Source organism: Salvelinus namaycush, chromosome 5, assembly GCF_016432855.1.
Source record: "Salvelinus namaycush isolate Seneca chromosome 5, SaNama_1.0, whole genome shotgun sequence".
Classification (NCBI taxonomy): domain Eukaryota; kingdom Metazoa; phylum Chordata; class Actinopteri; order Salmoniformes; family Salmonidae; genus Salvelinus; species Salvelinus namaycush.
The window spans coordinates 10733385-10805473 of record NC_052311.1 but is presented as its reverse complement, the minus strand read 5'-3'; positions in this window follow the sequence as shown (position 1 = coordinate 10805473).

The window sequence follows — 72089 nt, the reverse complement described above, 5'->3', positions numbered from 1 at the left end:
TTCAGAAAACCACAGCCTCGTTCCGTTCCTGAAAGGCAGACAAATTCCAAAAAGTATCCGTAATGTTCGTAGAAACATGTCAAACGTTTTTTATAATCAATCCTCAGGTTGTTTTTAACATACATAATCGATAATATTTCAACCGGACCATAACCTATTCAATAAGAGAGAAAAGCAAAATGGAGAGCTACCCCTCTCGCGCGCAGGCACTAATCAAAGGACACCTGACTCGTTTTGAAAAATCTCGCTAATTATTCAAAATAAAAGCCTGAAACTATGTCTAAAGCCTGGTCACAGCCTGAGGAAGCCATTGGAAAGGAATCTGGTTGATACCCCTTTAAATGGAAGAGGGGCAGGCAATGAAACAGGGATTTAAAAAAAAATGCACGTCCGGGTTGGATTTCCTCAGGTTTTCGCCTGCAAAATCAGTTTTGTTATACTCACAGACAATATTTTGACAGTTTTGGAAACTTTGGAGTGTTTTCTATCCTAATCTGTAAATTATATGCATATTCTACGATCTGGGCCTGAGAAATAGTCCGTTTACCTTGGGAACGTTATTTAAAAACAAAAAAAGAATCTGGCCCCTAGCGTCAAGAAGTTAAGGTTCCTATGGGATCCATCAGCATAATATAAGGTAAAACATTTAAGAACCTATACTCTGCTATCAGTTTGTTTTTGAACCTTTGTAGACTTAAGGGGTGCTTTGAAAACGTTGGTCAAAAGACAACTGGAAGACAGCACGGATGGTTGGAGAGACATGACAGATAAGAGATGACTTGCAACAGATAGATGTGAAAGGTGAGTGAACCTTAGCTATTCGCTAGCTAAGATAATAATTCATCAAACTAAATAACAAAACATAATGTAATGTACTCTTGGTTTTTCATCAGCTAGCTAAGCTACATAGCCTGTAATGTTCGCTGGTTTACTTGTTGTTAGGTTTTAGCTAACGTTAGCGTAAAGTTAGCTAACGTTAGCTAACTAGATTCAACATTGATACATTTTTGTTCTCTTTAAACCCATGATACACTCTATCACCTTTTCCTTCCATCCTCCTTCCTTTTGTCCCTCCCTTTAGTACCTGGCTTATCCTGTCCCTGTCCAGTTAACCTTTTCTCAATAGGGGGTGCTGTTGGCACTTTGTAATAATTACATTCCCAAATTAAACTGCCTCGTACTCAATTCTTGCTCGTACAATATGCATATTATTATTACTATTGGATAGAAAACACTCTCTAGTTTCTAAAACCGTTTGAATTATATCTGTGAGTGAAACAGAACTGGACTTAGAGCAATTTTCCTATGTGGATGTGAGAATGCAAAATTTTGCAAGCTGCTCTGAGATCTGTTTATAAATCTGCCTGTCTTCTATTGGTTGAGATGCACTGCATACGCCTTCCCCTGGATGTTAGCGAATAGGGAGACTTGAAATGGAGTCTCTACGTAGATCTGAAAGGTTATAAATGGCTTGGGAAGAAAAGTACTGGTCTTTTCCCTCTTCGCTCTGACGCAGGAAGGACCTTGGCATATCGTACTAGAACCTTCGGTTATAGCTCTTAGAAATTTCCGGCTGTGTTTTTATTCGATATAGGCTTTAAAGACATCATAATGTTGTTATTTTAAACCGAAATATATCAGTTTATGTCAGTATATTGCGATTTTCGGGTATTTATTTTCGTGGCGTTCTGGGGAGTTGGGTATCTCTGTCTCAAATGCTAATGTTTACTGCTAATTGCAACGTTGAAGAGGACGTTCTACAACCGAGCAACAATTCTTTTGGACAAAGGACACCTTTCCCAAGATTCTGATGGGAGTTCATCAAAAAGTAAGAACTATTTATGCTGATAATTCGTTGTTCTGTTGAAAAATGTCAAATGCATAAGCCGCCATTAATTTCAGTGCAGCCTCGCTTTAACGCACGCTGTATGTTGAAGTAACGTTAATTTTAAAAATGTAACACAGCGATTGCATTAAGAACTAATTTGTCTTTCATTTGCTGTCCAACCTGTATTTTTTAGTCAAGTTTAGGATTAGTTACTGATTAGAATAGGTGCCTCTCCAAAGATTTCTCCCGACATTTTCTGGGCAGCTTTGCTACTTTTCTCATTGTATAACCACGATTTGTGCCGCTAAATATGCACATTTTCGAACAAACTCTATATGCATTGTGTAGTATGATGTTATAGGACTGTCATCTGAAGAATTCTGAGAAGGTTAGTGAAAAAATTAATATATTTTGGTGGTTTATACGTTATCGCTATTTTTGGCTTGAATCAATGCTGTTGTGATGTTTGCTATTGTGGTAAGCTAATATAACGCTATATTGTGTTTTCGCTGTAAAACACTTAGAAAATCTGAAATATTGGCTGGATTCACAAGATCTGTGTCTTTCATTTGCTGTACGCTGTGTATTTTTAAGAAATGTTTTATGATGAGTAATTAGGTAATACACGATGGTCTCTGTAGTTATTCTAGTTGCTTTGGGGAGAGTTGTGATGGTGGCTGCTATGGTAAACTATGATTTATACCTGAAATATGCACATTTTTCTAACAAAACATATGCTATACAATAAATATGTTATCAGACTGTCATCTGATGAAGTTGTTTCTTGGTTAGTGGCAATTTATATCTTTATTTGGTCGAATTTGTGATAGCTACTGATGCAGTAAGAAAATGGTGGAGTAAAAAAAGTGGTGTCTTTTGCTAACGTGGTTAGCTAATAGATTTACATATTGTGTCTTCCCTGTAAAACATTTTAAAAATCAGAAATGATGGCTGGATTCACAAGATGTGTATCTTTCATCTGGTGTCTTGGACTTGTGATTTAATGATATTTAGATGCTACTATTTACTTGTGACGCTATGCTAGGCTATGCTAGTCAGCTTTTTTACTGATGGGGGTGCTCCCGGACCCGGGATTGGGAGGAAGTAGAAGTTAAGTGGTGGAGAGTTTTGGAGCTGTGACCTCTGATAGAGAACTTGATCAACCTCCACAAACAAGTAAGAGACACACACACACACACACACAACTCAATGTAGATTATGTTAAATTTGACAAAAAGAAGAATACATAAAACTGATCAGATTAGTTAGATGCATTTGAAATTGAATACTCATGTTGTTTTTGTTGTATTTGTATCTAATTGATGTCTTTCAGGTTGGTCTATTGGGGCGGCCTGTTCTGTCCACTGTATTTCAGACCAAAGCAAGACGTATTAAACATTTTAGGGATAGGGGGCAGCATTTTCACTTTTGGATGAATTGCGTGCCCAAACTGAACTGCCTCCTACTCTGTCCCAGATGCTAATATATGCATATTATTATTAGTATCGGATAGAAAACACGCTGAAGTTTCTAAAACTGTTTGAATGATGTCTGTGAGTATAACAGAACTCATATGGCAGACAAAAACCGGAGAAGAAATCCAAACAGGAAGTGAGAAATCGATTTTCAAAACAGTGCCAATTGAAATCCCTGTTAGTTATGGATGTGCATGCACTTCCTAGGGCTTCCACTAGATGTCACCGTCTTTAGATACTGGTTTTAGGATTCTACTATAGAGGGGCTCATAGGAGCTCTTTTACTGAGTGGTCTGGCAGAGAGCCTCGGGCTCATTATGCGCGGTCACGAGAGAGTATGCTCTCGTTCCAATGCTTTTCTTCAGACAATGAAATTCTCCGGTTGGAACCTTATTGATGATTAATGTTAAAAACATCCTAAATATTAATTGCATACATCATTTGACTTGTTTCTACGACCTGTAACGGAACTTTTGAAGTTTTTGTCTGGAGGAAGTTCTCGTGCTTCATGAAGATGGATTACTGGGCTGAACATGCTAACAACAAGTGGCTAAATGATGGGCTTTATGGAACAAATCAGTCATTTATTGTCGAACTGGGATTCCTGGGACTGCCTTCTGATGAAGATCATCAAAGGTAAGTGAATATTTATAGTGTTTTTTGTAGCTTCTGTTGACGCCAAAATGGCGGCAATTTCTTTGGCTATTTTGGGTTCTGAGCGCCGTTCTCAGATTATTCTTTTTCCGTAAAGTTTTTTTGAAATCTGACACAGCGGTTGCATAGAGGATAAGTTTATCTTTAAATCTGTGAATAACACTTGCATCTTTTATCAATGTTAATTAATCACCGGATGTTTTGGAATCAAAACATTACTGCACGTAACGCGCCAATGTAAACTGAGATTTTTTTATATAAATATGCACATTATCGAACAAAACATACATGTTAACCTCTTGACGCTAGGGGTCATATATATATATATATATTTAAAAGAACGTTCCCAAGGTAAACGGACTATTTCTCAGGTCCAGATCGTAGAATATGCATATAATTTACAGATTAGGATAGAAAACACTCCAAAGTTTCCAAAACTGTCAAAATATTGTCTGTGAGTATAACAAAACTGATTATGCAGGCGAAAACCTGAGAAAATATAACCCGGAAGTGTTTTTTTATTTTTTATTCTGTGTTTCCTGGCCAGTCTTTCTTCCATTTAAAGGGGTATCAACCAGATTCCTTTTCCAATGGCTTCCTCAGGCTGTGACCAGGCTTTAGACATAGTTTCAGGCTTTTATTTTGAAAAATGAACGAGATTTTTCAAAAGTAGTCAGGTGTCCTCTGAATAGTGCCTGCGCGCCAGAGGGGAGCTCTCCATTTTGCTTTTCTCTCTTATTGAATAGGTTATGGTCCAGTTGAAATATTATCGATTATGTTTGTTAAAAACAACCTGATGATTGATTTTAAAAAACATTTGACATGTTTCTACGACCATTACGGATACTTTTTAGAATTTGTCGAACGGAACTAGGCTTTGGTTTTCTGAACATAACGCGCAACCCAAATGGCGTTTTTTTGTGATAAAAGTAATATTTATCGAACAAAAAGAACATTTGTTGTGTAACTGGGAGTCTCGTGAGTGCAAACATCCGAAGATTATCTAAGGTAAGCGATTAATTTTATTGCTTTTCTGACCAAGCTAACCAAGCTAATATAAGGCTAATTGTTCTAGCATTGATTGCTACACTCACAAAAGCTTGGATTACATACCTACACGTACGCTGCGGTCACAAGACGCAGGCCTCCTAATTGTCCCTAGAATTTCTAAGCAAACAGCTGGAGGCAGGGCTTTCTCCTATAGATCTCCATTTTTATGGAATGGTCTGCCTACCCATGTGAGAGACGCAGACTCGGTCTCAACTTTTAAGTCTTTACTGAAGACTCATCTCTTCAGTGGGTCATATGATTGAGTGTAGTCTGGCCCAGGAATGTGAAGGTGAACGGAAAGTTCCCCTCTCTCCACTGGGATTCTCTGCCTCTAACCCTATTACAGGGGCTGAGTCACTGGCTTACTGGTGCTGTTTCATGCCGTCCCTAGGAGGGGTGCGTCACTTGAGTGGGTTGAGTCACTGACGTGATCTTCCTGTCTGGGTTGACGCCCCCCCTTGGGTTGTGCCGTGGCGGAGATCTTTGTGGGCTATACTCGGCCTTGTCTCAGGATGGTAAGTTGGTGGTTGAAGATATCTCTCTATTGGTGTGGGGGCTGTGCTTTGGCAAAGTGGGTGGGGTTATATCCTTCCTGTTTGGCCCTGTCCGGGGGTATAATCGTTAGTTTGTTAGTTTGTCAGTTTGTTATATCTGGAGTACTTCTCCTGTCTTATCCGGTGTCCTGTGTGAATTTAAGTATGCTCTCTCTAATTCTCTCTTTCTTTCTCTCTCTCGGAGGACCTGAGCCCTAGGACCATGCCTCAGGACTACCTGGCATGATGACTCCTTGCTGTCCCCAGTCCACCTGGCCGTGCTGCTGCTCCAGTTTCAACTGTTCTGCCTGCGGCTATGGAACCCTGACCTGTTCACCAGAAGTGCTACCTGTCCCAGACCTGCTGTTTTCAACTCTCTAAAGACTGCAGGAGCGGTAAAGATACTCTTAATGATCGGCTATGAAAAGCCAACCGACATTTACTCCTGAGGTGCTGACTTGCTGCACCCTCGACAACTACTGTGATTATTATTATTTGACCATGCTGGTCATTTATGAACATTTGAACATCTTGGCCATGTTCTGTTATAATCTCCACCCGGCACAGCCAGAAGAGGACTGGCCACCCCTCATAGCCTGGTTCCTCTCTAGGTTTCTTCCTAGGTTTTGGCTTTTCTAGGGAGTTTTTCCTAGCCACCGTACTTCTACACCTGCATTGCTTGCTGTTTGGGGTTTTAGGCTGGGTTTCTGTACAGCACTTTGAGATATCAGCTGATGTAAGAAGGGCTATATTTGATTTGAAATTTGATTTGATGGACGCAGGCAATGAGAAGTTATCGCTGAGATCCTGGTTGAAGACAGCAGAGGTGTATTTAGACGGCAAGTTGGTCAGGATGATATCTATGAGGGTGCCCATGTTTACGGATTTAGGGTTGTACCTTGTAGGTTCCTTGATAATTTGTGTGAGATTGAGGGCATCTAGTTTAGATTGTAGGACTGCCGGGGTGCTAAGCATATCCCCGTTTAGGTCACCTAACAGTACGAACTCTGAAGATAAATGGGGGGCAATCAATTCACATATGGTGTCCAGGGCACAGCTGGGGGCTGAGAGGGGTCTATAACAAGCGGCAACAGTGAGAGACTTATTTATGGAAAGGTGGATTTTTAAAAGTAGAAGTGTTTTGGCACAGACCTGGATAGTATGACAGAACTCTGCAGGCTATATCTGCAGTAGATTGCAACTCCGCCCCTTTTGGCAGTTCTATCTTGACGGAAAATGTAGTTGTGGATTGAAATTTCAGAATTTTTGGTGGCCTTCCTAAGCCAGGATTCAGTGTGCTACTTAGTGCTCTCTATCCACCTGCTAACAGGAGCTATTGTCCCAAAGTCCAATGAGAGCCAACCATTTGCACTCTCCTTAGATTACAGCCCTGCTAACCATTTAACATCCATGATATTGATCGAAAGCATTGCCATGAAGCAGCTTTAGGTATAATTGTGGAAAGTGCCATCCCACTGGACAAAAGCTGGTTAAATCAACATTGTTTACACGTCATTTCAACAACGACAAAAAAGGTGATCACTTTGAATCAATGTGGATTTGCAAAAAGTCCTTTACATTAAGGAATTCCATCTTTTTTTTATCAAACTTTTAACCTAAATCTATTTTTTGTTGATTTCACATTGAATTCACATTAGTTGACAACTCAAGCAAGTGTAGCCTAATTGAAAAATAAACTTTGAACTGACATTTGTGCCCAGTGAGATGTTACATAAATGTACAATATTTATCTTTAAAATGTAAACGCATGTGTTTTGCCTGCTCATTTAGCTCATTTAATCAAATAGATGCATCCTCTGCTTATTGCTAATTAGGAGAGGGATAGAACCTAAAACTCCTGGAATTACTGTATCAGACTCTTTAGGAAATATGTAGCCTAGTAACATATAGAAATATAATTAACACAATCCGCATAATCAGCAGACACACATTGTGAATTTAGAAATACAAACTTTAACATGTAACAGTCCCCTGCAGTACAAAGTGCATGCAATCGCTGAAAACACATCTACACAGCAATCCAACATGTTTGACAATGCCACCAAATCATTGAAATTCCTTTCCCTTTATTGTTAGCCGGGTCGGCTTCTTGATTAATGAGAGACTTCTTTTCATGGTCGTCACTTTCTGTTACTCCCAACAGAACTTAATTGTATACAGGAGAGCTACAAACAACCCTGGGAGACAGCCCCGCTTTCCAAAGGCATTTGATCTAGGAAACAATCCCACATAATGACTAGCTGGTTCTGACTAGGTGGAATACAGCTTCGTCCGGATGTGACTTTTTTTGTAGCTAGAGGTCGTGCGAGGTAAGGACTGGGTCTAAAAAATAGGCTCTCCTCCTAGAATTATGGAGAGAAGAAAAAAACTAAAAGAGGACCAGGGGATATGAAATATTATCTGTTCTGTTGATGGAGCTTATTTTGGTCTCCCACCGTTTCAGCTATGTCAGCTGTTCTCTTCAAGTGGGATTTGATGACTGGGAATAAACTCCACCTGCTAAATAAAGCAACCAAATTGTGTGTCTTCTAATGGTGCAGCTCGTACTATGCTTACCTCAAGGCTTTGTGTCCTTGACAGCTTTGCTAATTTAGCATACTTTAAAGGTCATGAGCTCATTCCAGGGGAGTAAGAAAACCTTGCAGTGACGTATGGTTGACCTCGATATTGTAATTTGTTGCAAAAGGGGTCTATCTGTTTTATTTAGTCAGCTACAGTGTAAAAGTTAGCAGTCAGTAGTTTACCAGATGCTTTCTGTGATAGTAGTAGTAGTCATCCCTCATTGGAAAGGCAGTCAGCAAAATGAACCATTTCCAACCATACTTTGTAATGTTAAGGAAATGGTTTATCAGATCTCGATCAGAGGACTATTAAATATGAAGGTAATTACATCTCACAACCATGGAAAATGATTAATTATCATTGTCACAGAATAAATTCAAACTAATCACAAATGAACTGCCACTGCATTTAAGGGAAAATCCACTCAAAATCCATATTTTGGTCTTTTTGTTAACTAGTCCACTGTTGATAGAGTGCCAAAATATGTTGCATGTCAGCAGTCAAGTTTTCAAGATATCGCCTCATCATGATGATGTAGCCTGTGACAATTTTGGGAATGTATCAACATTGGACTAAAGAAAAAAATACCAAAAGATAGATTTTGAGTGGATTCTCCCTTTAAGGTAGCCCTTTTCAAAGGGAGCAAATATTCATTAAGTTTTTCAAAACATAACCAAGTCTAATTCTCAGTTCTATGAAAAATTCTAATTTTAATGACGATACACTGATTCCTTCACTATATAAACCATCAGAGAATAAATGTATTCTATGCCATTTTGACAACAAATCAAGTGTTCATCAAACCATCTTGAAGCAAGCAGAACGAGAGGACAAGATGACATCTATAGCTGTGAGTTTCAACACCCCCTTCTCTATTGCTCATCCTTAAGCCTCCTTGTACAGTATGTTCCTCTCGTTCCTCTCATTCTTCCTCTTGTTCTTCCTCTTGTTCTTCCTCTCATTCTCTCTCTCTTACTCTCTCTCTCTCTCTCTCTCTCTCTCTCTCCACAAGGCCTTGCAGTGAGTGGTTGGTGTTATTGAGATGCCTCAGCTGCTCAAAAGCTGCAAAATGTGTGAAATCGTAAGTCACCCTGATTAAGAAAATCTACCAAAGCAATAAATAATGCAGGGTAACAGAATATGGTCACAGTATCACATTCATCACAGTAGATGAAGTCACCCAAGAAAGTAAGGCTGGAGGTACACATGAAAGTTAAAGTACTGTGGAGCTGCAGAGCTTTTTACCACGTATGCAGCCCCACACAAAAGTAAAAGAGCAGGGGTAAAAGAGGTGAGAGGAAACATCAGTCTTTCAGCCGAGGAATCAAAGCTAGAATCTGCAGTTGAAACAATAACAAAGCAGACACCCTGCTTCTGTTTTGGTAAAAATACGAGAAATGTACCACTCTTAAAACTTCTTGTCAATAGGGGGGCGCCATTTCGACTTTGTAAAAATTCGTTCCCAAATTAAACTGCCTCGTACTCAATTCTTGCTCGTACAATATGCATATTATTATTACTATTGGATCGAAAACACTCTCTAGTTTCTAAAACCGTTTGAATTATTTCTCTGAGTGAAACAGAACTCATTCTGCAGCACACTTCCTGTCAAGGAGTGAGATTTCTGAAATCGAGGTCTCTGTTCTAGGGTCAGTTTATAAATTCCCATGTAAGCTATGGGGCTACATGCACTGCATACGCCTTCCTCTAGATGTCAGTAAGCGGTGAGAATTTGAATGGAGTGGATTGCACCATCTGGGGCACTATAAAAGCCCGTGGAACGGAAGGTCCGTTCTTTTCAACGGGGCGCCTGGCGCAGGAGGGACATCACAATGGCGTCCTGAAAAGCTTTCGTTTTAGCAGTTCTATATCTCCGGCTCTGATTTAATTTGATTTTTGTCTTAACTTCATAAGGTAGTTAATTTAAACCGACTTATAGCAGTTTATCAGTTTATTGCGATTTTCTGGAATTTCTTTGTCACGCGCTATCACGAGTTGGACACCTCTCCGGCACATAGCTAGCGCTAGCTGCTAATACTACAGGAGAAGAGGACATCTTTCAACCAAAAGACGATTGTTCTGGAGAAAGGACACCTTGCCCAAGATTCTGATGGAAGCTCGTCAAATAGTAAGAAGTCTTTATGCTGTTAATTCGTATTTATGTTGACAAATGTTAAACAATAATTCCGCCATGAATTTCGGTGCGGTCTCGCTTTAGCGCACGCTGTATGCGCAGTAACGTTAATTTTAAAAATCTAACTCAGCGGTTGCATTAAGAACTAATGTATCTTTCATTTGCTGTCCAACCTGTATTTTTTAGTCAAGTTTATGAATAGTTATCGATTAGATTAGGTGCCTCTCCAAGATGGCGCCGGACAGATTGCTTGAAGTTTGGCCACTACTCACATTGTATAACCACGATTTGTGCCGCTACATATGCACATTTTCGAACAAACCTTATATGCATTGTGTAATATGATGTTACAGGACTGTCATCTGAAGAAGTTTATGAAGGTTAGTCAAAAATTATATATCTTTTGCTTGCTTGTTACGATCGCTAACCTTTGCTGCTGGTAAATGGTGTTGTGTTTCTGGCTATTGTGGTAAGCTAATATAATGCTATATTGTGTTTTCGCTGTAAAACACTTAAAAAATCTGAAATATTGGCTGGATTCACAAGATGTTTGTCTTTCATTTGCTGTACGCTGTGTATTTTTCAGAAATGTTTTATGATGAGTATTTAGGTAATTCACGTTGCTCTCTGTAGTTATTCTAGTCGCTTTGGTGAGAGTTGTGATGGTGGCTGCAATGGTAAACTATGATTTATACCTGAAATATGCACATTTTTCTAACAAAACATATGCTATACAATAAATATGTTATCAGACTGTCATCTGATGAAGTTGTTTCTTGGTTAGTGGCTATTTATATCTTTATTTGGTCGAATTTGTGATAGCTACTGATGCAGTAAAAAAATGGTGGAGTAAAAAAAGTGGTGTCTTTTGCTAACGTGGTTAGCTAATAGATTTACATATTGTGTCTTCCCTGTAAAACATTTTAAAAATCAGAAATGATGGCTGGATTCACAAGATGTGTATCTTTCATCTGGTGTCTTGGACTTGTGATTTAATGATATTTAGATGCTAGTATTTACTTGTGACGCTATGCTAGGCTATGCTAGTCAGCTTTTTTACTGATGGGGGTGCTCCCGGATCCGGGATTGGGAGGAATTAGAGGTTAAATTCATTGACAGAGCTATGGATGCATGAACTGACCATCCATTATATCAAAATTATAGTGTTAACCATGTTTTGAGGCTATAAAGTGTTTGTTTACATGTATGTTGTTTACAAACATTGGAGTAAAACAAGCTTGTATTTTGGGTTCTGAAGGGGTACGACAGTTGAACTAAGCTCATGAGGCACTTATAAGTTATATTCTTCAAGAATCAATGGGTACATATCATTCATTTATACAGTAAGTCAAAATAAATGTGCAATCTAGCTTTAAGGAAAGATGGAGAGGAAGGGGAGTAGGAGGAGGGTGTCAGCCAGAGTGTAGTGGGGTGCTGGAGTGAAATGTAATGATTAGCTCATTGATCCAGTGTAAGCTGCTGATCCTGACCTCGGCAAAGGCCTTCTGCTTGAGATGCATTTATGCCCCCATGGATTTCTTCTGGGAGTCTAGTAACTACATGGATTTCTTCTGGGAGTCTAGTAACTACATGGATTCCTTCTAGGAGTCTAGTAACTACATGGATTTCTTCTGGGAGTCTAGTAACTACATGGATTTCTTCTAGGAGTCTAGTAACTACATGGATTCCTTCTAGGAGTCTAGCAACTACACGGATTCCTTCTGGGAGTCTAGTAACTACATGGATTCCTTCTAGGAGTCTAGTAACTACATGGATTTATTCTGGGAGTCTAGTAACTACATGGATTCCTTCTAGGAGTCTAGTAACTACATGGATTCCTTCTGGGAGTCTAGTAACTACATGGATTCCTTCTAGGAGTCTAGTAACTACATGGATTCCTTCTGGGAGTCTAGTAACTACATGGATTTCTTCTGGGAGTCTAGTAACTACATGGATTCCTTCTGGGAGTCTAGTAACTACATGGATTCCTTCTAGGAGTCTAGTAACTACATGGATTCCTTCTAGGAGTCTAGTAACTACATGGATTCCTTCTAGGAGTCTAGTAACTACATGGATTCCTTCTAGGAGTCTAGTAACTACATGGATTCCTTCTGGGAGTCTAGTAACTACATGGATTTCTTCTGGGAGTCTAGTAACTACATGGATTCCTTCTGGGAGTCTAGTAAATACATGGATTCCTTCTAGGAGTCTAGTAACTACATGGATTCCTTCTGGGAGTCTAGTAACTACATGGATTCCTTCTGGGAGTCTAGTAACTACATGGATTCCTTCTGGGAGTCTAGTAACTACATGGATTCCTTCTGGGAGTCTAGTAACTAAATGGATTCCTTCTGGGAGTCTAGTAACTACATGGATTTCTTCTGGGAGTCTAGTAACTACATGGATTTCTTCTGGGAGTCTAGTAACTACATGGATTTCTTCTGGGAGTCTAGTAAATACATGAATTCCTTCTAGGAGTCTAGTAACTACATGGATTCCTTCTGGGAGTCTAGTAAATACATGGATTTCTTCTGGGAGTCTAGTAAATACATGGATTTATTCTGGGAGTCTAGTAACTACATGGATTTCTTCTGGGAGTCTAGTAAATACATGGATTCCTTCTAGGAGTCTAGTAACTACATGGATTCCTTCTGGGAGTGGTAAATACATGGATTCCTTCTAGGAGTCTAGTAACTACATGGATTCCTTCTGGGAGTCTAGTAACTACATGGATTCCTTCTGGGAGTCTAGTAACTACATGGATTCCTTCTAGGAGTCTAGTAACTACATGGATTCCTTCTGGGAGTCTAGTAAATACATGGATTTATTCTGGGAGTCTAGTAACTACATGGATTTCTTCTGGGAGTCTAGTAACTACATGGATTCCTTCTAGGAGTCTAGTAACTACATGGATTCCTTCTGGGAGTCTAGTAACTACATGGATTCCTTCTGGGAGTCTAGTAACTACATGGATTTCTTCTAGGAGTCTAGTAACTACATGGATTCCTTCTGGGAGTCTAGTAACTACATGGATTCCTTCTAGGAGTCTAGTAACTACATGGATTCCTTCTGGGAGTCTAGTAACTACATGGATTCCTTCTGGGAGTCTAGTAACTACATTGATTCCTTCTGGGAGTCTGGTAGCTACAGTACATGTGGAACAAAGGGAGCAATGTAACAAACAAACAAATGCAGAAATAATCTCACACCCATCTCCCCTCAAAATAGTGAGTGCTGGGAAATGCCAACCAATGTGATGACTCACAACTGTCGATCACACAGGCCTGTGTGTCATCCTTAACACAGTGAGGAAGGGTGTTGACAAAGAATAAAATGGCTAAAACGATTGCAACTAAAGTCAACATAGTTTACTTCAGATGAGACTGAAATTACCTGTGTGCATATAAATGTTGTCTATAGGTTTTCCAGCAATGGTTAATAAGAGATGGATGAATCATGAGAAGATAATTGTTGTTGGCATATCACATAAAGATTATCATGTATTATACAGTAGAGCCAGTCACTGAACAGGCCCTGAGGCAGGAATGAGCAGTGTGCATGATGGGGTGTTCAGAATGCAGTGTACTACCACAAATATAAAAGTCATCAGATCCCACTGTCTACCGACAAACTGCTCAGGTATTTGTCAGACATAATAATTTATCCCTCCTTGGTTTTGCATATCACGCCAAACCTCCAATGACCCATTAAAAGTTGAGACCACACTGTTCACTTTCTTATGGACCTCCCACAGTTGTGTAGTTCTGTCTTTTATGCCCGCCTGCATTGTTAGTCTTTTGAATAACATTATCTATTCATCTTCATCTGTATGAAATCCCTCAATAGTGTCAACCCTCCCAAAACAACCTGAATAATGGAAGACATGACGTTTAAGACTAGCTAAGCAATACACAAGAGGTAACCTTTGGTGTTCAGTAATACATTCTTTCCCCAAAAGACCACATGCCTTTATTCGTTCAGGCTGTTCAGATGATTCCTTTTTGGGAATTTCTTCTGATCGAAGCCTGCAAAGCTTGATAGTATTAGGAGGGTACCAGAGACAAAGGATTAGTAAGAGTTTTCAGATTGAAACATGAGACCAACAGAACTGACAATGTTTGTTGTCTAATGGGAGTGCTAACATCAAGCAGACAAAGCACTCTTTTATCCTGGGTGTTTACAACACCGTCAGGACCAGCGGGAATTTCCGTAGCGTCGGGGAAAAGGGACATTCTGATCCCTGCTAGGAGGCGCTTCACTTTCATCTCTCCATGCACTTATTGAGGAGCCCACTGTTTTGGGGAAATGGAACCAAAGACAAAAACACTGGAATGTTTGTAGCGGTGCAAAAAAGAACTGAACAGGGGAAGTTACATTTGCCTTTTTGAAAACTTGTCAGGAAGGATGTGTGCATCAGGAAATGGGTTCCTCCATATTTCTTGGCACTGGTTTATTCTCAGCTCTGTGCAAAATAATACAAAGGCATTATGAGGGCTCAATATGGTAGATGGGCTTCCTGTAGGTATGTTTTCTATATTCCTTTGATTTCTCCATGTCTCCTCTTTGAATTTTCTGAAGAATTACATCCATACCTCAAGCTGTTGTTTTGCAACAAAAACAAGAATCAGTCATTTGTTATTTTGGCACATTAATTAATTGAATGGTTTCCAGTCCAATAAAGTATGGATGCAACTTGGAAAGATGTTGGAGCTTCTCATGTGTGTTGTTTTTTTAAACCAAATAATTTACATAGACCTACTATAGATTGTTAACCTTGAAACCTAGTGAAAACCAACGTTCTCATCACACAGCAATACAGAGAGAAATTGGCAATTTGGGACACTGTATCACCCATATGATCCAGAAAATGCCAAGAGAGTTCATTGCAAAGGGCTAAAACTAAGGCAAGCTAGTGTGATAAAGAGGTATATTCAGCAGCTTTAACCCAGTGGATCTCTACAGGGACTACAGGAGTTCAACGATGTCTACAGAGGATTTACAGAGGGGAGATCTGGCGAGGTCAAAGATTCCAGCTCGCTCAACCGAGAGTGTCAAACTGTGTGGTTAACTCGCATTTAGGAAACACTTCGGAGTCATGCAGCAAAGAAAAGAGGGGAGCAGGAATACGCATCATCACCCCACCCCCTTCTCTACCGCCGACAAGTGATACTTTTCCCCTTGATGTTAATCCCCTGAAAGCTGTTTCCTGCCAGGGATTAGCACCAGGGAGAACAAGGCTTAGTGCACTCTGCTAAGTGAAGATGAGAAATCTAACACAGGTACTTGTAAGGACTGAGCCAATTACTTTTTCTGGGTGATATAATATATCATATTTCGAAACCTTACCATACCCCTCGACACAGGAATTGCAACTGCTATGCTCAAAACACTACACCACTGCTTCAATCAGATGTTGTTTAATTGATTTATTGTAGAATTTCTGTGTAACAATGAATGACTTCCTACCACTGTGAACCACCATGGGCAGGTATTTCTAATGACGCTTCACTAAAAATCTAAATAACTTGCTTGCTTTTCTGTTGTCCTTGTTCAGGAGTTTTCCGTTGAGTCCCTGTGTCTATTTCTTGCTGTGCAGCTGGTTGTGTGTTGCTGGCTGAGCTCCCATGGGGGCCCAACGGGGCCTTGTCCTGTAATGCTGGGCTGTGCTCACCTGTTAGACATGGGAGACACATTGCCCCATCGCCAGCACAAGACGGATGAGGGGTTCAAATAAGCAACATCGGCTCTCCTGGATGTGACCCAGCTCTTCTCTGCTCTGCTCTGCCTACGGGATCCTTGTTAACAAGGAACAACCCGGGAAACTGATGTTGCACTAATCATAAGAATGGGTATCTATGTGTGGGCGGGTGTTTCAGCATCTTATCTGTCTGTCACTCTGACAGTTGCTGCTTAAGTCTAACCAGGAAATAGTGGAAGGTGGATTTGTGTGTGTGTGAGTCTTTATAATGTTTCTGTGAGTGTGAGTGTCTTTATAATGTTTCTGTGAGTGTGAGTGTCTTGATAATGTTTCTGTGAGTGTCTTTATAATGTTTCTGTGAGTGTCTTGATAATGTTTCTGTGAGTGTGAGTATCTTTATAATGTTTCTGTGAGTGTGACTGTCTTTACAATGTTTCTGTGAGTGTGACTGTCTTTACAATGTCTCTGTGTGTATTTTTGCCCTCAAACCAAAGCAGTCACATGGTCACCATGTGAAAATATCATCAAGCCAAGATCTCTGTGAACACTGGAATTGGAACAGCATGGAACTAACAGCATGGATCTATTTTACCAAAAGTATGGAGATGGTAAGGGGTTAGAAAGAGGTGTGTGGGGGGGGGGGGGGGGGGGTTGACAACTCCCCCCACTCATGTGCTGCCCCAGGGAGAATAGAGGGAGGGCACTTACCAGCTCCTGAGCTGTTTAATTAGGAATCCCACTGTTCGTTAATGAGGACACTACCGAGGACAACGCCGGCTGCCTGGCCCAGGCCCTCGCTGCCTGTTGCTCACTAATGGGGGAGGACCTCATCACCACCTAGGGCCGATGCTGGACACGACACCACCGATACTACTGCCATGGGGGGCCAGGGCACGGACACCGCAGGGGACTCGCAAGATTGGCAGGTCCTGGTAGGGGGGAACGCCACTGAGCCTGTTTAAGTTCAAAATGGAGAAGCGATCCATAATACCTGTTACCTTAACTTTTATTGATGGAAAGTGTTGTTTATTCGCTTGTATTCAAGTTTAAAAGCATAACAGCCTACTGTGTTTTTATTAATGAAAAGGCTATTTGATATTGAAAGAACTGTTTAGTCCCTGGCCTTTTTGAGATGTGAGCAATGAGAGTTTACAGTGCTATCTATGATCCTGTCAAACAGAGATTTCTGTGATCCTGTCAAACACAAATGTCTATAAAACCATGACAACTACAATAGCTGTGGCTATTGATGTCCAGTAAAGTTTAGCAGCAAGGAGCAATGCAAGGAAGAGAGAAGAAAAGAGAGGAAGAAAGAGGACGAGAGAGAGGGAGAGGGGAAGAGAGAGGGGAAGAGAGAGGGGAAGAAAGAGGGAGGAAGAGAGAGAGGAAGAAAGAGGAAGAGAGAGAGGGAGAGAGGAAGAGAGAGGGGAAAAGAGAGAGGAAGAAAGAGGAAGAGAGAGGAAGAGAGAGAGGAAGAAAGAGGAAGAGAGAGGAAGAGATAGGAAGAGAGAGGAACAGGAGAAACCAAGGCCGTTTATCCACCAGTCACAACTGGGATGACAGCCGTAAAAAAAGACTATCCCATTTCATCTCTGTGGGAACATGACGAAGAAATGAAAGCAATACTAAAGTTCAATGGGGCCTGTAAGTTTTCCTTCCCCATGCTATTTGTCACAAGCAGAAAGGTCCATCCAGCACCTGGCGCTTGCACTCCAGGTTCCCAGGCATCCCAGAGTGAGTGTAAGAGCTTTCGCGTCAGTGTGTGTTGTGTGCATGTGTGTGTGTGTAGAGACCATTCTCTGCCATGGTTCACCACATTTCCCGTCCCCGCCAGAAGGCTTCCTTTTCTGATATAGGGCATCACTTTTCCTCTCCCCCTCCTGAGGCACAACAGGGTGTGGAATTGATATTCTGCCCTCTGCCTAACCCGAACAAGGCCGACCAAGGCACTCTGTCAAAGTTGGAGCAGAAACAGAAGTATCAAGAAATTAATCTCACAGAATAAGACAACAGCAGCAGAATATAATGTATTCTTCCTATGCGTTGGATGTAGGGCAGGATTCTGCAGCCTAAACATACACTGCGGGGAATTGTGTACAAAAAAAACACATGTAGAAACACAAAAATGTTGTCTAGGCACATAAGGATGCTATCGATACAATCTGCATGGCTTGATGGCTGACCCGTTTTTCCAAAGGGTGGGTAATACAACATATATTATTTTACTGTTTTATGGAATCGGGATGTCAGCAATTTTTCAGACAGATAGAATTTCGAGTGGGACAAAGAGGTAGAAAAAAAGGAAGAAAGACGGTGATGAGGCAAGATTCAACCCCATGACAGGTTTGGCTATGTGCTTGGGGGACTGCAGCACTGCCACTATGCCATGCTCCTGCATGCAGCTGTAGAATTTGGAATGGAGAATGAGAATCCCACAGATACTTGTTTGTTCTCCTCTCTCAGTCTTCCTGAACACAAACGATCCCAGGGAGTGGAGAAGTGCTACCTCCTCCAGTAACAGAGACAGAAGTGATAATTGTAATAGTGACAGAGCTCCCGCCGTCCGCCAACTCAACCTAGCCATTAAACCTGATGCATTGGGATCTCATTTATCTTGCACACACAAACGGCATGCTGGGAGTTGGAGTACCTCACGTGGGCAGGAACTGCAGGCGGCAGGCAACACTGATGGCATCCACAGAGCTAGGGGGAGGAAGGAGGGGGAGGAAGAAGGGGGAGGAGGATGGGCCTGGATAGAGGAAGGGACGTTGGGGATTTTCAACCGTGGGCGAACAGCTTGTTGACAATGACAAAACCTAGGCATTCATATCAGGCTGTTCATCACTATCTTCCTTCTCTCTCTTTCCCTCCTGTTTTCCCTCCATCTCTTCTCCCTCTCTCTGTATTCTTTCCTCCCCCTCTCCTCTCACTCCATCACTCCCCCCTATCTTCAGCAGAAGTGCAGATTAACTCACCATGTGGGTGAAGACTTGAAGACCACTCAGGGCCTGAATTAAACGCCCTCTTCTCTTCCTGTGCAATCAGCAGCCGCTTCCTGCTTCTCAGATTGATAGGTACAATCTTTGCTGAGACTGCTCCCAACCCCAAAGGCATCCCCGAAAAAAAAGTTATCCTCGAAAATAAGCAACATCTCTCCTCTTCAAAGAGCTGAATCTGGGGCCCAGAAAATGGTCAGCCTTCTCTTCAGGTCAGAAGAACCTCGGTTGTCACATGGCATGGCCACTGGAGTAAAGATGGGTATATGTCACCTCTGGTGGTGTGTTGCTGTTTCCAATCACATGAGGCTACCTTCGCCAAAGCTTTGTATTAATACTGACTATATGAGAGTTTAAGATTCCCACATTTTACTTGCTGACATAGCTGTCAAATCACATGACATTTTTTGGGGTGGGGATGCTTTGAATGTCAAAAGATGTGTGCACTCCGCTCCCCATGTTAAATTCAGACTGAATGTGAAACGTCATTTTGTATTTAAATTCCCATCTGACTTTGACCCAGTGTCACTTCATTCTCTCAAGGTAGTCAAGTAAAGATGGGGTCTATAGTGGCAGATTACACCAAAAGGACTAAAGAGTATAAAACAATGAGTGCTACAAGCAGATTGCAACATTCTCCGCTCACACAAAACCCAGTAGGTCATTGGATCACAAATTATGTAGCTGTTTTCCTCAATCTAGCTTTTTTGTATTAAATGTTTTTGCTGTGGCCACAGTAAGCACACACAAACTACATAAGGGTACGCACTCGCCTCACCCCACACAACCCTCGCTCCACACATGGACGCACACACTCATAAAAACTGACCATGTACATGTCAATGCTAAAGTAGAGTCCGACACATCGCCAATTGGCTTCCATCTACTGTCACACTAGGGCTATGTTAACTAACGTCTACCCATCACCCCCTTCTCAAACACACACACCCCCGTCCCACAGCCACTTATGTATGTCCTCTGCCTCATCACCATCCATCTGGGCAGTTCTTCCCCAGCTGTTACCTGCATCTGCCACAGATTGGCACTTATGAAGTGAGGCTTGCTAAGTCTGACATCTATTAAGGTTCAGAATCCCTCTGTCATGCATTCATTCTCACTCTCTCTCTCTCACACACTGTCGTAAGGCCAGAATTGCTAATGATTCCGAGGTGTCATTTAAAAAATATAGGTGACAGGAGACAAATCATCTTCGCTCTCCACATCCAGGTGACTGATGGGTGATTTGTAATTGAATACAGCGCTTTGAATGCCTAAAATCATTTCCACCAATTCCTTCGTTTAAGTCCTTACTGTATGTGACGCGTGGGAGGAGATGGGAGACAATTATCCTAAGTGTCTTCACACCTCACCCTTTCTGTCTGTACAGTCATCTGACGTCCTTTTCTCAGGCTGCACAGATGATTGCTTTTCCTCATGTGCAATTACAGGCAGCTAGGTGGTTGCCTGGTCATTTGCATGACAATGCATACTTATGGTACACAACAAACAGATAGTCCAGGTTGTTGGATCATGGGACTATTTTAAATCAACCATTCGAAACCTATTAGACAATATGAAGGCCCTAGGCAATGTATTGCATGACGACTGTGGACAGGAAGACACTTTGTATAATTGGCTCCCATCTCTTCCCAATGTATTGCATACGCACTGCTCAGCGTAATATTACATTCTGGTTCTATTTTCAAGAATTTGACGGGCATCTCAAGCTTGTGAACAATTTCTACAGGTGGCTGGCGCTCTGCTCGTGCTGTTTTCCTGTCCAATGTTTTCCTGATGTCCCACTGTAGTTCCACAGTAACAAACTGAAAATGCAAAAGTCTCTGGATTGATAGCCCCTGTGGAATAAACTAGAGAGTGGAAAATGAACGGGAAACCTTCCAGTATTCACAATCAACGTGTTAAAATCGGTTTTGTGTCAAAAATAATGTAGGCTACTTCAATATAACACACAATATAACATATATTAGTAAGAAAATGTTACCCCACAATTAAACATCTCCTGATCATGGCACATATTGTAGTAGGAGCAGGGCACCTCCACTGTGGGCTTGCCTGTCACATAGTTCACCATCCAATATATCCCAATCAATTTACCAGCCAACACAATTCAATTTGACAATAAGACAAACTGGGATTCCAATTTAAATGATTAAAACAGACGCTTATTTGATAGTCTAGAGGGGCTTGCAGAGCTTGGTATTCCGGATCAGCTGACGTAACACATCGCTCCTTGTCAGAGATAAATTGTGATGTCAATATTATGGATAAGCCTCTGTTGAGGGAGCTCCATTGTGAGAAAAAAATTGTCCACATCCTCGCAATATCGGACACAGTGGGGAAATAGGTTGTTTGTTCCAACAACAAAATTATAATAGCGATCCGCTGGGGAGAAACTTAATTGAAATATTGGAAAGAGCATAAAGACAGTTGTGTTAGTGTTGTTAACAAGGACGGTACACCGTGTTCTGTTGGGAAGCAGCCACACACAACAACAACCTTGGCTTCTTTCTATACAGTGAAAGGGCCTCCATTTTCCCAATAGGTATTGAAAGTAGGGATTTAAGCACATTTGAACGCACATCCATAGTTGTGTTAATGTTGTCGGTATCAAAAGATGTAGTCCTTGGAAAGAGATTCAGGGAAAGAGAAGGCGAATTTGGGCTTGATATGATTCACGCTCCCTATGGCCTGGAGACTGTCCAATCAGGATTAAACAGTGCCTACCTGTGTCAGAGGAGGCCTGAGTGCGCAGCACACACCCACACGCCCGCCCACCGCATGCCCCTAGGCATGGAGCAATGAGCAGGAGGATTATAGCATACAACCCAACATTAAAACCTCCCCTTTCTGACTGGCACAACCTGAGGTCTTTAACCTCCTCTACTGGGACCATGCAGAGAGGCATCCAGTAGGATGTGGATATCTAGTTTTCAGGCTCCAAAGAAGGGAATGAGCCTACACATCTCAAGAACTAATGTTGACAGGGTGAAAGGTTGGGTGAACTCCAGAGGGCCCTCGTCATCCTAGCGCTAATGCAGCTAAAGATGAGAGACTCCACAGCAGGCACCGTGTGTCTAAGATGTGAACATTTTCTTGTGGGTGAGTTTAAGTACGTGACCAGAGGGTAATGCATGCTTTCCACCCAGCTGACATGTAGCAACTCAATGGGATGGGAATGCATTTGAATTGGACATTATTTTAACACCAATCTATATTTAGATATGTGCATTTAGAAAGAACAGGTGCATGATTCAGACAATTTGTAAACTCATAGGGTAATCCTGTACAGCGCATTCAGAGTATTCAGACCCCTTGACTTTTTCCACATTTTGTTACGTCTTAATCTAAAATTGATTTTTTTTATTTATCCTCATCAATCTACACACAATACCACATAATGACAAGGCGAAAACAGATTTTTGAAATTTTTACAAATGTTTTCAAATTTAAGTATTCACACCCTTTGCTATGAGACTCGAAATTGAGCTCAGGTGCATCCTGTTTCCATAAATAATCCTTGAGATGTTTCTACATCTTAATTGGAGTACACCTGTTGTCACGCCCTGGCCTTAGTTATCTTTGTTTTCTTTATCATTTTAGTTAGGTCAGGGTGTGACATGTATGTGTTTTGTATTGTCTAGGGGTTTTGTATGTTTATGGGGCAGTGTCTAGTCTAGGTGTATGTATGTCTATGGTTGCCTAGATTGGTTCTCAATTAGAGACAGCTGTCTATCGTTGTCTCTGATTGGGAACCATATTTAGGCAGCCATATTCATTGGGTAGTTCGTGGGTTATTGTCTATGTCAGTTACCTGTGTCTGCACTGTTTAGCTTTAGCGTCACGTTCGTCGGTTTGTTGTTTTGTTTAGTTTGTCAAGTGTTCTTCGTTTCGTGTCATTAAATGTAGTATGTATTCACTTCACGCTACGCCTTGGTCCTCCTCTCTTCCACCATACGACGATCGTGACACCTGTAGAAAATTCAATTGATTGGACATGATTTGGAAAGGTACACACCTGTCTATATAAGGTACCACAGTTGACAGTGCATGTCAGAGCAAAAACCACGCCTTGAGGTCGAAGGAATTGTCAGTAGAGCTCCGAGACAGGATTGTGTCGAAGCACAGATCTGGGGAATGGCACCAAAACATTTCTGCAGCATTTAACATTCCCAAGAACACAGTGTCCTCCATCATTCTTAAATGGAAGCAGTTTGGAACCACCAAGACTCTTCCTAAAGCTGTCCGCCCGGCCAAACTGAGCAATCGGGGGAGAAGGGCCTTGGTCAGGGAGGTGACCAACATAGTCCCTCTGTGGAGATGGGAGAACCTCCCAGAAGGACAGCCATCTCTGCAGCACTCCACCAATAATGCCTTTATGGTAGAGTGGCCAGACGGAAGTCACTCCTCAGTAAAAGGCACATGACAGAACTGCTTGGCGTTTGCCAAAAGGCCCCTAAAGACTCTCAGACCATGAGGAACAAGATAGACCTCTTTGGCCTGAATGCCAAGCGTCACGTCTGGAGGAAACCTGGCACCATCCCTACAGTGAAGCATGGTAGAGAACCTACTTCAGAGTCCAAACGACCTTAGACAGAAGTGAATACGTTCCAACAGGACAATGACCCCAAACATACAGCCAAAGCAATGCTGAAATGGCTTCAGAACAAGAATGTGAAACTCCTTGAGTGGCCCAGCCAAGCCCAGACTTGAATCCCATTGAAAATATGTGGAAAGACTTGAAGATTGATGTTCACCGCCCCTCCCCATCTAACTTAACAGAGCTTGAGAAAACCTGCAAGGAAGAATGGAAGAAAATCCCAAAATCCAGATGTTTAAAGCTGATACAGACATACCCAAGATGACTCAAAGCTGTACTCGCTGCCAAAGTATTGACTCGGGTGTGTGAATACTTATCTAAATGAGATATTTCTGTATTTCCTTTTCAATACATTTGCAAACATTTCTAAAAACATGTTTTCACTTTGTCATTATGGGGTATTGGGTGTAGAGGTGTGAGAAAATCGATTGAAAAGATTTTTTGTAACACAACAAAATGTGGAATATGTCAAGGGGTATGAATACTTTATGAAGGCACTGTATTTCTCCATATGAGTTGCATATGAGTTTATTATGTTATTGTGCACAATATCATAGACATACACAGACATTATTACACTCAAATTAGCTACTGTACATGACTCAAGTTATAGCCTTACAGACGCACTGTGCTCTGTAACCTCTAACTTCCACCAATGAAATCAGCACTTTCAAAGCAAGCAAACAAACAACTATCTGTAACCTTTAACCTTTAACCCACTGGTACCTTGTGAACGGCAAAGTAGTGCTTGTCAAAGTGAACAGAAGTGTCACTGCAGCTCATCTTGTTTCCCCTAACGCACATAGCTCCCTACATCATGGCTTAGGTCTTTGTCTTTCTGTGTGAAAGCTTCTGTGGAAGGAGCATTCAGACCCCATGGCTGCCAGTGGCCCTTGGAGCCCCCCTGTGCCCACAGAGCAGTTCTACTGTCCTTAATGAGCTCCCTGGGTACACTCACAGAGGACTCTATGACATGTGAGCAGAGGGCGTTACAGTACAGGCCAGAGGAACTGGAGCTCTGTTCTCTCTTAGTGTTGTAATGTGACAGTACTCTGTTCTCTCTTAGTGTTGTATTGTAACAGTACTATGTTCTCTCTTAGTGGTGTAATGTAACAGTACTCTGTTCTCTCTTAGTGTTGTAATGTAACAGTGCTCTGTTCTCTCTTAGTGTTGTAATGTAACAGTACTCTGTTCTCTCAGTGCTGTATTGTAACAGTACTCTGTTCTCTCTTAGTGTTGTAATGTAACAGTACTCTGTTCTCTCTTAGTGTTGTAATGTAACAGTTCTCTGTTCTCTCTTAGTGTTGTAATGTAACAGTTCTCTGTTCTCTCTTAGTGTTGTAATGTAACAGTACTCTGTTCTCTCTTAGTGTTGTAATGTAACAGTACCCTGTTCTCTCTTAGTGCTGTAATGTAACAGTACTCTGTTCTCTCTTAGTGTTGTAATGTAACAGTACTCTGTTCTCTCTTAGTGTTGTAATGTAACAGTACTCTGTTCTCTCTTAGTGTTTTAATGTAACAGTATTCTGTTCTCTCTTAGTGTTGTAATGTAACAGTTCTCTGTTCTCTCTTAGTGTTGTAATGTAACAGTACTCTGTTCTCTCTTAGTGTTGTAATGTAACAGTACCCTGTTCTCTTTTAGTGTTTTAATGTAACAGTATTCTGTTCTCTCTTAGTGTTGTAATGTAACAGTTCTCTGTTCTCTCTTAGTGTTGTAATGTAACAGTACCCTGTTCTCTCTTAGTGTTTTAATGTAACAGTATTCTGTTCTCTCTTAGTGTTGTAATGTAACAGTTCTCTGTTCTCTCTTAGTGTTGTAATGTAACAGTACTCTGTTCTCTCTTAGTGTTGTAATGTAACAGTACTCTGTTCTCTCTTAGTGTTGTAATGTAACAGTACTCTGTTCTCTCTTAGTGTTGTAATGTAACAGTACTCTGTTCTCTCTTAGTGTTGTAATGTAACAGTGCTCTGTTCTCTCTTAGTGTTGTAATGTAACAGTACTCTGTTCTCTCTTAGTGTTGTAATGTAACAGTACTATGTTCTCTCTTAGTGTTGTAATGTAACAGTACCCTGTTCTCTCTTAGTGGTGTTGTAATGTAACAGTACTCTGTTCTCTCTTAGTGTTGTAATGTAACAGTACCCTGTTCTCTCTTAGTGTTGTTGTAATGTATCAGTCCATTCAATTTATTTAATACTTCCTGCTTGGAGATTCAGTGTAGTAGTTGGTTGCTTTGTGGGGGGATGGGACACTCAAGTGCTCTCGCGTGAGGCAATCTGTTTGTTCTTTCTCACTTGTCATTTGGATCTCTCTCGCGCCGACATTCAGGTCAATTTGTCAACAGCGGTGCCTCGTCTGTGTGTGTAGGTATGAATAGGAGATGCTGTCTCATGTTGTGTGATGAAAGTCCAATACTTGCTATAGCTATCCATGGTTATAAATGACAGGTTTTGGACAATGCATGTACCTACAAGCTTGTCATCTGTACTTCAAAATGAGACGTACCTAAAGCCGGGGGGTCTAAGTGTACAATGTGGCACCATGTCGGTAAAACAATGTAGCCACCTCTGTGTTATTAATTCCTGTGAAAATCACAGGTTGGCAACATGGCGTGCCCCCTGCAAAAAATGATAGGCTGCGCGAGCTTGCCACCATGCTGCTAATGTCTGTGAAAATGTCTGGCCGCCGCTAAAGCGTCCAGGAGAGTGCCTTTAATTAGAGCCGAGTGACCGCTGCTGCCAATCAGGAGAGGCTTGTTCCTGGCTCGCTCCCCCTCCTTCTTCCATTTCTCGATCTCTCAATCTCCCTTTCTCTCCATCTCCCTTTCTCTCCATCTCCCTCTCTCTCAATCTCCGTCTTCCTCTCTCTCAATCTACCTTTCTCTCAATCTCCCTCTCTCTCCATCTCCCTCTCTCTCAATCTCCCTCTCTCTCAATCTCCCTTTCTCTCCATCTTCCTCTCTCTCCATCTCCCTTTCTCTCAATCTCCCTCTCTCTCAATCTCCCTTTCTCTCCATCTTCCTCTCTCTCAATCTCCCTTTCTCTCCATCTTCCTCTCTCTCAATCTCCCTTTCTCTCCATCTTCCTCTCTCTCAATCTCCATTTCTCTCCATCTTCCTCTCTCTCAATCTCCCTTTCTCTCCATCTTTCTCTCCATTTCCATTTCTCTCCATCTTCCTCTCTCTCAATCTCCCTTTCTCTCCATCTTCCTCTCTCTCAATCACCCTTTCTCTCCATCTTCCTCTCTCTCTCCATTTCCATTTCTCTCCATCTTCCTGTCTCTCCATCTCTGTGTGTAGGCGTCTATGGGATTGATTGCACCTTCGGTTACATATTCTGTCCACATTTTCTCTTCTTCGCTTCTCTCACATTTATCCCCCACGTGACAGACCATGGGCTATTACTGTCTCATTAAAACAAGACTGGAGAGAGACAAGGGCTGATAAATCAATCAGACTTGCCCATGCCAGGGGGAGATGGATCGAGACGGATCCCGTCCCAGGGCTATCCCAGCATGCACCACATTATGTGACAGGATATGAGCTGTGAGAGGATGATGGGATTTAGGATGTATGAGGTGATTTTACCTGCAGGCATTCACTTACACAATGTGTCCAACATGTGTACATTATTGGATGTTTTGTGTTTCACACACCACCCTACACATAGCAAATGACATAAGTAAAATGCATGAAGCATTCATAATTATATTATTCAAGAATCAATGAGTAAATATCAAAGTTGGGGACAATTCCAGTCAATTCAGGAAATACTCTAAATAAAAAAAGTGCCATGCATTTGACTATATTGACAATTATGACAATTAAAAACTATGAGGTTTATACTAAGTACATATACAACTTTCCATTGTCTTGACAACTGTGAGACAAAAGGGAGTGGGTGTGAAGTAGCTTGTTTGCAAAAGGAGAGGGTGTCAGTGCAACTATCTGAATTCTTGTAAGTAAACATTGGTGTAGTTAGTTTTGTGACACTGTATCTCAGGTGCAGGAGGTCACAGGCAGGACATAGTGCTAAAGTCTTGGGTTACATAATATCTTACTGGGATCTGCCTCATTGGACGAGGTGAAGAGCCATTAGCCTTTGTGTGAACAGTGTACACTGTGACTAATCAGAAGAGGACGAGGGCTGCCAGGAAGAATTTGATGAGCCAGCACGGCTCCCACAATTACCTCCAAACCCACCAAAATGTCCGATCGTTCACTTCCTAGAACACCTACTAACCCCCAACCACTTTGATTATTGCCAGTGGGGGCAGCGGCGAAACCCAGTGTGGTTGATTGAAGTGACCATGTAGTTACAGCCAGGAACAGTTGTGATGAGTAATGATCTACAAGACAAGTAGTAGATCATCTGGTGAGATGTTGAGAGTTTCAAGTAGCACCCAATTATTCTTGCCAATTAGTTTCAAAGAACAGACGGTACAACCGCCCTTTACTCTTTAGAACTCTGGGTTAGTGCTGACTAACTGTAGGGGGTAGAACAGTGAAGCCCATGGGATAGAACTGTGAAGCCTATGGGGGTAGAACTGTGAAGCCTATGGGGGTAGAACTGTGAAGCCTATGGGGGTAGAACAGTGAAGCCCATGGGGTAGAACTGTGAAGCCTATGGGGGTAGAACTGTGAAGCCCATGGGGTAGAACTGTGAAGCCTATGGGGGTAGAACTGTGAAGCCTATGGGGGTAGAACTGTGAAGCCTATGGGGGTAGAACTGTGAAGCCTATGGGGGTAGAACAGTGAAGCCTATGGGGGTAGAACTGTGAAGCCTATGGGGTAGAACTGTGAAGCCCATGGGGTATAACTGTGAAGCCTATGGGGGTAGAACTGTGAAGCCTATGGGGGTAGAACAGTGAAGCCTATGGGGGTAGAACTGTGAAGCCTATGGGGGTAGAACTGTGAAGCCTATGGGGGTAGAACAGTGAAGCCTATGGGGGTAGAACAGTGAAGCCTATGGGGGTAGAACAGTGAAGCCTATGGGGGTAGAACAGTGAAGCCTATGGGGGTAGAACTGTGAAGCCCATGGGGGTAGAACAGTGAAGCCCATGGGGGTAGAACAGTGAAGCCCATGGGGGTAGAACAGTGAAGCCCATGGGGGTAGAACAGTGAAGCCTATGGGGGTAGAACTGTGAAGCCTATGGGGGTAGAACTGTGAAGCCCATGGGGGTAGAACTGTGAAGCCTATGGGGGTAGAACAGTGAAGCCCATGGGGGTAGAACAGTGAAGCCCATGGGGGTAGAACTGTGAAGCCTATGGGGGTAGAACAGTGAAGCCCATGGGGGTAGAACAGTGAAGCCCATGGGGGTAGAACAGTGAAGCCCATGGGGGTAGAACTGTGAAGCCTATGGGGGTAGAACAGTGAAGCCTATGGGGGTAGAACTGTGAAGCCTATGGGGGTAGAACTGTGAAGCCTATGGGGGTAGAACTGTGAAGCCTATGGGGGTAGAACTGTGAAGCCTATGGGGGTAGTTTGACACCACTGATTCAAGGGGAACGCCTGTGTCTGTCTTGTTTCTCCAGAACCCAATTTGTCTTATTTTTATTATGTTCTTCATGCCTTTTAAAATATGCTGATGGAAAAAAAATAAGTGTTTATTTCACACCCGAAGAAAACAACTTGCTATCCTTTTTTCTCAACTGACTTGTCATTTTGACTGGATCAAACGCCTCATCATACAATGCAACCTAAAAGCTAAATCGCTTATCCATGAGTGAAGGTGTGATACAGTCCAAACACAACAACTCTGCTCTAATGGGGGCGGTGGGAGGGGGGGTCTATAGTTTCCTTTTTTGAGTGTTCAGAGTTGAGAGACAAGTGCAGAGACAACAGCTCTTTGGGAAGAAAAGGGTAGACGCAAACTTCCACAGCTTTGTTCTTCATGCTCTTTGAAATACAATGCCTCACGTATTCATCTGGTTTATCTCTCATTGCTTTCTTGTTCTTCCAAATAGTGAAACTCACATATTGCTCGTTAAAATAAAGTCAGTTGTTGGGAGAGAGACTTCCGTGTTATTTCAACATTTCAGTCTACATTTGCAGATAATACTAGTGCATGTCAAGGATGATTATTGTAATAAACCCTTAAAAGATGTATAAACAAATGTACATAAATCAAATGATTTGTGAACTCATGTCCATTCTCAGTAATTTTGTGACTATCATGTTCTTATCCAATCAATAGGCTATTGTGTACATAGAACTAGCTAAATAAAGATACATTTTCATCCAAATTGATGCACATGAAAGCATTCTGATGTCTGTATTTTCACACGGAGGCATATTCTTGGTCTGTCCTAGCCTCTTGTGTGATGCAAGAGGGTAATGCTGCCGACAAAAAAGTTTAACTTTAACTTTTTGTGTCCGCCAACACATCAAATTTGATGAAGAAGCACAAACAGGACGGACAATGTTTTTGCATCTGGCACATCTTTACCAGGGATGAGGACTTTAACCTAGAATGGAATAAACTGTGCTCCAATTACCTTGATAGGGTATTCTAGAGAATGTTTGGACTCTGTGTTCATTGACAGACGTGAGACAGTACTAGTCAAATGCAACAAAATTACTTTTCAGTTGTGTCCTGTACCTGTCACAGCCCTGGCATTTAAAACATCAGGAAACACTGGCATGTTTTTGAAACGGTTGGCACTGATTTGTTTAACAACCCCCCACCCCTGTTCACTCACTCTGGTTCCTACATTACACTGGACACGTAACATTTGCAGACTGTGAGATGCTCCTATTCATTTGCAAGCCAAACACAGCGAGAGCCAGCAGCATGTGGAGCATATGTCCTGGCTGCAATACAAGCCGGTGGCATGCTTAAAAGGCTGAGCACTGCATTGTGACACACAAAGCTCAAGACATCAAAAGTCATTGCCCTTCGAGCCAGACAGCCAAGCTCTACATACAGAAAGCCTTCCTCTCGTTGTGTGTCCTGGGTCCTGGTTCCTTATTACTGTTGTTGCAGGGAAAAACAGGAGGCAAGAAAAGGGGGAAAAAACACAAACAACTTTAGTCCGCTAACACTTGCTTGTTAGAGCCAGAGTTTCTTCTAATGGCCAAGCAAAACTTTCTTTCTATAATTGGCAGGTAGCACAGCGAGATTGACAAATGATTGTCAGCCATCAGCGATCCCAGAGCAGCAGATGCCAGACAGAGAGGGAATCAAAATAATTATAATGAATGAAGTGCAGAGCAGAGCAGTCTTTGGCCTCCCCAGCATGGCGCTGGAAATGAGGGCATGTTAACAGGCAAGCAACGAGAGGAGATGGAGAGTGGGCAGGGAGGATACTGAGGGTGTCAATCTCTGCCTCGCCTCCAGGACCTGTTACCAGAAAGCAATTATTTGTGATAAAAATCTGTCACCCGCCCCTCTCGCCTTGGAAGGGAGGTCCTACCTTGCCGAGAGGCTCAAGTCTTTTTTATAGTTAGTTCATCTGGAATAAAAAGCTTTTGTTTGCACATTGGGACAAGTTTTACTTCAGCGAGGCCTCTTCTGTTGTCACATAGGTGAAAATGATGATCCGCATAAACCACATAACTATGAAAAGGAGAGCAGAGTGTCAGGTATTACCAGTTATTCACTGCGTATCAGGGTTGAAGTCAGGAATTACCAGTTATTCACTGAGGACCAGGGTTAAAGTTAGGAAGTACCAGTTATTCACTGGGGACCAGGGTTAAAGTTAGGAAGTACCAGTTATTCACTGGGGACCAGGGTTAAAGTCAGGTACTACCAGTTAATCACTCGGGAAAAGGGTTAAAGTCATGTATTACCAGTTATTCACTGGGGAACAGGGTTAAAGTCATGTATTACCAGTTATTCACTGGGGATCAGGGTTAAAGTCAGGTATTACCAGTTATACACTGGGGACCAGGGTTAAAGTCAGGTATTACCAGTTATTCACTGGGGACCAGGGTTAAAGTCAGGTATTACCAGTTATTCACTGGGGACCAGGGTTAAAGTCAGGTACTACCAGTTATTCACTGGGGACCAGGGTTAAAGTCAGGAAGTACCAGTTATTCACTGGGGAACAAGGTTAAAGTCAGGAAGTACCAGTTTTTCACTGGGGACCAGGGTTAAAGTCAGGTACTACCAGTTATTCACTGGGGACCAGGGTTGGACAGACGGGCAGCTCAGGCGGCGCTGGACAGACGAGCAGCTCTGGCCTGCTGAGGCGCACAGTAGGCCTGGTGTGTGGTGCCGGAACAGGTGGTACCAGGCAGGGAACACGCACCTCAGGGCGAGTGCGGGGAGCAGGAACAGGACATACTGGACCCGGGAGGCGCACAGTAGGCCTGGTACGTGGTGCCGGCACTGGTGGTACCGGGCTGGGGGCATGCACCTCAAGGCGAGTGCGAGGAGCAGGAACAGGGCGTACTGGACTCTGGAGATGCACAGGAAGCCTGGTGCGTGGTGTTGGCACTGGTGGTACTGGGCTGGTGCGAGGAGGTGGCACCGGATAGACCGGACCGTGAAGGCGCACAGGAGGTCTCGGGCACCGAGCCTGCCCAACCTTACCTGGTTGAATGCTCCCCGTAGCCAGGCCAGTGCGGCGAGGTGGAATAGCCCGCACTGGGCTGTGCTGGCGAACCGGGGACACCATGCGTAAGGCTGGTGCCATGTACGCCGGCCCGAGGAGACACACTGGAGACCAGATGCGTTGAGCCGGCTTCATGGCACCTGGCTCGATGCCCACTCTAGCCCGGCCGATACGAGGAGCTGGGATGTATCGCACCGGGCTAAGCACGCGTACTGGGGACACCGTGCGCTCCACCGCATAACACGGAGCCTGACCAGTACGACGCCCTCTCTCTCCACGGTAAGCACGGGGAGTTGGCTCAGGTCTCTTACCTGGCTTCGCCACACTCCCTGTGTGCCCCCCCCAAGACATTTTTGGGGCTGCCTCTTGGGCTTCCAGCCGCTCTGCCGTGCTAGCTCCTCATAATGCCGCCTCTCTGCTTTTGCTGCCTCCAGCTCTGCTTTGGGGCGGCGATATTCCCCTGGCTCTGCCCAGGGTCCTTTGCCATCCAAGTCGTCCTCCCATGTCCATTCCTCCTTCTTGCGCTGCTCCTGCTGCCGCTGCCTGTTACCACGCTGCTTGGTCCTTTTTTGGTGGGTGTTTCTGTAACGATCGTCTGTGGTGGTAGAAGGATCGGACCAAAGCGCAGCGTGGTAAGTGTTCATGTCTTTAATATAAATCCAAACTGAACACAGGAACAAAAACAATAAACGAATGATCAAACGAAACAGTACCGTGTGGCGAACAAACACTGACATGGAAACAAACACCCACAAACCAAAAGTGAAACCCAGGCTACCTAAGTATGATTCTCAATCAGGGACAACGATAGACAGCTGCCTCTGATTGAGAATCATACCAGGCCGAACACAAAACCCCAACATAGAAAAAACACACATAGACTGCCCACCCCAACTCACGCCCTGACCATACTAAAACAAAGAAAATACAAAAGAACTATGGTCAGAACGTGACACTGATGTAAGAGATCTTTATATCTTTAAGAGTTCATTTGGAAAACGGTAACTTGTTAAATAAACTTTTTCCATGGTGTCCCAGATTACTACTTAATTAATTGTTATATGGTTAATTTAATCACGTAATAATTAAACGTAGTTAATTGATTTTATAAAATAACAGTCAAACACATTAATGACAGCAAAGACACGACACCAGTTATTTACTGGGGACCAGGGTTAAAATCAGGTATTACCAGTTATTCACTGGGGACCCAGTTCATCAAACATGTTTAACTTCTTATGGCTGCAAGGGGCAGTATTGAGTAGCCAGTTAAATCGTGCCCATTTCAAACGGCCTCGTACTCAATTCTTGCTCGTACAATATGCATATTATTATTACTATTGGATAGAAAACACTCTCTAGTTTCTAAAACCGTTTGAATTATTTCTCTGAGTGAAACAGAACTCATTCTGCAGCACATTTCCTGACCAGGAAGTGGAATGTCAGAAATCGATGCTCTGTTCAACTTCCTGCCTATACATGGGCATGACACGTAAGAGTCTACGTACACTTCATACACCTTCCCCTGGTTGTCAAGAGGCGGTGAGAGAAGAAATTTCGTGTTTATCTTGGTCTGAGGTGGAATTAAAGCTCTTTGTATGACGTGACCGTCCATTTCCTATTTCTGGAGCGCGCGAAAGGGGACATGGATTTGCCTTCTGTTTAGCTGTCGTTATGGACGACTAACATCTCCGGTTTAGATTTTATTTGATACATGTGACCATATCATCGTAAAGTATGTTTTTTCAATATAGTTTAATCAGATTATTGAAATTTTTTCGGGAGTTTTGCCGTGTTCCGTTCTCTGACTTTGTTGACGTTGGAGAGATCCGTGCCACTTGGCAAGTGCCCATGCTAAATCAAGAGGGAAATTTGCCGTTCCAGATCCAAACAACGACTGTTCTGGACAAAGGACACCTTGTCCAACATTCTGACGGAAGATCACCAAAAGTAAGAAACATTTTATGATGCTATTTCTAATATCTGTCGTGCATGTGAACTGGTCGTGGGCGCCCAAGTGTTTCTGGCTATTGTGGCTACGCTAATATAACGCTATATTGTGTTTTCGCTGTAAAACACTTGATAAATCGGAAATATTGTCTGGAATCACAAGATGCCTGTCTTTCAATTGCTGTACACTATGTATTTTTCAGAAATGTTTTATGATGAGTAATTAGGTATTTGACGTTGGTGTCTGTAAATATTATGGCTGCTTTCGGTGCAATTTCTGATTGTAGCTGAAATGTAAACTATGATTTATACCTGAAATATGCACATTTTTCTAACAAAACATATGCTATACAATAAATATGTTATCAGACTGTCATCTGATGAAGTTGTTTCTTGGTTAGTGGCTATTTATATCTTTATTTGGTCGAATTTGTGATAGCTACTGATGGAGTAAAAAACTGATGGAGTAAGAAAAGTGGTGTCTTTTGCTAACGTGGTTAGCTAATAGATTTACATATTGTGTCTTCCCTGTAAAACATTTTAAAAATCGGACATGTTGGCTGGATTCACAAGATGTGTACCTTTCATATGCTGTATTGGACTTGTTAATGTGTGAAAGTTAAATATTTAAAAATATATATATTTTGAATTTCGCGCCCTGCACTTGAGCTGGATGTTGTCATAAGTGTACCGGTGTCGGGCTGCACCCCAAACAGGTTAAAGCTACTGCTATCACTACAGAAACGGGCTTCCGGTTGAGCGATGTACAAAGAAGTCGCACCAGGTCTCTCCTTTGACAACTTTTTGTAAATAATCCTCAATTTTGCCCAAATTCATACTTCTCATGACCTCAAAAGATATTTGAATTACCCAGTAATAAAGTGTACCAAAGTTAACATGAGCAAACCAGTTACACGCTTCGGAGAATCGACATAAAAAACTTCCCACTCCAACAAATCAACTTCAGCTAAAATGGCTACCATCCCACCTTCATTGAATGCTTCAATAGCCACTCCGGGCGATACAGCTAACCCGATATCACTGGAGATCCTTGTCAGAGAGCTGGTGAAATCACGTGGAAGTTTGGCAAAAGAACTCACCGAATTGCTGAATAACTCACTGGCGGATGCTCTGGCTCCAATTCAGGCAACCGTGGAAACCATCCGGGGTTCTGTGGCATCTCACACAATCACACTGGCCGAAGTTGAAACCGGGCTGCCGGCCAAGTCGCTGCAGCTACAAGTGGAAGTTATGATTTCACGTTCAAAATTCCAAAATATCCATGTGATTGGACTGCAAGAGGATTCTGAGACAGGATCTCCAACCCAGTTCATGGTGGAGCTGTTCAAGGAGGTTTTGGTTGATGAGGCTTTTCACAATTTTCCTGAACTCGATAGAACCCACCGCAGTCTTGCGCCAAAGCCTCGCCCAGGCGGCCGACCGCGTCCCATCATAGTGTGGTTCCATCGATACAAAGAAAAGGAGCTCATCCTTTGGTGAGCAAGGGAACATGGCGACATCACTTTCCAAGGCCACAAGATCAAGTTCTACCAGGATTTTAGTTCCAGCCTGGCGAAGAAATGGGCCGCATTTAACAACATCAAGTCCAATCTGTACAAGAAGGGAATCCGCTTTGGGCTTATTTATCCTGCCCTTCTCCGTGTCATCTTTGCGGGAAGGTCAATTTTTTCTAAACTCCTGAAGAAGCCGAGTTCTTCTACCGACAGAGCATACATTGAAATGCTTTCTCAACTGTCTGTATTATGTGAGTAACGTTAGTTCTAGTGACCATGTGGACACTAGGCTACATACATCTGCGGTTATCTATCAATATGTTTCCCGTGAAAAAAATCTTATGCTAAAGCTTGCTGCCTACAGTAGGTATGTTTGAAGCAGCACATAACTAGTTTGTGTTGTTGACAATGACATACTATGCTGTCCCACTGCACTTTAAACTTTAATTTGATCATGTTAAGTTCCTTAATCAAAGACAATCGCTGTTAAAAGCGCAGAATTTAGACTCTTGGCTGCTTCACCTGGAATCCTTTTCCAACAGTCTTGAAGGAGTAACCACAAATGCTGAGCACTTGTTGGCTGCTTTTCCTTCACTCTGCGGTCAAACTCATCCCAAACCATCTAAACTGGGTTGAGGTCGGGGGATTGTGGAGGCCAGGTAATCTGATGCAGCACATCACTTTTCTTCTTGGTCAAATAGCCCTTACAGTCTGGAGGTGTGTTGGGTCATGGTCCTGTTGAAAAACAAATGATAGCCCACTAAGCCCAAACTAGATGGGATGGTCTATCACTGCAGAATGCTGGTTAAACCACAGACAGTGTCACCAGCAAGCATGCGGGGGTACACACCTCCTCCTCCATGCTTTACGGTGGGAAATACACACGCGGAGATCATCCGTCTCACGAAGACACGGCGGTTGGTACCAAAAATCTCCAACGTGGACTCCAGACCAAAGCACAAATTTCCACCGGTCCAATGTCCATTGCTCGTGTTTCTTGGCCCAAGCAAGTCTCTTCTTATTATTGGTTTCCTTAAGAAGTGTTTTCTTTGCAGCAATTCAACCATGAAGGCCTGATTCACACAGTCTCCTCTGAACAGTTGATGTTAAGATGTGTCTGTTACTTGAACTCTGTGATGCATTTATTTGGGCTGCAATTTCTGAGGCTGGTAACTCTAATGAACTCATCCTCTGCAGCAGAGGTAACTCTGGGTCTTCCATTCCTGTGGCGGTCCTTTTTTTATTTTACCTTTTATTTATCTAGGCAAGTCAGTTAAGAACAAATTCTTATATTCAATGACAGCCTAGGAACACTGGGTTAACTGCCTTGTTCAGGGGCAGAACGACAGATTTTTACCTTGTCAGCTCTGGGATTCGCTCTTGCAACCTTTTGGTTACAAGTCCAACGCTCTAACCACATGGCTACCTGCTGCCCCAGTGTCACGTTCCTGACCTGTTTTCCGTTGTTTTTGTATTTGTTTAGTATGGTGAGTTGGGGTGGGCAGTCTATGTTATTTGTTTCTTGTTTAGGTTCATGGTTAATTAGCCTTATATGGTTCTCAATCAGGGGCAGGTGTTTGACGTTTCCTCTGATTGAGAACCATATTAAGGTAGGCTGTTCTCACTGTTTGTTTGTGGGTGATTGTCTTCCGTATCAGTGTTTGTACCACACGGGACTGTTTCGTTTTGTCTAGTCTGTTCCTGTTCGTGCGTTCTTCGTTTTATGTAGTTCTCATGTTCAGGTCGGTCTACGTCGTTTTGTTATTTTGTAATTTATTCAAGTGTACTTCGTGTTTCGTCTTGTCTAAATAAATTCATCATGTATTCATCACCCGCTGCATTTTGGTCCGATCCTTGCTCCTCCTCGTCCGAGGAGGAGAACGACTTAGACGTCCGTTACACCCAGTGAGAGCTAGCTTCATCATAGCGCTTGATGGTTTTTGCGACTGCATTTGAAGAAACTTTCAAAGTTCTTGAAATTTTCCGGATTGACTGACCTTCAAAACAAATGAAATCTTTCCTTCTTACCAAATAAATACAAAGTAACACAATAAAATAACAATAACGAGGTTATATACAGGTGGTACCGGTACAGAGTCAATTTGCTGGGGTACAGGTTAGTCGAGGTAATTTATACATGTAGATAAGGGTGAAGTGACTATGCATAGATAATAAACAGCGATTAGCAGCAGTGTACAAAACAAATGGGGGGGGTCAATGTAAATAGTCCGGTGGCCATTTGATGAATTGTTCAGCAGTCTTATGGCTTGGGGGTTGAAGCTGTTAATGAGCCTTTTGGTCATAGACTAGGCGCTCTGGTACCGCTTGCCGTCCGGTAGCAGAGATTGGGTGACTGAAGTCTATTTTCTGTATACCCCCCTACCTTGTCACAACACAACTGACTGCCTCAAACACATTAAGAAGGAAAGAAATTCCACAAATTAACTTTTAAGAAGCCACACCTGTTAATTGAAATGCATTCCAAGTGACTACCTCATGAAGCTGGTTGAGAGAATGCCAAGAGTGTGCAAAGCTGTCATCAAGGCAAAGGGTGGCTATTTGAAGAATCTCAAATATAAAATATATTTTGATTTGTTTAACACTTTTTTGGTTACTACATGATTCCATATGTGTTATTTCAAAAGGTGGCACTGTATTATCCTCAAAGCGGGCAAAGAATGTGTTTAGTTTGTCAGGAAGCGTGTGATGTCGGTGTCCGTGATGTGGCTGGAATTCTTTTTGTAGTTCGTGATTTCCTGTAGACCCTGGCACATACGTCTCATGTCTGAGCTGTTGAATTGCGACTCCACCTTGTCCCTGTACTGGCATTTCACTTGTTTGAATGCCTTGCGGAGGGAATAGCTACACTGTTTATATTCAGACATATTCCCAGACCTCTTTCCATGGTTAAATGTGGTCGATTTCGCTTTCAGTGTTGCGTGAATGCCGTCATCCATCCACGGTTTCTGGTTAGGGTAGGTTTTAATAATCACAGTGGGTACAACATCTCCAATGCACTTCTTTATAAACCTACTCACCAAGTCAGCGTATAGATCAATGTTGTTCTCTGAGGCTGACCGGAACATATTCCAGTCCGCGTGATCAAAACAATCTTGAAGCGTGGCTTCCGATTGGTCAGACCAGCATTGAATGGTTCTAGTCACTGGTACATCCTGTTTGAGTTTTTGCCGATAAGACGGAAGGAACATGATGGCGTCGTGGTCGGATTTGCCGAAGGCAGGGCGGGGGAGGGATATGTATGCATCGCAGAAGTTAGAGTAGCAGTGGTCGAGGGAATATGCTGTGAATATAATGAATATACTGGAAGAATTTAGGTAGACTTGTTCTCAAATTTGCTTTGTTAAAATCCCCAGCTACAATAAATGCAGCCTCAGGATGTATGGTTTCCAGTTTGCATATAGTCCAGTGAAGTTCCTTGATGGCCGTCTTGGTGTCTACTTGAGGGGGAATGTATACAGCTGTGACTATAACTGACGAGAATTCTCTTGGAAGGTAAAATGGTCAGCACTTGATTGTAAGGAATTCTAGATCAGGTGAGCAGAAGGACTTGAGTTCATGTATATTGTTATGATTACACCATGAGTTGTTGAAGCATACACCCCTGCCCTTCCTTTTCCCAGAGAGGTGTTTATCTCTGTCGGTGCGATGCAGCCCGGTGGCTGAACCGATTGCGACAACTCATCCCGAGAGAGCCATGTTTCCGTGAAACAGAGAATGTTACAATCTCTGATGTCTCTCTGGAAGGAAACCCTTGCTCGAATTTCGTCTACCTTGTTGTCAAGAGACTGGACATTGGCTAGTAGTATACTCGGGAGCGGTGGGCGATGTGCACGTCTACGGGGCCTGGCCAGGTGGCCGCTTCGTCTGCCCCTTCTGCGGCGTCGTTGTTTTGGATCGCCTACTGGATTTAGCTCCATTGTCCTGGGTGGTGGTCCGAACAGAGGATCCGCTTCGGGAAAGTCGTATTCCTGGTCGTAATGTTGGTAAGTTGACGTTGCTCTTATATCCAATAGTTATTCCTGGCTGTATGCAATAAGACTTAGATTTACTAGGTCAACAATGTAAGAAATAGTACATTATAAAAACCAAATACTCAATAGTTTCTCTATACCGGGCCAGTTGTTGCTAACGTGCGCTAATGTGACTAGAATGACGTTGTAAGTAACAGCAAACTTTCCATGACATAGAAATGTCTTATATGGGCAGAAAGCTTAGATTCTTGTTAATCTAACTGCACTGTCCAATTTACAGTAGCTATTATAGTGAAAAAATACCATGCTATTGTTTGAGAAGAGTGCACAACAACAAAAATCTTTTATCAAGACAACTGGATTGATACATTCACCTCTGAAGGTAAATGATGTACTTACATTCAGTAGTCTTGCTCTGCTTTGTCATCCTGAGGTTCCCAGAGACAAAATATAGCACAGTTTTGTTTGATAAAATACATTTTTATATTCAAATGTAGGAACTGGGTTCTACAATTTGAACCCGTGCGATCTCTGGCCCCACACTCACCCTGCCCGGCCATCTAGATGTGTGAAGGTTAGTGTTTTTTTGACGGGAATTATCCATAATGTATGACATTCCTGGGAGTATATAAACTTACATTTTGTATTACTATATCATTTTTGTATGTTCTCCATAGTTATGTACTTGAAAATGTATCATTTGACCAAATCGGAACATTTGGATAGGCTTGATAGAAAATATTGTGCAGTATTGCAATGCATCACTGGATCAGTCTGAATCAGTCTGGAACTTTGCACACACACTCACACTCTAAATTGCGCCTAAACTCCTATAAGATATGATGACCTTTCAAAGATTATGAAAAATAAATAATAGTACAAACAAATACATTTTCTATCTTTTACCAGATCTAATGTGTTATATTCTCCTACATTCATTTCACATTTCCACAAACTTCCAAGTGTTTCCTTTCAAATGGAATCAAGAATATGCATATCCTTGCTTCAGGTCCTGAGCTGCAGGCAGTTACATTTCAGGCAAAAATTCAAAAAAAGGGTCCGATCACTAAAAAAGGGCAGGGAGGTGTTTCAATAAGTATAGGGGATAAAATGATGTATCTGTTGAATTTGTCATTTGTCTTTCTTTGCATGTCCAATAACCATATATATATACAAAAATATTTAAAACATCACTGCAGAAACACAGTTATTGAGGATGCAGAGTTTTTTTAAATTAATGTCCCATTAATGTGAGCTGTATGTGTTCATTCCAGACATTTGAAGTAACACATACATAGTCAAAGACATCCTAGGAGCCACAAAACAACAACAAGATAACTGATCAAAGTGCAACCGGAAAAGTGCTAATGATGCATGTAGCACCTGTGCAGGTGTGTAAACTAACAGGTTTCCAGGTGGGTAAGCTAACAGGTGTACAGGTGTACAGATGTTCAAGCTAGCACGTGTGCAGGTGTGTAAGCTAACAGGTTTTCCGGTGTGTATGCTAACAGGTGTACAGGTGTGGAAACAAACAGGTGTACAGGTGTTCCAGCTAACAAGTGTGCAGGTGTGTAAGCTAACAGGTTTGCAAGTGTGTACACTAACAGGTGTGCATGCTAACAGGTATACAGATGTGTAAGCTAACAGGTGTGCAAGCTAACAGGTGTACAGGTGTGGAAGCTAACAGGTGTACAGGTGTGTACGCTAACAGGTGTGCACTTGTGTATGTTAACAGGTGTACAGGTGTGTAAGCTAACAGGTGTATAGGTGTGTAAGCTACCAGGTGTGCAGGTGTGTAAGCTAACAGGTGTACAGGTGTGTATGCTAACAGGTGTGCAGGTGTGTAAGCTAACAGGTGTGCAGGTCTGTACGCTAACAGGTGTGGAGGTGTGTAAGTTAACAGGTGTGCAGGTGTATATGGTAAAAGGTGTGCGGGTAGGTACGCTAACAGGTGTGCAGGTGTGTACATTAACAGGTGTGCAGGTGTGTACATCAACAGGTGTGCAGGTGTGTACATCAACAGGTGTGCAGGTGTATATGGTAAAAGGTGTGCGGGTAGGTACGCTAACAGGTGTGCAGGTGTGTACATTAACAGGTGTGCAGGTGTGTACATCAACAGGTGTGCAGGTGTGTACACCAACAGGTGTGCAGGTGTATACGGTAACAAAGGGTGCTCAATAACAAGTGGGTTGCACCTGTCTGCTTCTGTCACCATGGCATGTACAGTTGAAGTTGGAAGTTTACATACACTTAGGTTCGAGTCATTAAAACTCGTTTTTCAACCACTCCACAAATCTCTTGTTAACAAACTAGAGTTTTGGCAAGTCGGTTAGGACATCAACTTTGTGCATGACACTAGTAATTTTTCCAACAATTGTTTACAGACAGATTATTTCACTTATAATTCACTGTATCACAATTCCAGTGGGTCAGAAGTTTACATACAATAAGTTGACTGTGCCTTTATACAGCTTGGAAAATTCCAGAAAATTATGTCATGGCTTTAGAAGCTTCTGATAGGCTAGTTGACATAATTTGAGTCAATTGGAGGTGTACCTGTGGATGTATTTCATGGCCTACCTTCACACTCAGTGCCTCTTTGCTTGACATCATGGGAAAATCAAAATAAATCAGCCAAGACATCAGAAAAAAATTGTAGACCTATACAAGTCTGGTTCATCCCTGGGAGCAATTTCAAAATGCCTAAAGGTACCACGTTCATCTGTGCAAACAATAGTACGCAAGTATAAACACCATCGGACCACGCAGCCAGCCGACATATCTCTCTCTCCTAGAGATGAACGTACTTTGGACCGAAAAGTGCAAATCAATCCCAGAACAACAGCAAAGGACCTTGTGAAGATGCTGGAGAAAGCAGGTACAAAAGTATCTATATCCACAGTAAAACTAGTCCAAAATCGACATAACCTGAAAGGCTGTTCAACAAGAAAGAAGCCACTGCTCCAAAACCGCCATAAAAAAGCCAGTCTACGGTTTGCAACTGCACATGATGACAAAGATTGTACTTTTTGGTGAAATGTTCTCTGGTCTGATGAAACAAAAATAGAACTGTTCGGCCATAATGACCATCATTATGTTTGGAGGAAAAAGGGGCAGGCTTGCAAGCCGAAGAACACCATCCCAACCGTGAAGCACAGGGGTGGCAGCATCATGTTGTGGGGGTGCTTGCAGGATAGACTGGTGCACTTCACAAAATAGATGGCTTCATGAGGATGGAAAATTATGTGGATATATTGAAGCAACATCTCAAGACATCAGTCAGGAAGTTAAAGCTTGTTCGCAAATGAGTCTTCCAAATGGACAATGACCCCAAGCATACTTCCAAAGTTGTGGCAAAATGGCTTAAGGACAACAAAGTCAATGTATTGGAGTGGCCATCACAAAGCCCTGACCGCAATCCTTTAGAAAATTTGTGGGCAGAACTGAAAAAGCGTGTGCGAGCAAGGAGGCCTACAAACCTGACTCAGTTACACCAGCTCTGTCAAGAGGAATGGGCCAAAATTCACCCAACTTATTGTGGGAAGCTTGTGGAAGGCTACCGAAACATTTGACCCAAGTTAAACAATGTAAAGGCAATGCTACCAAATACTAATTGAGTGTATGTAAACTTCTGACCCACTGGGAATGTGATGAAAGAAATTAAAGCTGAAATAAATCATTCTCTCTTCTATTATTCTGACATTACACATTCTTAAAATAAAGTGGTGATCCTAACTGATCTAAGACAGGGAATTTTTACTTGGATTAAATGTCAGGAATTGTGAAAAACTGAGTTTAAATGTATTTGGCTAACGTGTATGTAAACATCCGACTTCAACTGTAGCATCACAGATCGCAATGAACAATGTTCAGAGACAGAGTAAGAGAGGGGAAAAAATGAGAGATTTTGTATGTGCCTGTGACTGAGTGAGTGAGATAATCACATGGGGTGGGGGGAAATATTATTAGAGATATAGTGGGAAGTTTGGCAACAGAGGGAGTGTCTGTCATGTGCTAATCAGAGCCGCATGTCATGTTTTTCCAGTGACAGGAATGTGGCCCACACCTTCAGACATGTTCTTCTGACTACAGACAGGATGTTCGACATCTGACAACATCTCCTGTTGCTGCTTCCTCTGCTGCTAATTCTGTCCATGTTGCCCACCTGGTATATAACACCCAGGCTTCTGGCTAACAGGACACAAACTATGTGATGAGGAATGGGACTCAGGCTTTTTTTCTCTTTTAAACTATCTGGATCTACCTCTCTCTCTCTCTGTCCCAATTGCTCTCTCTAAATTATACACACACACTAACACTCTAGACCTCTGATCGAATCCCACAAATTATTTGGATAAATTATGAGACGGCTGTCCTTCTTCCAAGTCAAGAACATTAAGATCTGACCATACTTCTCCTTCACTATAGAGCTCTGCTACCCAACCTGAGCCCGACGCGAGCCCGACTGGACCTCACAGGGTCTGTTTTTTTCACCAATACTGTAACTAGGGTACGGGCAGGGCTCGGGTATCACTAAATTGATCACTAACATTTTGAAGCTGAGCCATTTGCTGGTGCTCTGCTGCACAGTACAGTTTTATCTGACTAAGATCATAACATGGTGTCAGAAGTGCTTCAACCTCATCAAATATAAGACAGGAGAGATTACATAGCCGCGAAAAGTCATTTGGGGGTGGGGATGCTGCAAAAAAAAAATGATACGGGGGTTTGCCTACGCTGCAGATGGCTGTATCGGTCCGCTAATACAGGATTAATAACGGCCCAGTGCACTGCTTTTGTGTGTGAAAAAAAGTTACATTGTTTTTATTCTTATTTCTTTTTTACAGGTTGCCGCAGCTGCCACAGCATCCCTACTTCCCGTGGTTATGGATAAGTAGCTAACAGCTAACTGCTCTCTCATATCTCTTTATTGAGCAGAGCAGCCTAAGCAGAGTGAGGGAGCGAGTGAGAGGAGCAGCTAATGGACTAATTTACTAACGGAGGAAGTTATTTCTGATTTCAAGTTTCAGGCAGGGCCAGGTCTTAAACTTGGCAGAAGCAATCGGGCCTGGGTAGAGTAGGGCACGAACATTGCAGGCATGGGTAGGGCTCGGTCTTAAAATGTATGCCTGTGCAGGGCTCCTCTTCACAGATGCCAAAATAATGTTCCATGCCTTCATGGATTACTACAATACCCTCCTCTTTAATCTCCCCTCCCACCTAGCCAGACTACAACATGTCCAAAACTCAGCTGTCCGCCTCCTCACATCCACCCCCTTCGTCACCACATCACCCCCATTCTCCATGAAGGAGAGGAAAGACTTCAGAGTACTACTCCCCACCTTCAGGACCCTCGGCATAGTGCTGAGAACATGTCCAGTTTAATTCTTCTTTAATTTTCATTAATATTCAAGAGCCGGTGTGGCATGTCAAGGGCCCCTGCAACCATTGTCCCCTAAGATGATTTCTGTTTCTTCTTCCTGTCTCTGTAATTAAGTCTCTGATTGTTATAAGCTCTGGTTACATTCAGACGTGTGTGGTTTTCATCATTGTAGTAGGGTAACTGCCGGGAGTCCCCAAAACGTCCACTTAAAATGCCAGATTGTATAGTGCAGGGAAAGACTGATTTTTTATTGAACTTAATGGAATTGGATTTTTTCATTAGTTTGTGGCTTTTGGGATGGCCGAAATTTAAATGAAATGATAAGGTCAGTCGATGATAAACCCCTCTAGAAGTTAGGTCACAGAGGACATGTCCCATCTCTCAAAATAAGTGAATAAACAAAATGTCATAGTGTGAGGCATTGAAAAGGTAGTCAGGCCTTGTTTGGTTTTTACTGCAACGTGTCAAAGGTTATTCTCTGACCATATTTGGGATTATATGGCTGACTATTCGAAACTGATTATCGTGTTTCTCCCTGAAAGTTCTCTTGAAGTGATGAAGTTCTCTAGACATTCACAAAACTTCATATTTAGCCATTGCTCTCACTGTCCATGACAGACTGTCTCATTGAAAGTAAGCAGCACACTGCAATGCTTGTCATTAGTGTAGATGGAATGCTGTGCGACACATTCAGACAAATAATTGCACAGCTTTTATACAGGAAGTGTTGCCACAGGACGGAAGAGTAGTAATTATGCACTAGCCTCAATGTTCATCTCAATGTACTCTGACTGTGGTTTACCAGTGATGTAAAACACACTTGGAACTCCACAGAAACACCCCCCCCCCCCCCCCCCAACTCCACACACACACGCACACCCTTGTCCTTTATAAAGGACACACAAGCCAATTGGTTCATGTCATGTCTTTGACAAGGGCAAATTCATCATGTTTTAATAAGCTTTCATGTCACCCACGCCAATAGATTTTCCTTAACACAGCATCTCCACCTGCTCATATACGATTTTCCATGCGTAGCCATAGAGGACAGCCCCTGCAAAACAAGGCTCTCGCTAGCCAGGCATGACTAGCTACAGTGGCTTGCGAAATTATTCACCCCCCTTGGCAATTTTCCTATTTTGTTGCATTACAAACTGGAATAAAAATTTATTTTTGGGGGGTTTGTATCATTTGATTTACACAACACACGTATCACTTTGAAGATGCAAAATATTTTTTCTTGTGAAACAAACAAGAAATAAGACAAAAAAACAGAAAACTTGAGCACGAAACTGCTCCAGCTCCTTTAAGTTGGATGGGTTCCGCTGGTGTACAACAATCTTTAAGTAATTCCACAGATTCTCAACTGGATTGAGGTCTGGGATTTGATTAGGCCATTCCAAGACATTTCAATGTTTCCCCTTAAACCACACAATTGTTGCTTTAGCAGTATGCTTAGGGTCATTGTCCTGCTGGAAGGTGAACCACCGTCCCAGTCTCAAATCTCTGGAAGACAAACAGGTTTCCCTCAAGAATTTCCCTGTATTTAGCTCCATCCATCATTCATTCAATTCTGACCAGTTTCCCAGTCCCTGCCGATAAAAAACATCCCCACAGCATGATGCTGCCACCACCATGCTTCACTGTGGGGATGGTGTTCTCGAGGTGATGGGAGGTGTTGGGTTTGCGCCATACATAGCGTTTTCCTTGATGGCCAAAAAGCTCAATTTTAGTCTCATCTGACCCGTGTACCTTCTTCCATATGTTTGGGGAGTCTCCCACATGCCTTTTGGCAAACACCAACATATTTGCTTATTTTTTTCTTTAAGCAACAGCTTTTTTCTGGCCATTCTTCCATAAAGCCCAGCTGTGCGGAGTGTACGGCTTAAAGTGGTCCTATGGACAGATACTCCAATCTCTGCTGTGGAGCTTTGCAGCTCTTTCAGGGTTATCTTTGGTCTCTTTGATGCCTCTCTGATTAATGCCCTCCTTGCCTGGCCTGTTGTGGTAACGTATTCTTTCCATTTTTTAATAATGGATTTAATGGTACTCCATGGGATGTTCAAAGTTTCTGATATTTTGTATAACCCAACCCTGATGTGTACTTCTCCACAACTTTGTCCCTGACCTGTTTGGAGAGCTCCTTGGTCTTCATGGTGCCCCTTGCTTAGTGGTGTTGCAGACTCTGGGGCCTTTCAGAACAGGTGTATATATATATATATATATATATATATATATATACACTGCTCAAAAAAATAAAGGGAACACTAAAATAACACATCCTAGATCTGAATGAATGAAATATTCTTATTAAATACTTTTTTCTTTACATAGTTGAATGTGCTGACAACAACATCACACAAAAATTATCAATGGAAATCAAATTTATCAAACCATGGAGGTCTGGATTTGGAGTCACACTCAAAATTAAAGTGGAAAACCACACTACAGGCTGATCCAACTTTGATGTAATGTCCTTAAAACAAGTCAAAATGAGGCTCGGTAGTGTGTGTGGCCTCCACGTGCCTGTATGACCTTCCTACAACGCCTGGGCATGCTCCTGATGAGGTGGCGGATGGTCTCCTGAGGGATCTCCTCCCAGACTTGGACTAAAGCATCCGCCAACTCCTGGACAGTCTGTGGTGCAACGTGGCGTTGGTGGATGGAGCAAGACATGATGTCCCAGATGTGCTCAATTGGATTCAGGTCTGGGGAACGGGCGGGCCAGTCCATAGCATCAATGCCTTCCTCTTGCAGGAACTGCTGACACACTCCAGCCACATGAGGTCTAGCATTGTCTTGCATTAGGAGGAACCCAGGGCCAACCGCACCAGCATATGGTCTCACAAGGGGTCTGAGGATCTCATCTCGGTACCTAATGGCAGTCAGGCTACCTCTGGCGAGCACATGGAGGGCTGTGCGGCCCCCCAAAGAAATGCCACCCCACACCATGACTGACCCACCGCCAAACCGGTCATGCTGGAGGATGTTGCAGGCAGCAGAACGTTCTCCACGGCGTCTCCAGACTCTGTCACGTCTGTTACATGTGCTCAGTGAACCTGCTTTCATCTGTGAAGAGCACAGGGCACCAGTGGCGAATTGCCAATCTTGGTGTTCTCTGGCAAATGCCAAACGTCCTGCACGGTGTTGGGCTGTAAGCACAACCCCCACCTGTGGACGTCGGGCCCTCATACCACCCTCATGGAGTCTGTTTCTGACCGTTTGAGCAGACACATGCACATTTGTGGTCTGCTGGAGGTCATTTTGCAGGGCTCTGGCAGTGCTCCTCCTTGCACAAAGGCGGAGGTAGCGGTCCTGCTGCTGGGTTGTTGCCCTCCTACGGCCTCCTCCACGTCTCCTGATGTACTGGCCTGTCTCCTGGTAGCGCCTCCATGCTCTGGACACTACGCTGACAGACACAGCAAACCTTCTTGTCACAGCTCGCATTGATGTGCCATCCTGGATGAGCTGCACTACCTGAGCCACTTGTGTGGGTTGTAGACTCCGTCTCATGCTACCACTAGAGTGAAAGCACCGCCAGCATTCAAAAGTGACCAAAACATCAGCCAGGAAGCATAGGAACTGAGAAGTGGTCTGTGGTCACCACCTGCAGAACCACTCCTTTATTGGGGGTGTCTTGCTAATTGCCTATAATTTCCACCTGTTGTCTATTCCATTTGCACAACAGCATGTGAAATTTATTGTCAATCAGTGTTGCTTCCTAAGTGGACAGTTTGATTTCACAGAAGTGTGATTGACTTGGAGTTACATTGTGTTGTTTAAGTGTTCCCTTTATTTTTTTGAGCAGTGTATATATATACTGAGATCATGTGACACTTAGATTGCACACAGGTGAACTTTATTTAACTAATTATGTGACTTCTGAAGGTAATTGGTTTCACCAGATCTTTTTTGGGGGCTTCATAGCAAAGGGGGTGAATACATATGCACGCACCACTTTTCAGTTTTTTTTTTTTTTTTAAAGTAGGTCTTTTTTTCATTTCACTTCACCAATTTGGACTATTTTGTGTATGTCCATTACATGAAATAAAAATAAAAATCCATTTAAATTTCAGGTTGTAGTGCAACAAAATTGGAAAAACGCCAAGGGGATGAACTTTTCCAAGGCACTGTCCTTATACAACAACAAGTTATTCGCTAGCCAGACAATACTAGCTAATTATACCACAACACAAGGCCCTTGCTAGCCAGGCATTACTAGCTAATTATACCACAACACAAGGCCCTTGCTAGCCAGGCATTACTAGCTAATTATACCACAACACAAGGCCCTTGCTAGCCAGGCATTCCTAGCTAATTATACCACAACACAAGGCCCTTGCTAGCCAGGCATTCCTAGCTAATTATATCACAACACAAGGCCCTCACTAGCCAGGCATTACTAGTTAATTATATCACAACACAAGGCCCTCACTAGCCAGGCATTACTAGCTAATTATATCACAACACAAGGCCCTCACTAGCCAGGCATTACTAGCTACTTATATCACAACACAAGGCCCTCACTAGCCAGGCATTCCTAGCTAATTATACCACACCACAAGGCCCTCACAAGCCAGGCATTACTAGCTAATTATACCACAACAAGGCCCTCGCTAGCCAGGCATTACTAACTAATTACCGCCACATACCACCTGAGCCTGGGTGTCCCTTGCTCCTCCCCATTATATTTACCAAATACATTTTTTTCCCTGTAGGAAATGTAATTGTCGAGAAAAAAACACTTTTTGATTACAAAAAGGACAAGGTGGAAAAACAAGGCATGCTCCTAATAGCTACATTTCTAAATCCCGCTAAGGCCTCAATCCTGTTTTGAGGTTTGTATTTTTTTACCCCTACGTTTCACCAGTGAAAACAAGAGGGATGGTGTTGTAAACATTGTTGTCTTTGTAATTAATAGCATCCCCTGCCACTTTTCAATAATACAAAGCCAATCTCATCTTTCTCCTCTCTCCCTCCATTTTAGCTTGTCAGAGTAGAACAGAGGCTTAAGAGATTAGGTAGAGAACAGAGAGGAAACAAAACTCTATTTCATCTGACTGTTTAACCTTCATTGAGTTGGAGATTCTGACAAAAGCCAATGTGAATGCTCAAGTACACACTTACTTTGTGTTATCTAGAACTGCTGTTGACCTGCTCTAAATGTCCCGAAGGGTTCATAGCTAGGACTAGATATATTGTATGTGTCACAACCTGACCGAGGGACTGTGACTGAACTCAGTTCAGTACCATAGTGGAAGAACATGAAATGAGGATCAAAGGCATGTCAGAATTCAGTTTGTTTTATTCATCTCCCAGGTTCAGTTTCATAGCGTTAGCACAAATGGAGGGAGGATAACACACATACATACTGAGCATACTGCATACTGCTAAAGCAACACTCGAGTGGTTTAAGAGGAAACATTTAAATATCTTGGAATGGCCTAGTCAATGTCCAGACCTCAATCTAATTGAGAATGTGTGGTATGACTTAAAGATTGCAGTACACCAGCGGAACCCATCCAACTTGAAGGAGCTGGAGCAGTTTTGCCTTGAAGAATGGGCAAAAATCCCAGTGGCTAGAAGTGCCAAGCTGATAGAGACATAGCCCAAGATACTTGCAGTTGTAATTGCTGCCAAAGGTGGCTCTACAAACTATTGACTTTGGGGGGGGTGAATAGTTATGCACACTCAAGTTCTCAGTTTTTTGTCTTATTTCTTGTTTGTTTCATAATACAAAATATTTTGCATCTTCAAAGTGGTAGGCATGGTGTGTAAATCAAATGATACAAACCCCCCCAAAAGGTTGTCAGGCAACAGAACAGGAAAAATGCCAGGGGGGTGAATACTTTCGCAAGCCACTGTACAAGCAATTAAATCAAACAAAAACAGCTTTCAGTGCAGGTAGAGGGAAAGCATTTCAACATAATCATTATCAAGGTAATACTTCTCAACAAAAACCAACGGTTCCAAAGGAGCTTCCCTCTCAACTGCAACTTCTCCTGGGCGGCCACACCTCAAACAAGGGCTATAAACGGAGCCAATCACATTGCTCCATGAATCAATCAGTAATACTCCATGAGGGCAAAAGCATGCACAGTAATGAAGGGCATTTGTCACACCCGATTTACACATATTCCATATTTATTCATGGGTTTTCAGTATTTAAATTGACAATAAATAGAAATAAAGAGGCACAGTGTGTACACAGAAATATGTTTCTGAATCATAAAGATACAGTACAGTGCTCTCCACTAATATTGGCACCCGTGTTAAATATCAGCAAAACAGGCTGTGGAAAAAAAGGTCTTTATTGTTTATCCCCTTGGTCTTTCATAAAAAATATTCACAAAAATCTAACCTTTAATTAAAGTAAAATAATTGAAAGAAAAAATACATTATTATCATAAAACAAATATTTTCTCAAATATATGTGTGCAACAATTATTGGCACCCCATCATCCAATACTTTGTGCAACCACCCTTTGCCAAGACAACAGCTCTTCTCAATATAATGCGTAATGAGGTTGGCGAACACATGGCAAGGGATTTGAGACCATTCCTCCATACAGACTCTCTCCAGATTTTTCAGATTCCGAGGTACACGCTTGTGGACTGTCTTCTTCAGCTCATCCCACAGGTTTTCTAAGGGGTTTAGGTCAAGGGACTGGGATGGCCATGGCAAAACCTTGATTCTGTGGTCAGTGAACCATTTTTATGTTGATTTTGAGGTGTGCTTTGGATCATTGTCCTGCTGGAAGCTCCAACCACGGCCCAGATTCATCGACGGGGCTGCAGTGGAGCAGGTTGAGAGCTTCAAGTTCCTTGGTGTCCACATCACCAGCAAACTAACATGGTCCAAGCACACCAAGACAGTCATGAATAGGGCACGACAAAACCTATTCCCCTTCAGGAGACTAAAAAGATTTGGCATGGGTCCTCAGATCCACAAAAGGTTCTACAGCTGCATCATCGAGAGCATCCTGACTGGTTGCATCACTGCCTGGTATGGCAACTGCTCGGCCTCCGACCGCAAGGCACCACAGAGGGTAGCGCGAACGGCCCAGTACATCACTGGGACCTCCATCCAGGCCCTAAAAATTTTCAAAGACTCCAACCAACCTAGTCACAGACTGTTCTCTCTGCTACTATACGGCAAGCGGTACCGGAGCGCCATGTCTTTTAAACATTTTTTTTTTTTACATTATTTCACCTTTATTTAACCAGGTCAGCTAGTTGAGCACAAGTTCTCATTTACAACTGCGACCTGGCCAAGATAAAGCAAAGCAGTGCGACACAGAGTTACACATGGAATAAACAAGCATACAGTCAATAACACAATAGAAAAAAAAAGAAAGTCTATATGCAGTGTGTGAAAATGGCGTGAGGAGGTAAGGCAATAAAGTCTAGGTCCAAGAGGCTTCTAAACAGCTTCTACCCCCAAGCCATAAGAATACTGAACATCTAATGGCTACCCAGACTATTTGCATTGCCCCCCCCCCCCCCCCCCATTATCCCCCTCTTACACCACTGCTACTCTCTGTTTTCATCTATGCATAGTCACTTTAATAGCTCTACCTACATGTACATACTACGTCAACTAACCGGTGCCCCCGCACATTGACTCTGTATCAGTACACCCCTGTATATTGTCTCGCTATTGATATTTTACTGCTGCTCTGTAATTACTTGTTACTTTATCTCTTATTCGTTTCCATATTTTTTGAAAAGCATTTGACTGTAAGGTCCTGTTGTTTACAAATGCGACCTGGCCAAGATAAAGCAAAGTGGCGACACAAACAACAACACAGAGTTACACATGGAATAAACAAACATACGGTCAATAATAAAATAGAAAAAGTCTGTGTACAGTGTGTGCAAATTAGGTAGGATAAGGGAGGTAAGGCAATAAATAGCCCATAGTGGCCAAATAAATACAATATAGCAATTAAACACTGGAGTGATAGATGTGCAGAAGATGAGTGTGCAAGTAGAGATACTGGGGTGCAAAGGAGCAAAAAAATAATAGTAAATAACAGTATGGGGATGAGGTAGTTGGATGGATGGACTATTTACAGATGGGCTATGTACTTTAAGCTGGTGCTTAAAGTTAGTGAGGGAGATATGAGTCTCCAGCTTCAGTGATTTTTGCAGTTCGTTCCAGTCATTGGCAGCAGAGAACTGGAAGGAAAGGCGGCCAAAGGAAGAACTGGCTTTGGGGGTGACAAGTGAAATATACCTGCTGGAGCACGTGCTACGGGTGGGTGCTGCTTTGGTGACCAGTGAGCTGAGATAAGGCGGGGCTTTACCTAGCAAAGACTTATAGATGACCTGGAGCCAGCGAGAGCATACAGGTCACAGTGGTGGGTAGTATATGGGGCTTTGGTGACAAAATTGGTGGCAATGTGATAGACTGCATCCAATTTGCTGAGTAGAGTGTTGGAGGCTATTTTGTAAATGGCATCGCCGAAGTCTAGGATCTGTAGGATAGTCAGTTTTACAGGGGTATGTTTGGCAGCATGAGTGAAGGATACTTTGTTGCGAAATAGGAAGCTGATTCTAGATTTAATTTTGGATTGGAGATGCTAAATGTGAGTCTGGAAGGAAAGTTTACAGTCTAACCAGACACTTAGGTATTTGTAGTTGTCCACATATTCTAAGTCAGAACCGTCCGGAGTAGTGATGCTGGACGGGCGGGCAGGTGTGGGCAGTGTGGGCAGCAAGAGCGACATCATTGATGTATACAGAGAAAAGAGTCGGCCCGAGGGTTGAACCCTGTGGCACCCCCGTAGAGACTGCCAGAGGTCCGGACAACAGGCCCTCCGATTTGACACACTGAACTCTGTCTGAGAAGTAGTTGGTGAACCAGGCGAGGCAGTCATTTGAGAAACCAAGGCTGTTGAGTCTGCTGATAAGACTGTGGTGTTTGACAGTCGAAAGCCTTGGCCAGGTCGATGAATACGGCTGCACAGTTATGTCTCTTATTGATGGCGGTTATGATATTGTTTAGGACCTTGAGCGTGGCTGAGGTGCACCCATGACCAGCTCTGAAACCAGATTGCATAGTGGAGAAGGTACGGTGGGATTCGAAATGTTCGGTGATCTGTTTGTTAACTTGGCTTTCGAAGACCTTTGAAAGGCAGGGTAGGATAGATATAGGTCTGTAGCAGTTTGGGTCTAGAGTGTCTCCCCCTTTGAAGAGGGGGATGACCGCGGCAGCTTTCCAATCTTTGGGGATCTCAGACGATACGAAAGAGAGGTTGAGCAGGCTAGTAATAGGGGTTGCAACAATTTCGGCGGATAATTTTAGAAAGGGAATGTCCAGATTGTCTAGCCCGGCTGATTTGTAGGGGTCCAGATTTTGCAGCTCTCTCATCAACTATCTGAATTTGGGTGAAGGAGAAATGGGGGAGGCTTGGGCAAGTTGCTGTGGGTTTGCAGGGCTGTTTACCGGGATAGGGGTAGTCAGGTGGAAAGCATGGCCAGCCGTAGAAAAATGCTTCTTGATATTCTCAATTATCGTGGATTTATTTATTGGTGGAGACAGTGTTTCCTAGCCTCAGTGCAGTGGGCAGCTGGGAGGAGGTGCTCTTATTCTCCATGGATTTTACAGTGTCCCAGAACTTTTTAGAGTTTGTGCTACAGGATGCACATTTCTGTTTGAAAAAGCTAGCCTTTGCTTTCCTAACTGCCTGTGTATATTGCTTCCTAACTTCCCTGAAAAGTTGCATATCGCGGGGGCTATTCGATGCTAATGCAGTACGCCACAGGATGTCAGGTCTGGAGTGAACCAAGGGCTATATTTGTTCCTGGTTCTACATTTTTTGAATGGGGCATGCTTATTTAAGATGGTGAGGAGAGCACTTTTAAAGAATAACCAGGCATCCTCTACTGACAGAATGAGGTCAATATCCTTCCAGGATACCCGGGCCAGGTCGATTAGAAAGGCCTGCTCGCTGAAGTGTTTTAGGGAGCATTTGACAGTGATGAGGGGTGGTGGTTTGACCTCAGACCCATTACGGACGCAGGCAATGAGGTTCTGATCGCTGAGATCCTGGTTGAAGACAGCAGAAGTGTAATTGGTGGGCAGGATTGTTAGGATGATATCTATGAGGGTGCCCGTGTTTACGGATTTGGGGTTGTACCTGGTAGGTTCATTGATAATTTGTGTGAGATTGAGGGCATCAAGCATAGATTGTAGGATGGCCAGGGTGTTAAGCATGTCCCAGTTTAGGTCACCTAACAGCACGAGCTCTGAAGATAGATGGGAGGCAATCAATTCACATATGGTGTCCAGGGCACAGCTGGGGGCAGAAGGTGCTCTATAGCAAGAGAGACTTGTTTCTGGAATGGTGGATTTTTAAAAATAGAAGCTCAAATTGTTTGGGCACAGACCTGGATAGTAAGACAGAACTCTGCAGGCTATCTCTGCAGTAGATTGCAACTCCACCCCCTTTGGCAGTTCTATCTTGTCGGAAAATGTTATAGTTAGGGATGGAAATTTCAAGGTTTTTGGCAAAGCAGTGAATAAAACAAACTTAGGGAGGAGGCTTCTAATGTTAACATGCATGAAACCAAGGCATTTACGGTTACAGAAGTCAACAAATGAGAGCGCCTGGGGAATGGGAGTGGAGCAAGGCACTGCAGGGCCTGGATTAACCTGTATTCGGCGCATGTGACTAATACAATTTGATTTGAGTTTAAGCTTCCTAGCAGAGGCAGTCGGGTTTTGATTGAATATCTGCTGGTACTTAATCTTGTCCATGATACCATGTATCCTAACAAGTTGTCCAGGGCCTTTGGAAGAAAAACAGCCCCACAACATCAAAGATCCACCACCATACTTCACAGTGGGGAGGAGGTACTTTTTTGCATGGCTATCTTTCTGTCTACGCCAAACCCAACTCTGGTGTTTCCAAAAAGATCTATTTTGATCTCATCTGACCATAGAAAGTTCCAGTAACGTTTGGAAAACTGTAGGTGCTTAAGTTTCTTTATGGCAACTCTCTCAAACAACTTGTGGTTGTGTAGGTGGCGTCTGATCATAGTTTGAGACTTTCTGACCCCAAGACTCAACTAACGTCTGCAATTCTCCAGTTCTGATCCTTGGAGATTTTTTGGCCACTCGAACCATCCTCCTCATTGTGCGTGGGGTCAAAATAGACACACGTCCTCTTCCAGGCCGATTGTTAACATCTCCAGTTGCTTTAAACTTCTTAATTATTGCCCTGATAGAGGAAATGGGCATTTTCAACCATTCAACCTATTTTCTTATCGCCATTTCCTGATTTGTGCAGCTCAACAACCTTTTGTCGCACATCATTACCGTATTCTCGGGTCTTTCCCATAGTGATGGATGACTATGGCTGCGTTTCAAACTCAAAATAGACAGCCCTCGGCCCTAAGCCCTTGGGGGAATCCCCGCGCTCATATTTGTCATTGGTCCGAAGGATTAGACAAGCAAGGGAAGTTTGCAACATAAACCCCTCAGCCCTCGTTTTTAATGGAGTTTGCGAGTGTACAATTATGTTTACTTCAGGGTCTGAAACGCCCCATAATTCATACGTCTCATCAAATACGTCTCATCAAAGTAATAAGGTTTTCATTGGTTAACTTCTGGAAATTGTAGAAATAAAACATTTTCCTTCAGAAGTACCTTCTAGGCAGGGTTAAGTTAGTTAGCTAATGAATTTGCTAGCTATCATACAGTCGTCGTATATATTAACAATTATATAGTTAATATAAGTAGACATGCAATCATAATTGACTGTAGCGCATATAAAGCACCCACAAGCTACCGGTGGCTGAAAACACAATCATCGTGAGATGAACGATGATTTTCCAGGCAAGGGCGTCCATTTAAAAATCATTCCTTCCTCCCTCACCCCTTGCCCTTGGCATGACGTTGGCCTGGGGGTGGTTTATGACAGTCATAAATACCTCTTCACCCCTTTTTTCCTCTCTCTACCCTACTGATGTGAAATTTGAAAACCCCTTGGTTAACAGAGATTCTGGGAACATCAGAAGGTGGGGGGAAATGAACTATATTCTGGTAATCCGACCAATTGAACATATGTGGTGGTACTTAATGAATATGATGTCAGTTCGGTTGTCATCCGGGACATTCTCATCAATGATAGGATGACATAAACTCTACAGTGGAAAGTCTGCACATTGTAGTTATCGGAGTCACATGGAATTGTTGTTCAATTTAAATGTTTGAAAATAAAATTATTGGTGAAGAGATGAAATGTAATTTTAGCTTCCAAATGAGAGATTTGGGTTTTCATAAGGTTAGGGCTCTGCTCAACCAGTGGCCCGCCCCTGTGAAGAGACATGGGTTATAAACTTTTCAGACACACCCTTCTCGCTCCACTATATAAAGCCTTGACGAAAATGTAACTTCCTGTTCCAAGTACATGAGGTCTGCAGCCTCTGCGTTAAAAGGACTAACATGTCAACTACAGAACTAAGCCAACATCAGCATGAGCTTTGGTTGCGAATGGTATGAACTTTGAACTCTTATTCACTACAGAAGTGATACCTCCTAGACGTTGAGTTAGCAACAGCAGCTGCATACGTAAATTAGGAAAGAACAGACAGAGTATCCCGTCTACCACACAACAACGTTACTACAACGTATCCAATTTACCAGCAGAGACATTCTTCAAAGGACAAAGGACTCGGTTGGGCAACACGGCCTTCCATCTACCACCAACCTACCGAAGCGCAGCTCAGAGTAAATATTTATTGCATTTTCCTTTTCCAAAAGGGGGGTAATTTAGAATGCATAAGATACTGTATTTACGATAGCACAGCTTCGCCCTTTGTTCCTCAGTCTTCCCGCTCTTTCACTCAAACCCAGCCCTTTTCTTTTGTGTAACCAGCTGTCATATCTGTTCCGCCCGCTAGGGACGTTTTCCTTTATGACGTAAATTGTAATCAAAGTATGATTAATTCTGTGTATATGTAATTCTGTGTGATTAGTTAGGTATTTAGTAAATAAATAATTAAACCCAATTTTGTATTGCTGATTCAACTTGTTAGCCAGGGTTCATGAAGATAACCAAGAATTTACAACTTTCAGATGAGACTGAATTAAGGTGACGATTAATATTGACTGCTATTGATGTAAAATATTACTAGGTCTTTAAGAGTTTATTCGGAAGATAACAGCTCTATAAATATTATTTCGTGGTGCCCCGACTCTCTAGTTAATTACATGTACATTATTAGCTCAATCAGGTAATATTAATTACGGAGAAAGGATTTTATAGAATAGCATGTCATATCACTTAATCCGGCATAGCCAAAGACACGACACCCTGCAAGTATATACTCGTCAGATGTCATCAGAAGTGTCCACTTGATTTGAGGGCTGAGTGGAAAGGGTGTGTCTTTTAAGTGTTTGGAATGCAGCCTATGGGAACTTGGCCTGTGTGTCACCTCATATTTATACCCCAGTAGGAGACAGTAGAAACTTCTCTCAAAATCAAAATAACTATGTGAAAATGCTGTTCATAGACTACAGCTCAGCGTTCAACACAATAGTCTCCTCCAAGCTCATCACCAAGCTAGGGACCCTGGGACTGAACACCTCCCTCTGCAACTGGATCCTGGACTTCCTGACAGGCTGGCCCCAGGTGGTGAGGGTAGGCAACAACACTTCTGCCATGTTGACCCTCAAATATGGGGTCCCACAGGGGTGGGTGCTTAGTCCCCACCTGTACACCCTGTTCACCCAAGACTGTGTGGCCGCGCACGATTCCAACACCATTATCAAGTTTGCTGACAACAAGACAGCTTGCTGTGGCAATTGCACCGCCCTTCACTACAAAGCGCTACAAAGGGTGGTGTGGACAGCCCAGTACATCACTGGGGCTGAGCTCCCTGACACAGCCTGATCACTGACGGTGAGGAATCAGCCTATATGAACGAGATCAGAGACTTAGCTGTGTGGTGCAAGGTCAACAACCTCTCCCTCAACTTCAGTAAGCCCAAGGAACTGATTGTGGACTATAGGAGAAAGAGGAGAGAGCACACCCCCACCCACAGCGAAAGGGCTGTTGTGGAGCGGGTCGAGAGCTTTAACTTCTCGTTCCTCCCAAACCCGGATCCGGGAGCACCCCCACCAGTAAAAAAGCTGACTAGCATAGCCTAGCATAGCGTCACAAGTAAACACTAGCATCTAAATATCATTAAATCACAAGTCCAAGACACCAGATGAAAGACACACATCTTGTGAATCCAGACATCATTTCTGATTTTTAAAATGTTTTACAGGGAAGACACAATATGTAAATCTATTAGCTAACCACGTTAGCAAAAGACACCATTTTTTTTACTCCACCAGTTTTTTACTCCATCAGTAGCTATCACAAATTCGACCAAATAAAGATATAAATAGCCACTAACCAAGAAACAAATTCATCAGATGACAGTCTGATAACATATTTATTGTATAGCATATGTTTTGTTAGAAAAATGTGCATATTTCAGGTATAAATCATAGTTTACCATTGCAGCCACCATCACAACTCGACTAGAATAACTACAGAGAGCAACGTGTATTACCTAATTACTCATAAAACATTTCTTAAAAATACACAGCGTACAGCAATTGAAAGACACAGATCTTGTGAATCCAGACAATATTTCAGATTTTCTAAGTGTTTTACAGCGAAAACACAATATAGCGTTATATTAGCTTAGCACAGTAGCAAACCACACAACAGCATTGATTCCAGCCAAACATAGCGATAACGTATTCACCACCAAAATATATTAATTTTTTCACTAACCTTCTCAGAATTCTTCAGATGACAGTCCTGTAACATCATATTACACAATGCATATAGAGTTTGTTCGAAAATGTGCATATTTAGCGGCACAAATCGTGGTTATACAATGAGAAAAGTTGCCAAGCTGCCCAGAAAATGTCGGGCGCCATCTTGGAGAGTCACCTATTCTAATCAATAAATAATCATAAACTTGACTAAAAAATACAGGGTGGACAGCAAATGAAAGACAAATTAATTCTTAATGCAATCGCTTTGTAACATTTTTAAAATTAACGTTATTGCGCAATACATCGTGCGCTAAAGCAAGGCTACACTGAAATTAATGGCGGCTTATGCATTTAACATTTTTCAACAGAACAACGATTTATCAGCATAAATAGTTCTTACTTTTTGATGACCTCCCATCAGAATCTTGGGAAAGGTGTCCTTTGTCCAGAACAATCGTCTTTTGGTTGAAAGCTGTCCTCTTGTCCTGTCGAAATAGCCGCTAACGTTCGGCATGTGCCGGAAAGGTGTCCAACTCTTGAAAGCGCGTCACAAAGAAATGCCAGAAAATCGCAATAAACTGATATAAATTGCTATAAGTCGGTTTAAATTAACTACCTTATGATGTCTTTAACAACTATAACGAATAAAAACATGACCGGAGATATAGAACTGGCAAAACGAAAGCTTGGCAGGAGGCCACTCTGATGTCCCTACTGCGCCAGGCGCAACGTTGAAAAGGACGGTACTTCCGCTCCAGGGTCTTATATAAGGTCCCAGATTGCGCAATCCACTCCATTCAAATTCTCCCCGCTTACTGACATCTAGAGGAAGACGTATGCAGTGCATGTAGCCCGATGGCTTACATGGGGACTTATAAACTGACCTCAGAACAGGGACCTCGATTTCTCGATTTCTTTTTTTCTCACTCCCTGACAGGAAAAGTGCTGCAGAATGAGTTCTGTTTCACTCAGAGAAATAATTCAAACGGTTTTAGAAACTAGAGAGTGTTTTCTATCCAATAGTAATAATAATATGCATATTGTACGAGCAAGAATTGAGTACGAGGCAGTTTAATTTGGGAACACATTTTTCCAAAGTCGAAATAGCACCCCCCATAGGCTCAAGAGGTTTTAAGTTCCTTTGCATCTACATCACTAAGCACTTAACATGGTCCACACAAACCTGCACAGTGGTGAAGAGGGCACAGCAGCACCACGTCCCCCTCATGAGGCTGAAAAGGTTTGGCATGGGCCCTCAGCTCCTCAAAAGGTTCTACAGCTACACCATTGAGGGCATCTTGACTGGCTGCATTACAGCTTGCTATGGCAATTGCATCGCCCTTCACCACAAAGCGCTACAAAGGGTGGTGTGGACAGCCCAGTACATCACTGGGGCTGAGCTCCTTGACATCCAGGACCCCTATAACCTATAACAGGCATTGTCAGAGGAAGGCCCGATTACCAAAGACTCCAGCCACCCAAGCCATAGACTGTTCACTCTGCTACCCTCCGGCAAACGGTACCAGAGCATCGGGTCTCGGACAAACAAGCTCTGAGACAGCTTCTACCCCCAAGCCATAAGACTGCTAAATAGCCAGACTGCTAAATAGTAAAGTAATGGTACCCAGACTATCTGCACTGACCCTACGCATTACTCACTAGACTTTATGTACACACCAGATACACACTCACTAAGACACACTACACTATCACTCCCACACCAAACACACACACTCATACTGACACAACACATACATACATACATACATACATACATACATACATACATACATACATACATACATACATACATACATACATGCACACACGCACACTCACACACAATTGTATACTCATCATATGCTGCTGATACTCTGTTCTTTATTTTACTTGTATTATTGGCTATCCTGATGCCTAGTCCCTTTACCCTGCCTTCATGTACATGTCTACCTCAAATACCTTATTATTATCTCTCCTGATGCCTAGTCCCTTTACCCTGCCTTCATGTACATATCTACCTCAAATACCTTATTATTATCTCTCCTGATGTCTAGTCCCTTTACCCTGCCTTCATGTATATATCTACCTCAAATACCTTATTATTATCTATCCTGATGCCTAGTCACTTTACCCTGCCTTCATGTACATATCTACCTCAAATACCTTATTATTATCTATCCTGATGCCTAGTCACTTTACCCTGCCTTCATGTACATATCTACCTCAAATACCTTATTATTATCTATCCTGATGTCTAGTCCCTTTACCCTGCCTTCATGTATATATCTACCTCAAATACCTTATTATTATCTATCCTGATGCCAAGTCCCTTTACCCTGCCTTCATGTATATATCTACCTCAAATACCTTATTATTATCTATCCTGATGTCTAGTCCCTTTACCCTGCCTTCATGTACATATCTACCTCAAATACCTTATTATTATCTATCCTGATGTCTAGTCCCTTTACCCTGCCTTCATGTACATATCTACCTCAAATACCTTATTATTATCTATCCTGATGCCTAGTCCCTTTACCCTGCCTTCATGTACATGTCTACCTCAAATACCTTATTATTATCTCTCCTGATGCCTAGTCCCTTTACCCTGCCTTCATGTATATATCTACCTCAAATACCTTATTATTATCTATCCTGATGCCAAGTCCCTTTACCCTGCCTTCATGTACATATCTACCTCAAATACCTTATTATTATCTATCCTGATGCCTAGTCACTTTACCCTGCCTTCATGTACATATCTACCTCAAATACCTTATTATTATCTATCCTGATGCCTAGTCCCTTTACCCTGCCTTCATGTACATGTCTACCTCAAATACCTTATTATTATCTATCCTGATGCCTAGTCCCTTTACCCTGCCTTCATGTATATATCTACCTCAAATACCTTATTATTATCTATCCTGATGCCTAGTCACTTTACCCTGCCTTCATGTACATATCTACCTCTGCACATTGATCTGGTACTGGTACTCCCTGTCTATAGCTCCATTCTTTTGTATTTTATTTAATTCCTTTTGTGTTAGTTACTATTTTAAATTGTATCATTCTTTTTTATAAACTGCATCGTTGGGAAATGTTCGTAAGCAAGCAGTTCACTGTAAAGTCTACACCAGTTGTATTCGGCACTTGTAACGAGTGCGCTGAGAGTCGGGAAGCAAATACAGGGAGTGAGTGTTTTAATAAATAAACAAAACAATAAACACAAAACACAACCAGCGCACAGACATGAAAACAGAGTCAATAACACCTGCAGAAAGAACCAAGGGGAGTGACAGATATAGGGAAGATAATCAAGGAGGTGATGGAGTCCAGGTGAGTGTCATGAAGCGCTGGTGCGCTTGACGATGGTGACAGGTGTGCGGGATAATCAGCAGCCTGATGACCTAGAAGCCGGAGAGGGAGTATACTTGACAGCACTTGTGATAAATAAAATGTCATGTGATTTGAAAGAGTGGGACTGATTCTCTATTATGTGGGACTGATTCTCTATTATTTTGACATTCACTTCAACAAACAGTATAAAGATATTGGGGCGACATAATAGGTGATCAGGTGACTTAACAATTATTGTACTGACATTCCCTCTTTAATCCCTAGTTCTTTAAAAGGATTATATCTCCGTCGTCTCTATTATTTCAATGGATTTTCTATCAGGAAGTGAGAGCCGTCACCTGGGAGACCAATCACATTGAGTCGCAGCAAGGCAGGGAACAATAGGGCGTAGAGGCTGCAATGTGAGGCGCTCTCACGCTGGCTTGTTCAAGCCTCTTCAGAAATGACATTCACATTGTTCATGTGTTTTTATCTTTTCTTCCCTCCTGGAGACACATTGTCGGGTCTTAACCTCACAGTGCAGAAAAACCAGTCAAGTCGCAGACAGATAAAGAGGGAATGAATGCTCTATGCTATAGCAGACAGGCTCCGTATAGTATGGAAGCTCACGCTGCTCAGAGGTAAAAGCTATCTGCTCGCTACAGGTTCAAAGAGTGGCAAGACCCCACTTTTTGTCTTTCATTGAATTGTGTTTTTTTTAGGAGGCACGGACAGGAGCACCAATCATGTACTCTGGAAAGATTCCATTCCAAGGCCCCACCAACCATATCTGCTTTTGACTTTTGACTTCTCAGCGTTCAGAGGGTTTTTGCTGTTGAGTGTCATGTCCTTTTCTGTGTGTTTTCTCTGGAGGGGAGACAGGGAATTAGGGGGGACAGAACGACACAGATGGTCTGAGACTAAAAGGGAGAAAATGCTATAGAATCCATTTTGTTTTTACACTGTTTGGCTTTCCTCTTCTCCCCCACACTGACTCTTGTTTAGAAAAATACAGATGTTCCAATCTAATGAGGGTCTTTCTCACGCTGGCATTTCGCTCAGCCTCAGGGTGATGGTATTTCTAATTACCCGACTGTGACAACACACTCCGCATCCATCAAACCTGACAATAGAACCAGGTGGGTTTGTGAGAACCCAGTCAGCTTTGATATTTCACTGAATTCTAACATGCTTCATAGACTGCTTCTACTTTATCCCGGCCTTCTCAAGCACGCACACACACACCATGGGGAGTAAATGGGCTCTGGTTGCCATAGAAACAGTTGAGTCCCTCAATATCCATCCCAAACCTTTCAGAGAAATGGGCATTTGTCTCATTTTTCATATCTGTGTGTGTGTGTCTCGCACTCTCTCGTTGTGTGTGTGTGTGTGTGTGTGTCTCGCACTCTCTCGTTGTGTGTCTCTCAAATCAAATAACATTTTATTGGTCACATACACATGATTAGCAGATGTTAATATGAGTGTAGCGAAATGCTTGTGTTTCCAGTTCCGACAGTGCAGGAATATCTAACAAGTAATCTAACAAATTCACAATGACTACCTTATACACACAATGTAAGGGGATGGAATAAGAATATGTAAATATAAATATATGGATGGGCGATGGGCGTGCGGCATAGGCAAGATGCAATAGATGGTGTAAAATACAGTATATACATATGAGATGAGTAATGTAGGATATGTAAACATTATTAAAGTGCCATTATTTAAAGTGACTAGTGATGCCGTTATTAAATCCATTTATTAAAGTGGCCAGTGATTTGAGTCTGTATGTTGGCAGCAGCCTCTCAATGTTAGTGATGCCTGTTTAAGTCTGATGGCCTTGAGATAGAAGCTGTTTTTCAGTCTCTCGGTCCCAGCTTTGATGCACCTGTACTGACCTCGCCTTCTGGATGGTAGTGGGGTGAACAGGCAGTGGCTCAGGTGATTGTTGTCCTTGATGAACTTTTCGGCCTTCCTGTGACATCGGGTGCTGTAGGTGTCGTGGAGGGCAGGTAGCTTTCCCCCGATGATGCGTTGTGCAGACCGCACCACCCTCTGGAGATCCTTGAGGTTGAGCGCGGTGAAGTTGCCGTACCAGGTGGTGATACAGCCTGACAGGATGCTATCGATTGTGCATCTCTAAAAGTTTGTGAGGGTTTTAGTTGACAAGCCACATTTCTTCAGCCTCCGGAGGTTGAAGAGGCGCTGTTGCATCTTCTTCACCACGCTGTCTGTGTGGGTGGACCTTTTCAGTTTGTCAGTGATGTTGTCATGTTTTGTCATTGATCATCATGTCTTGTCCCTGTGCTTCCCTCTTCTGGTCTTATTATGGTTCTTTCCCTCTTTATATCCCTCTCTCTCCCCCTCCCTCTCTCCCTCTCTCGCTCTCTCTCTCTATCGTTCCGTTCCTGCTCCCAGCTGTTTCCCATTCTCCTAACTACCTCAGTTACTCTTTCACACCTGTCCCCTATTTTACCCTCTGATTAGAGTCCCTATTTCTCCCTCTGTCTTCCGCTTCTGTCCTTGTCGGATTCTTGTTTGATGTTTGCTGTTCTGTGTCCTTGTTCCGCCCTGTCGTGTTTTTGCCTTCTTCAGATGCTGCGTGTGAGCAGGTGTCTATGTCAGCTACGGCCTGTGCCTTCCTGTAGCGACCTGCAGTCTGTGGTCGCGTCTCCAGTCGTTCCTCTCTACTGACGAGAGGATTTCAGTTTCCTGTTTTGGATTTACCTTTGATAATATCCAGGAGAATCATTGTTTGTTTAAGACTGGAATAAAGACTCTGTTTCTATTACGTCGCTTTTGGGTCCTCATTCACCAGCATAACAGAAGAATCCGACCATGATGGACCCAGCGACTATGGATTCTCTCAACACTGCCATCGAGTTCCAGGGAGCAATGCTCGGCAGACACGAGCAGGAATTGTTTGCTGCTCGTCATACCGTTGAGACCCTGGCCGCTCAGGTCTCCGATCTCTCTGGACAGTTTCAGAGTCTTCGTCTCGTGCCACCAGCTACTTCCTGGTCTTCCGAGTCTCCGGAACCTAGGGTTAATAACCCACCATGTTACTCTGGGCAGCCCACTGAGTGTCGCTCCTTTCTCACCCAGTGTGATATTGTGTTCTCTCTCCAGCCCAACACGTACTCAAGAGAGAGAGCTCGGATCGCTTACGTCATATCACTCCTTACTGGTCGGGCTCGGGAGTGGGGCACAGCTATCTGGGAGGCAGGGGCTGAGTGTTCTAACGATTATCAGAACTTTAAAGAGGAGATGATACGGGTTTTTGATCGTTCAGTTTTTGGGAAGGAGGCTTCCAGGGCCCTGGCTTCCCTATGTCAAGGTGATCGATCCATAACGGATTACTCTATAGAGTTTCGCACTCTTGCTGCCTCCAGTGACTGGAACGAGCCGGCGTTGCTCGCTCGTTTTCTGGAGGGACTCCACGCTGAGGTTAAGGATGAGATTCTCTCCCGGGAGGTTCCTTCCAGCGTGGACTCTTTGATTGCACTCGCCATCCGCATAGAACGACGGGTAGATCTTCGTCACCGAGCTCGTGGAAGAGAGCTCGCGTTAACGGTGTTTCCCCTCTCCGCTTCTCAACCATCTCCTCCCACCGGCTCAGAGACTGAGTCCATGCAGCTGGGAGGTATTCGCATCTCGACTAAGGAGAGGGAATGGAGAATCACCAACCGCCTTTGCCTCTATTGCGGTTCTGCTGGACATTTTGTCATGTCATGTCCAGTAAAAGCCAGAGCTCATCAGTAAGCGGAGGGCTACTGGTGAGCGCTACTACTCAAGTCTCTCCATCAAGATCCTGTACTACCTTGTCGGTCCATCTACGCTGGACCGGTTCGGCTGCTTCCTGCAGTGCCTTGATAGACTCTGGGGCTGAGGGTTGTTTTATGGACGAAGCATGGGCTCGGAAACATGACATTCCTCTCAGACAGTTAGGAAAGCCCACGCCCATGTTCGCCTTAGATGGTAGTCTTCTCCCCAGTATCAGATGTGAGACACTACCTTTAACCCTCACAGTATCTGGTAACCACAGTGAGACCATTTCCTTTTTGATTTTTCGTTCACCTTTTACACCTGTTGTTTTGGGTCATCCCTGGCTAGTATGTCATAATCCTTCTATTAATTGGTCTAGTAATTCTATCCTATCCTGGAACGTTTCTTGTCATGTGAAGTGTTTAATGTCTGCTATTCCTCCTGTTTCTTCTGTCCCCTCTACTCAGGAGGAACCTGGTGATTTGACAGGAGTGCCGGAGGAATATCATGATCTGCGCACGGTCTTCAGTCGGTCCAGAGCCAACTCTCTTCCTCCTCACCGGTCGTATGATTGTTGTATTGATCTCCTTCCGGGGACCACTCCCCCTCGGGGTAGACTATACTCTCTGTCGGCTCCCGAACGTAAGGCTCTCGAGGATTATCTGTCTGTTTCTCTCGACGCCGGTACCGTGGTGCCTTCTTCCTCTCCCGCCGGAGCGGGGTTTTTCTTTGTTAAGAAGAAGGACGGTACTCTGCGCCCCTGCGTGGATTATCGAGGGCTGAATGACATAACGGTTAAGAATCGTTATCCGCTTCCCCTTATGTCGTCAGCCTTCGAGATTCTGCAGGGAGCCAGGTTCTTTACTAAGTTGGACCTTCGCAACGCTTACCATCTCGTGCGCATCAGAGAGGGGGACGAGTGGAAAACGGCGTTTAACACTCCGTTAGGGCATTTTGAATACCGGGTTCTGCCGTTCGGTCTCGCTAATGCTCCAGCTGTCTTTCAGGCATTAGTTAATGATGTACTGAGAGACATGCTGAACATCTTTGTTTTCGTTTACCTTGACGATATCCTGATTTTTTCACCGTCTCTCGAGATTCATGTTCAGCACGTTCGACGTGTACTCCAGCGCCTTTTAGAGAATTGTCTCTACGTGAAGGCTGAGAAGTGCGCCTTTCATGTCTCCTCTGTCACATTTCTCGGTTCTGTTATTTCCGCTGAAGGCATTCAGATGGATCCCGCTAAGGTCCAGGCTGTCAGCGATTGGCCCGTCCCTAAGTCGCGTGTCGAGTTGCAGCGCTTTCTCGGTTTCGCTAATTTCTATCGGCGTTTCATTCGTAATTTCGGTCAAGTGGCTGCCCCTCTCACAGCTCTGACTTCTGTCAAGACTTGCTTTAAGTGGTCCGGTTCCGCCCAGGGAGCTTTTGATCTCCTCAAGAAGCGTTTTACATCCGCCCCTATCCTTGTTACTCCTGACGTCACTAAACAATTCATTGTCGAGGTTGACGCTTCAGAGGTGGGCGTGGGAGCCATTCTGTCCCAGCGCTTCCATTCTGACGATAAGGTCCATCCTTGCGCTTACTTTTCTCATCGCCTGTCGCCATCGGAACGCAACTACGATGTGGGTAACCGCGAACTGCTCGCCATCCGGTTAGCCTTAGGCGAATGGCGACAGTGGTTGGAGGGGGCGACCGTCCCTTTTGTCGTTTGGACTGACCATAAGAACCTTGAGTACATCCGTTCTGCCAAACGACTTAATGCTCGTCAAGCTCGTTGGGCGTTGTTTTTCGCGCGTTTCGAGTTCGTGATTTCCTATCGCCCAGGAAATAAGAACACCAAGCCTGATGCCTTATCCCGTCTCTTTAGTTCTTCTGTGGCTTCTACCGACCCCGAGGGGATTCTCCCTGAAGGGCGTGTTGTCGGGTTGACTGTCTGGGGAATTGAGAGACAGGTAAAGCAAGCACTCACTCACACTGCGTCGCCGCGCGCTTGTCCTAGTAACCTTCTGTTCGTTCCTGTCTCTACTCGTCTGGCTGTTCTTCAGTGGGCTCACTCTGCCAAGTTAGCTGGCCACCCCGGCGTTCGGGGTACGCTTGCTTCTATTCGCCAGCGGTTTTGGTGGCCTACTCAGGAGCGGGACACGCGCCGTTTCGTGGCTGCTTGTTCGGACTGCGCGCAGACTAAGTCGGGTAACTCTCCTCCTGCCGGTCGTCTCAGACCGCTTCCCATTCCTTCTCGACCATGGTCTCACATCGCCTTAGACTTTATTACCGGTCTGCCTTCGTCTGCGGGGAAGACTGTGATTCTTACGGTTATCGATAGGTTCTCTAAGGCGACACATTTCATTCCCCTCGCTAAGCTTCCTTCCGCTAAGGAGACGGCACAAATCATCATTGAGAATGTGTTCAGAATTCATGGCCTCCCGTTAGACGCCGTTTCAGACAGAGGCCCGCAATTCACGTCACAGTTTTGGAGGGAGTTCTGTCGGTTGATCGGTGCTTCCGTCAGTCTCTCTTCCGGGTTTCATCCCCAGTCTAACGGTCAAGCAGAGAGGGCCAATCAGTCGATTGGTCGCATATTACGCAGCCTTTCGTTTCGAAACCCTGCGTCTTGGGCAGAACAGCTCCCCTGGGCTGAGTACGCCCACAACTCGCTTCCTTCGTCTGCTACCGGGCTATCTCCGTTTCAGAGTAGTCTTGGGTACCAGCCTCCTCTGTTCTCGTCCCAGCTCGCCGAGTCCAGCGTTCCCTCCGCTCAGGCTTTTGTCCAACGTTGTGAGCGCACCTGGAGGAGGGTCAGGTCTGCACTTTGCCGTTACAGGGCGCAGACTGTGAGAGCCGCCAATAAACGTAGGATTAAGAGTCCTAGGTATTGTCGCGGTCAGAGAGTGTGGCTTTCCACTCGTAACCTTCCCCTTACGACAGCTTCTCGCAAGTTGACTCCGCGGTTCATTGGTCCGTTCCGTGTCTCTCAGGTCGTTAATCCTGTCGCTGTGCGACTGCTTCTTCCGCGACATCTTCGTCGCGTCCACCCTGTCTTCCATGTCTCCTGTGTCAAGCCTTTTCTTCGCGCCCCCGTTCGTCTTCCCTCCCCCCCCCCCCCGTCCTTGTCGAGGGCGCACCTATTTACAAGGTACGGAAGATCATGGACATGCGTTCTCGGGGACGTGGTCACCAGTACTTAGTAGATTGGGAGGGTTACGGTCCTGAGGAGAGGAGTTGGGTTCCATCTCGGGACGTGCTGGACCGTTCGTTGATTGATGATTTCCTTCGTTGCCGCCAGGGTTCCTCCTCGAGTGCGCCAGGAGGCGCTCGGTGAGTGGGGGGGTACTGTCATGTTTTGTCATTGATCATCATGTCTTGTCCCTGTGCTTCCCTCTGCTGGTCTTATTAGGTTCTTTCCCTCTTTCTATCCCTCTCTCTCCCCCTCCCTCTCTCCCTCTCTCGCTCTCTCTCTCTATCGTTCCGTTCCTGCTCCCAGCTGTTTCCCATTCTCCTAACTACCTCAGTTACTCTTTCACACCTGTCCCCTATTTTACCCTCTGATTAGAGTCCCTATTTCTCCCTCTGTCTTCCGCTTCTGTCCTTGTCGGATTCTTGTTTGATGTTTGCTGTTCTGTGTCCTTGTTCCGCCCTGTCGTGTTTTTGCCTTCTTCAGATGCTGCGTGTGAGCAGGTGTCTATGTCAGCTACGGCCTGTGCCTTCCTGTAGCGACCTGCAGTCTGTGGTCGCGTCTCCAGTCGTTCCTCTCTACTGACGAGAGGATTTCAGTTTCCTGTTTTGGATTTACCTTTGATAATATCCAGGAGAATCATTGTTTGTTTAAGACTGGAATAAAGACTCTGTTTCTATTACGTCGCTTTTGGGTCCTCATTCACCAGCATAACAGATGTGTTTGCATCACTTCTCCACTAATGTCCCGTCAATGTGGATAGGGGGGTGCTCCCTCTGCTGTTTCCTGAAGTCCACAATCATCTCCTTTGTTTTGTTGACGTTGAGTGAGAGGTTATTTTCCTGACACCACACTCCGAGGGCCCTCACCTCCTCCATGTAGGCTGCCTCGTCGTTGTTGGTCTATCACTGTAGTGCCATCTGTAAACTTGATGATTGATGTAAACTTGAAACTTGATGATTGAGTTGGAGGCGTGCATGGCCACGCAGTCGTGGGTGAACAGGGAGTACAAGAGAGGGCTGCGAACGCACCCTTGTGGTGCCCCAGTGTTGAGGATCAGCGGGGTGGAGATGTTGTTTCCTACCAGGACCCAGTAGCACAGGGTCGGGTCGAGACCCAGGGTCTCAAGCTTAACAATGAGTTTGGAGGGTACTATGGTGTTGAATGCTGAGCTGTAGTCAATGAACAGCATTCTTACATAGGTATTTCTCTTGTCCAGATGGGATAGGGCAGTGTGCAGTGTGATGGCGATTGCATCGTCTGTGGACCTACTGGGGATGAAAACAAATTGGAGTGGGTCTAGGGTATCAGGTAAGGGGGAGGTGATATGATCCTTGATTAGTCTCTCAAAGCACTTTATGATGACAGATGTGAGTGCTACGGGCGATAGTAATTTAGTTCAGTTACCTAAGACTTCTTGGGTACAGGAACAATCTTGAAGCATGTGGGGACAGCAGACTGGGATAGGGATTGATTGTATATGTCCGTAAACACACCAGCCAGCTGGTCTGAGCTTGCTTTGAGGACACGGCTAGGGATGCCGTCTGGGCCGGCAGCCTTGCGAGGGTTAACGCATTTAAACTTTTTACTCACATAGGCCACGGAGAAGGAGAGCCCACAATCTTTGGTAGCGGGCCGTGTCGGTGGCACTGTATTGTCCTCAAAGCGAGTAAAGAAGTTGTTTAATTTGTCTGGGAGCAAGACATCGTGGTCTGCGACGGGGCTGGTTTTCTTTTTGTAATCCGTGATTGTCTGTAGACCCTGCCACATACGTCTCGTGTTTGAGCCGTTGAATTGCGACTCTACTTTGTCTCTATACTGACACTTTGCTTGTTTCATTGCCTTGCGGATGGAATAACTACACAGTTTGTATTCGGTCATGTTTTCAGTAGCCTTGTCATGATTAAATGCGGTGGTTCGAACTTTCAGTTTTGTGCGAATGCTGACATCAATCCATAGTTTCTTGTTAGGGAAGGTTTTAATAGTCACAGTGGGTACAACACCTCCAATGCACTTCCTAAATAACTCACTCACAGAGTCAGCGTATACGTCGATGTTA